This window comes from Platichthys flesus, chromosome 11 (genome assembly GCF_949316205.1).
Source record: "Platichthys flesus chromosome 11, fPlaFle2.1, whole genome shotgun sequence".
In the NCBI taxonomy this organism is placed as follows: Eukaryota; Metazoa; Chordata; class Actinopteri; order Pleuronectiformes; family Pleuronectidae; genus Platichthys; species Platichthys flesus.
In genome coordinates, this window is record NC_084955.1 from 25,744,673 (window position 1) to 25,813,793 (window position 69,121).

The window sequence follows — 69,121 nt, forward strand, 5'->3', positions numbered from 1 at the left end:
TTTGGTTTGCCAGGTCCTGCCCACTGACTAGTTATTATCTTTATAAATAAAACTAGAAGACGTGTGACAAGACGTGTGTTTAATGTCAGAGGGACCTTGACCTTTGACCTCACATGACACCATAATAACAAACCCTAATCAGATGTCATCAGGAGCCAGACTTCAGCCACTGCTCAAACTCACCCTAGAGGAAACACTGTGTGTAGATGATGACCACAGGACGTACATGTCATTCAAAGCTCTTTAAATAACCATGTGAAACCGAAACTACCTGTGCACAGTGGAACAGACATGAAGCTTCAGACTCAAGTCAGACTTTCCCGTTTGCTTTTCTTTCACAGGTTTTAAAAACGTCCACGCCGACCACGCAGCGAGTCACATCGGCAAAGCTCAGGGAATAGTGACGTGTCTCCGAGCGACTCCGTATCACAGCAGCCGGCGGAAAGTCTACCTGCCCATGGACGTGTGCATGTTGGTGAGTAGCTGCTTGACCGTGCTGTGAGTTCTGTTTGTTAAGAAACTGATTAGAACCCAAAGAAAACTGACCTCCCCTTGTTCCCGCTGTGTAACACTTTCTGAGAATCACAAGGGGAATATAAAGTGAGGATGAATCTAATAGAACGTGACGACTGTAGAGCCACTGAACTAGAAACACACACACACATCGACAGGGTTTATGTGAACCTCCAAGTTTACTGGAAAACTGTTCAGTAGTTTTTACATATTACACAAAAAGCATAATCTCTGAGTCGCAGGTAATCAAAGGCAATAATCAGCCTTTCCTGTGACTGTGAATCACATTTCATTCTGTGCTCCTGCAGCACGGAGCTTCTCAAGAGGACTTCATCCGCGGCAGCCGGGAGCAGAACGTCCGGGATGTGGTGTACGACATCGCCAGTCAGGCTCACGTACATTTACAACACGTACGTACCACACACTCACACAAGAACAGCAGAAGTATGTGGACACACAACCATCACACTCATAAGTGATGAACTATGTGTATTAGTAAGCTGCTCCAATCTCCTCTGAAGGACACATGCTCCTCAGGAGGAGAAGGCTCAAAGTTTTATAACGTCTACCATCATCAAACCGGAGCTGAGTTGTGTTTCAAACCTGCAAAAATTTGTTTTTCAATCAAGGTAGCAGTGCTTCTCGTGTTGTCGTCACATCCCCTCTGTGCTTGTGTCAGCTTTGTTTTCCAAACAACTTTTTCGATCTTTGTGATTTAACTCCAGTTCTTTACTTCTTCCGCCCAAGTGGTTGGGGGATGCAGGACCTTTATATCTTCATATACAGCTGCATGTCATCTGCGTAGCCGTTGAATTAACGTTCTCCCCTCGGCTGAGGAACGTTATGTTTTCCTTGTTTGTCTGAACCAACTTCCATGAGGTTCCGTGGCTGTTTGACATGACCTGAGAAAGACCCCATGAGATATTGGACTTTCTCTAACGTTGTCTATCATGGTGCGTGGGGCTTTAGTCGTGGTGGAAGTATCGATAGTCCTTCTTCACACAGTGGAATAGATCAGAGCAGAACTCCAACCTGCAGTTAGTGGATTTACCTAAAGAGTGGTTTAACCAGCTGATCAGGTATGTTTGGACTAACATCTGATAGCTCATATTTTAAATGTGTATTTCTTTCTTTGTCTTTCAGGCGCGATCATTCAGCCACAACGTTCCAGCAGCTGCCACCGCAGCCTTCCTGCAGACGGTGAGTCAGCAACACTCAACAACAGGTTTGATTTAAAACTCCAGATACTCATTGAATAAAATCTGCCTAGAAGTCATTGATAAACATGAAAATCCCACAGATGACTTTTTAAAAATAATAGTAAAAAGCCTTAATGTCGTTTAATGTGATAAAACTGTAGAGATAAGATGGTGGAGTCTCACATTGTCACTCAGATCCGTGGTGGATATTTAAACTCTCGTGTCAACCCGACCTTTAAATGTTTTTATCCAAACAGACTGTGAGCTAGGTTCGGTGTCAAATTCATTCTGACACAATGTGTTTCATAATAACTTCTCCAACACCGCTCTTCCACCGCGTCAGAGCGCCTCAACTTGAACTGGTGACCTCTGGTGACCTCTGGTGTTGTGTGCAGGTGGGGCTGGAGGACTTCCTGCACAGAGTGAGGAGGACAGACTTCGATATTTTCCATCCCAGTCTGCGGAACAGAAACCCCCTCCTCCCCATCCAGCTGTACTTCCGCTCCTGGAAGAAGACCTACTGAGCCCTGACCCTTACAGATGGTTGAACCTGCTCAAGAACTCTTTGCCTTTCCCCCCCGATGAGACACGATCAACGTCAGGAACGTGCTGGACACTGAGAAGCTGCCCCCCCCCCCCCGTCTAGCCAGCCGTGGATTTTGCACAGTACTGAGACAGACGTCCTCCTTCACACATTTTAACATGAGACTTTACTTCTGTAGTGACGGAGCTGTCGTCTTTGCTGTTTCTGTGAATTATAAAAAGAAAACTTTCACCACAAACTGCTCTCAGTATTATTTCTGTATCAGATCTCACTCCTTTGAGAGGTTCTGTTATTTCCTTCTTTGCTCTCTGGTGTGTGGAATTGATTTTTTAATCAAATTCACTCGAAGGAGAGGAGCCAATCAACGGATGAATAGAAAGTGAAGATAATAAGGTTGAACTCACAAAGAGCTGATCTGAGTCCAGCTGTGGAGGCTCGTCTGAAGTCTCCTCCTGGACTCCCCCTCCTACAGCTGCTGTCAAACTGAGCCCGAGCCTGGAAGATGCTCACGAGCCTGAGGACCAATCGCTGCTCTTCAGCCAGAGGATGTGCCAATGGAATTAACCTCAAATCATGTCTGTTGCATCTGATGATGTTGAACTATCACCAGCGTCCTGAAATAAAATGGTGAGACTTGTTTCTTGTTTGTTTGATGCATCTTCTCATCTAATAAAAGCCGAGGTGGATTAACTCGGTCACAGTGCTTCACCACAGCTGCTCCTGAACTTAATCAAGTGTTTCAATTGTATTTCAACTGCACAATAATACTCCACAACACATAAATCAGTAAAGAAGTGGCCCAATATGACTTCAGTGAAGGTGATTGGTGGAGAGAAGCACAGATTGAGGGGGTGAGTCAGTCCCTCCTGCTTCACTGACAGATGAACAGCTGGTGGCGCTGAGCCGTTCTCCCACACCTCTCACATCCGGACTGCAAACGAAAAGCTTTCACCTCAATCATCACACAACCTTCATCTCCCCATTGAAGCCGTCTTCTGCACCATGTCCATTCTAAACACAGATTCTTTGTTCTGGGTTCAAACCACAAGTTATTTCTGAAACCGGTTCAGTCTAGAACAGATCACGTTTCTCAGATTTATGTCTTTAAGATGAGGAGAGTTAACTCATTTGGATTTTCTTGTAAGATTACCTTCACCTTGCTCGGGGGGGGGGGGGGGTCGTCTTTCTGTTTGAATGGAGAACATGAATGGAGCTTCATCTGGTTGCTATGGTAACATCATGATGGTATTACTAGCAGCATCAGCACCTTCAAGCACAGTACTACAGTACTCCACAGTACTACAGTACTTCACTAGTTCAGATGCACCAAATTAATGTTGTCTCTACTTCCTGTGATTGGTCCAAAAGTCCAAACTAATTGTTTCAATGCAAACCATCAGAACCAGGTTCAGTTTGATCCAGACCCAGAACACCTGCTCTGAGGAACCGTTCACACCTGATGTTCAGCTCTGAACCAGGTGTGAACGAGTCCACGTGGTTCACATCTGTTCAGTGACACGATGAATTTCATCCAGATGTTTATAAGGAGGAAGACGTTGATGGAGACAGAGAACAGAAGTTCTCCATTTTATTTAGTTAGGGAGATTATTAAGAACAAGTCACAGTCATACACATTACTAACACATGACATGTTACTGTGCACATGAGCCAAATCCTCTGTGTAAGGACTCTGAACTGTGACATGACATCACACCGGCTCTGCTCCACTGCCTCACACCAGAGACTCCTCACATCTATGTTGTTAGCGTGCTGATGATACTCCAGAACTACATTCATCATCTCATGTGTGGCTCTTCGTTTCTCCAGGTAGACACTGACTTGTTATTTTAACAGGTTCAGTCCTAAAAGGTCAATTACTCATTAATTTTCTCTGTTGACGTTTCAAGAAATCCTTTGACAGAGGAAATAAGACACTGTATTTGATCAGGGTATTTTTTATTTATTCTTGACTTCCTTAGCACAAAAGTACATAAAAGCAGATCCATGACATATTCTCTGAGAAACCAGTGGATATGTGAAACCCACCCTATGTCATCAAGAGATTGAAAATTAGAAAACATGCCACAATACGAGTTCTTGGCTCTTGTCCAAACGTTCAACCGAGTTTTGTGAAAAATGGTTTCAAAGTTTCTGTTTGATCCTGATGACAAATCCTAGGACGTAACATTGAGTCTCGGTTGAAACTAATTCAACCAAAACGGATCCTGGTTTAGAACCTTGGACTGATCCTAACTTCTCACGCTGCTTCAGTCACAGGTTCCTGATCGACATCCAGTCAGGACCTGGTTCCAATCCCACGCTGCTGCTTCTAATCAGCACATCCTCTTCAGAGCTTCATCAGTATAAAGTCACCAACCCACAACAGGTTTGTTTGTCCAGAGAGAAGTTGGAGACTTTGCTGCCGTTTTCTCTTCACTGACTGATTTAAGCTTATTATCCATTTTCAGCTCAGTTCTCCAGGTTTGTCAGCTTCTGGGTGATAAGCAGCTTTCAGCTTTAATTGGAGTCTGAAACGTTCCCCTGAGGGTTTCACTGAACTGACAAACCGGTTCTGCTGTGGCGTCTCCTCACTCTATTACTCTTAATTATCTTAACACTTCCACATAATAACCACACTCCACGGCCAAGAGGCTAGGAGTATAACATGTTGTTCTGTGACGCTTGTTTAAATCAGAAACATGTCACATGTTCAGTTTGTGTGGGAAACCGTGAACGACACGTGTTCACACCTGAAGAGTCCAGCAGGTATTTTTTACTCTTCATCTCTCAGCCTCCTCTTCTCCTTCTCCTCAGAATCGTCCCTTGTTCCTCTCCAAGGCTCCTCACTCCCTCAGTGATTGTTCTCCTCTTCTTGCTTTTATCCAGTAGTCATTTGTCCTTGATGGATTCTGTGTGACGCGGCTCCTTCAGGATTCCTGATGTTTCACCGTAACTGTCTCCGGTTGACGTCAGTCCTCAAAGTCTGTCCCTCGTCACACGTCAGGATGTGGAACTGCAGCGTCACACACAACAACACAATGAAGGACACTTCACATCGTGATGTTCAAACTGTTCATGCTTTTTTATGATGTAAGAAAAGGAGCAGAGATCTGAAGACACAACCCAGTCTCATCAGAAAACGTTCAGTGGCAACGTTGGTCCACTTGGAACGACGTTACCATCTCACAATCTGGCCTCTCAGAGTGTGAGATGGTAACATTTTGTCAGCCCATTGTTTTGCATTGGCGTGTTCTCACGTCACGTGACTCACAAGCTCCCGTCTGCGGAGAGGAAAACATGGCGGATATTCCTTGTTCTCTCAGATAAAAATATAGTTTTGTAACTTAGTTTGGGCATAAAAATACATTCTGACACCATTTCTAGCGAGAAATGTGCTCTTTGCTTCCACAGTCTTCAGCCAGTTCGTGCTTATGATAAATATTTTAATAGTTATCGCGAATGTTTTTATCGTTGCTATGAGGGTTGCTATGACGCTGCCATGCCAGCACGGCGCAGCGTGCTGTTAAAATCACCGTCCCTGCGTGGTGTCCCTCAGTGATCGTGAATGTTATTCACGTTATATAATATTAATATTTGAGGCTAGATTACACCTCTAATGCGAAGGATCCTGCGAGACCGTTCATCCCGAAGGGGGACCGACTGCGCCACGGACGGACCAGGCGAGCGGAACTGACGTGTGGCTTTTAGTAAACATCCGGTTCTTTAACTCGGGGCTGCGTAGTAACCACCGAGCGCTGGGAAGACAAACGATGTCATCTTCCTTCTGTCAGGTGAGTAGTTTATTGTTTTTAAAGATCGTTACGATCTAGGTTTACAGTCCGAGTGCTGAGACAGCGGTTGCGGAGTCCGTTGATACACACAATGCTAATCTTCAGCTAATACGCCATTGTTAGCCACATGCTACGGCCCACCGTAGCCTGTGCTACCTGGGAGGTGAATACATGGTTGTTGAAACCAGTTCAAGACGCTTAGCTCATCATTGAGGGACGCTACAATATAAATATAAACATGAATTTGATATATGAATGCTTTAGATTAATAAGGAGTGTATTTCTCTACCATTACTCCAAAATATCAGATCAATTTGGTTTAATGTATAGTATGCAATATGACAATAATGTTTCCATGTTATGGAGTTGCAATTCATTTTATAAAACAATTCCTATGTTCTGTTTTTTAATCAAGGACGATCCAAGTGAAGGTACAGGAGTTTCATTAACGTCAATAACTTGGACCGAACACTTTGTTTTGCTTGATGAAGAGCAGGAAGGGCAGCCTGGAGAGAAAGAGAAGCCGGGTTGAGCCCACTACCATCATCCACGTACCACGAGGAAGATGCGGGAGAGAAATGATCCTACCATTAAAGAGGTACTTTTAAGTTACATACCAGAAACACCATTTTATATAATATGCCAAATATACATTTTTATAAAATCCCCAAAGTACGCTTGCTGACATACAAGTTAATATCACACTGAAAGAATTTTGATCAATCATGCTTCCCTGCTGTGATTGTTTAACTGGGAAAACAACTTTTTCCACAGGAAGGCAAGTCAATTTAAGGAATACATGTTCAAAGTTTTCCTCTGTTATGTATAATGATGACCCCCATCAAACATAATGTTAGCAATCTTTACACCTTTTAATTTATTCTGATTATTTCTGTCTACATGTGTGAATTTGCCTTCATTAGTTTCAGAAAAGAGCGATGATGTATCGGTCACGGGGCGGCAGCACGAGACTCCGCAAACTAGTCTGTAAGCAAAGTAGACAAAGGCATCAAGGTTGCGGCCTGCCATCATTGTTATTTTGCTTAAGGGACTGAATATGTATCATGTAGAAATATTAGCATTTCCCTTATATCTACCAAAACTGCTTGTTTCACAGACTGCAGTTTTGTTTTGGTCCGATGTGGTGTGCAAATACAACCGTATCGGCAATGGGTTGTGGGGCATTAACATTTGTAACTCTAATTTTGTTTTGACAGACTGTGAAAAGAGCGTTGCGAACATCACCAATCTACAGGAAGACACAGTCCAGTAATGGGTGTCAGAAGTTCAGTAGTGAATGACAGGTACTGTGGAAAATGTGTGTCATCGTTGTACAATGTCCTTTGACTCTGTTTACACAAGGTTAACACAAAAAGGTTTGATCGTAAACTGATATTGGTATGAATTCATGTTATTCTCCTCTTCACAAGAAACAAACAATCCAAATTACCTGCAGAACGCCCTTGATGGACGCTTCAGATGCATCGTCAGACTTGCGAGACAGCAAGATGCAAACTTTAATGGCAATTTATTTGTGTAACATTCTGTGACCAAATGTATAGATAACTTTTTGTAGATTGTAAAAAAAGATAACCCATTTATTAAAAAAAAACTACACTAGAATTACCGCACTGCGTTGTATGACTCCGCTAATCATCGCAGTGTCCGTCTACATATTTCTACATATTTTCTCTCGTATAAATGACACTGTGTCTCTTGACAACTGAAACCATAAGATGAGGTCACTGTGGCCTTGACCTTTTGACTTTAACACAAATACACAGTTAGACAATCCGAAAACATACAGTTATGCCAAGATATCTTTGGTTTCACATACTAGATGGCATAAGCAGAGACATCAACTCAGGGAAAATATTTCTGTAGAAAAGAAAGCCCTGTACATGTGAATGTATACATCAATCATGCTTCCCTGGAAGCATACGTGTGTATGTATACATACACACGTACAAACGCACTATTGAGACGTTTTGTTTTTTATCATATATTCTCAGGAAGGACTGATGCATGTACTGAGACGGGACGTGAGGGCCTACTCTGCGTGCTCAGAGTTCAAGCCCAGCAGGGTGCAGCGGGCCTGACATATTCCGGAACAGCAGCACAGTCTTTGGATGACTCCTCTGAAGATGAAAACATGGCGAGGTACTTCTCCACTGATGAAGAACTGTGAGGGCTGTGATTAGCTACACTCTCTTGCTACAAGGCTACTCTTGCTACTCCCTGGCAGCCTTAGGAAGGCATTAGCTTGCTGTTGGGTAGCTGTTAGCTTCAGCATTTTCAGATTTAGCGGCCAGTCTGACGTTTATGTTTAAAAAAAAAAAATCGGAGGAAACCATCTTCATAATTTAACACTATGGTTTGTTTGTGTGTCCTTCAGTTCTTCTCAAGAGAAGCAGTACAGGTGTGCCTCAGCTCCACGGTCCCTCCTGCAGCCTCCGCTCCTGATGCTAACCTCATGTCTCCATCACACCAAGCAGCAGACCTGGAGTGACAGACCTTTCTCCAGAGCTGCTCCCTCCCTCTGAAACCCCCCTCTCCAAAACACTATTTGTGGCGTTTTTAAAGTCTTATTTGCATGAGAATTGTTGATCATAACATTTCCAGCAGATGCCTTAATGTAATGTTTTTGAACAATAAATGACATTTATCATAACATATTGGTATTTCCTTGCACTTCTACACCATGATATTGTCAGATAACATTACATTAAAGCAGTGAATGCTCTGCTTTAAGCAACATAAACACACAATGATTCAATGGATCTGAAGTAGAATGGGCACATAACATTCTGTAGAGAATGCCTCAGTAATTGAAGTCAGAAAATAAATTTCTTTATCTGAGGTTCCAGTCATTTATAGTCACAGGAAAGCACACAGGTCTGGTTGTCTAGGGACAACCCATATCATATTGTTTAAGATGTGTAACATCAAGTTTGTGTATCAGTGCAAAATACATACCGTCATTAGTCAAGAGTTCACTCTTGTTTACACAAAATTTAGGTGACCCAGATGTTTCACAATGCATCTGATAAGGTCTTATGAGAAACATTCTTAACATTAAAGAAATGAACACAGAGGATAACAATATATGTTTGACTCAAATCAGTAGCTGGTAATCAGCAGCCTGACTTATTCAAACACATTAATACTACAATGAATGAGGCAGGGGTTATCTATCAGAAATCATTTCTGGGACATTCATTTAAAAGATCTCCAGTATAAGCAAATGTGTTTTACAATTGGTTTACATTCAAGTGTGAGGCTGTCCCATCACATGGATTTATGACATATATATTGTTTGTATGAGCTGTCCCTCAGTGAAGTACTTGCACTTCTTGAAAAGCTCTATATAAATAAGATGTATTATTGTTTATACATTGCTTTATACATGTTTTCCTAAAAGTCACTGTAGATACAGAAACAACAGTATGGTTCAGGTGACAGTGAGTTGAATGTGAAGGTCATTTCAATGAGCTCAAGAGAAACCTAATGTGACGATATAGTTGATTTCTGATAGATAACCCCTGCCTCATTCATTGTAGTATTAATGTGTTTGAATAAGTCAGGCTGCTGATTACCAGCTACTGATTTGAGTCAAACATATATTGTTATCCTCTGTGTTCATTTCTTTAATGTTAAGAATGTTTCTCATAAGACCTTATCAGATGCATTGTGAAACATCTGGGTCACCTAAATTTTGTGTAAACAAGAGTGAACTCTTGACTAATGACGGTATGTATTTTGCACTGATACACAAACTTGATGTTACACATCTTAAACAATATGATATGGGTTGTCCCTAGACAACCAGACCTGTGTGCTTTCCTGTGACTATAAATGACTGGAACCTCAGATAAAGAAATTTATTTTCTGACTTCAATTACTGAGGCATTCTCTACAGAATGTTATGTGCCCATTCTACTTCAGATCCATTGAATCATTGTGTGTTTATGTTGCTTAAAGCAGAGCATTCACTGCTTTAATGTAATGTTATCTGACAATATCATGGTGTAGAAGTGCAAGGAAATACCAATATGTTATGATAAATGTCATTTATTGTTCAAAAACATTACATTAAGGCATCTGCTGGAAATGTTATGATCAACAATTCTCATGCAAATAAGACTTTAAAAACGCCACAAATAGTGTTTTGGAGAGGGGGGTTTCAGAGGGAGGGAGCAGCTCTGGAGAAAGGTCTGTCACTCCAGGTCTGCTGCTTGGTGTGATGGAGACATGAGGTTAGCATCAGGAGCGGAGGCTGCAGGAGGGACCGTGGAGCTGAGGCACACCTGTACTGCTTCTCTTGAGAAGAACTGAAGGACACACAAACAAACCATAGTGTTAAATTATGAAGATGGTTTCCTCCGATTTTTTTTTTTTAAACATAAACGTCAGACTGGCCGCTAAATCTGAAAATGCTGAAGCTAACAGCTACCCAACAGCAAGCTAATGCCTTCCTAAGGCTGCCAGGGAGTAGCAAGAGTAGCCTTGTAGCAAGAGAGTGTAGCTAATCACAGCCCTCACAGTTCTTCATCAGTGGAGAAGTACCTCGCCATGTTTTCATCTTCAGAGGAGTCATCCAAAGACTGTGCTGCTGTTCCGGAATATGTCAGGCCCGCTGCACCCTGCTGGGCTTGAACTCTGAGCACGCAGAGTAGGCCCTCACGTCCCGTCTCAGTACATGCATCAGTCCTTCCTGAGAATATATGATAAAAAACAAAACGTCTCAATAGTGCGTTTGTACGTGTGTATGTATACATACACACGTATGCTTCCAGGGAAGCATGATTGATGTATACATTCACATGTACAGGGCTTTCTTTTCTACAGAAATATTTTCCCTGAGTTGATGTCTCTGCTTATGCCATCTAGTATGTGAAACCAAAGATATCTTGGCATAACTGTATGTTTTCGGATTGTCTAACTGTGTATTTGTGTTAAAGTCAAAAGGTCAAGGCCACAGTGACCTCATCTTATGGTTTCAGTTGTCAAGAGACACAGTGTCATTTATACGAGAGAAAATATGTAGAAATATGTAGACGGACACTGCGATGATTAGCGGAGTCATACAACGCAGTGCGGTAATTCTAGTGTAGTTTTTTTTTAATAAATGGGTTATCTTTTTTTACAATCTACAAAAAGTTATCTATACATTTGGTCACAGAATGTTACACAAATAAATTGCCATTAAAGTTGGCATCTTGCTGTCTCGCAAGTCTGACGATGCATCTGAAGCGTCCATCAAGGGCGTTCTGCAGGTAATTTGGATTGTTTGTTTCTTGTGAAGAGGAGAATAACATGAATTCATACCAATATCAGTTTACGATCAAACCTTTTTGTGTTAACCTTGTGTAAACAGAGTCAAAGGACATTGTACAACGATGACACACATTTTCCACAGTACCTGTCATTCACTACTGAACTTCTGACACCCATTACTGGACTGTGTCTTCCTGTAGATTGGTGATGTTCGCAACGCTCTTTTCACAGTCTGTCAAAACAAAATTAGAGTTACAAATGTTAATGCCCCACAACCCATTGCCGATACGGTTGTATTTGCACACCACATCGGACCAAAACAAAACTGCAGTCTGTGAAACAAGCAGTTTTGGTAGATATAAGGGAAATGCTAATATTTCTACATGATACATATTCAGTCCCTTAAGCAAAATAACAATGATGGCAGGCCGCAACCTTGATGCCTTTGTCTACTTTGCTTACAGACTAGTTTGCGGAGTCTCGTGCTGCCGCCCCGTGACCGATACATCATCGCTCTTTTCTGAAACTAATGAAGGCAAATTCACACATGTAGACAGAAATAATCAGAATAAATTAAAAGGTGTAAAGATTGCTAACATTATGTTTGATGGGGGTCATCATTATACATAACAGAGGAAAACTTTGAACATGTATTCCTTAAATTGACTTGCCTTCCTGTGGAAAAAGTTGTTTTCCCAGTTAAACAATCACAGCAGGGAAGCATGATTGATCAAAATTCTTTCAGTGTGATATTAACTTGTATGTCAGCAAGCGTACTTTGGGGATTTTATAAAAATGTATATTTGGCATATTATATAAAATGGTGTTTCTGGTATGTAACTTAAAAGTACCTCTTTAATGGTAGGATCATTTCTCTCCCGCATCTTCCTCGTGGTACGTGGATGATGGTAGTGGGCTCAACCCGGCTTCTCTTTCTCTCCAGGCTGCCCTTCCTGCTCTTCATCAAGCAAAACAAAGTGTTCGGTCCAAGTTATTGACGTTAATGAAACTCCTGTACCTTCACTTGGATCGTCCTTGATTAAAAAACAGAACATAGGAATTGTTTTATAAAATGAATTGCAACTCCATAACATGGAAACATTATTGTCATATTGCATACTATACATTAAACCAAATTGATCTGATATTTTGGAGTAATGGTAGAGAAATACACTCCTTATTAATCTAAAGCATTCATATATCAAATTCATGTTTATATTTATATTGTAGCGTCCCTCAATGATGAGCTAAGCGTCTTGAACTGGTTTCAACAACCATGTATTCACCTCCCAGGTAGCACAGGCTACGGTGGGCCGTAGCATGTGGCTAACAATGGCGTATTAGCTGAAGATTAGCATTGTGTGTATCAACGGACTCCGCAACCGCTGTCTCAGCACTCGGACTGTAAACCTAGATCGTAACGATCTTTAAAAACAATAAACTACTCACCTGACAGAAGGAAGATGACATCGTTTGTCTTCCCAGCGCTCGGTGGTTACTACGCAGCCCCGAGTTAAAGAACCGGATGTTTACTAAAAGCCACACGTCAGTTCCGCTCGCCTGGTCCGTCCGTGGCGCAGTCGGTCCCCCTTCGGGATGAACGGTCTCGCAGGATCCTTCGCATTAGAGGTGTAATCTAGCCTCAAATATTAATATTATATAACGTGAATAACATTCACGATCACTGAGGGACACCACGCAGGGACGGTGATTTTAACAGCACGCTGCGCCGTGCTGGCATGGCAGCGTCATAGCAACCCTCATAGCAACGATAAAAACATTCGCGATAACTATTAAAATATTTATCATAAGCACGAACTGGCTGAAGACTGTGGAAGCAAAGAGCACATTTCTCGCTAGAAATGGTGTCAGAATGTATTTTTATGCCCAAACTAAGTTACAAAACTATATTTTTATCTGAGAGAACAAGGAATATCCGCCATGTTTTCCTCTCCGCAGACGGGAGCTTGTGAGTCACGTGACGTGAGAACACGCCAATGCAAAACAATGGGCTGACAAAATGTTACCATCTCACACTCTGAGAGGCCAGATTGTGAGATGGTAACGTCGTTCCAAGTGGACCAACGTTGCCACTGAACGTTTTCTGATGAGACTGGGTTGCAACACAAGCTTCTCTCGTCTCTGATGCAGTTCTGCTCAGGTTCTCCTCTGAGCGTCTGTCCCGGACCTTCTCTGGTTTCTTCAGGTCTTGGTTGGGTTCTGTCTCTGGAAGAGCTCGAGGAGCTTGTGAGCACGGAGCCTGAACTTCTGATCCATCACACTGTAAATAATGACATTCCAGCAGCTGTTGGAGGCCAGAATCCAGAAGGCGAAAAAGGAGAAGTTGCACCATTTGTTCCCCAAAACGTTTCCCACCACGAAGACGGCGATGGGGGTGAACGACGCTGTAAAGGCCACCGTTAGAGTCCCGATGGTCTTCGCTGCCTTGATGTCAGAGAAGGTGGGATTGGTTTTCCTCTGGCCCTCCGACCCAGCCAGGTGTTTCCTGCGTTTGGAGTGCTGCCGGATGCTGGACAGAGACACGATGTTTATCACCACGGTGCCGCAGAGGAGGGTGAAGTCAAACGCTGGGAACAGCAGGAGGATGTTCCAGGCCTGGCTGGGGAACTCGCCCACGACCCCCAGTGCGAAGTTGCACATGCGGCTGCAGGAGTTGTACTCCAGAGCGATCTCGCTGCTGAAGAGCATCGGACACACGGCCAAGAAGAAGCTCCCCGCCCAAGAGAGGACGATGAGGGTGGTGGTTCTCCTACGAGTGATCACGGAGTCCTTGTGCAGCGGCATCAACACCGCGATGCTCCGCTCCACCGTCAGCAGGAAGATGGTCGATATGGAGACCAAGGTGCAGCCGGCAAAGATGGGCCCGATAACGTTGCACGGGTGGAAACTCACCACCTGCGAGTTGTGTGAGGTCCACTCTGGTGCAGAGTCCGTCACCATGAGGTAGACCTCGGCGTAGACAGACAGCGGCACCACGAAGATCCCCACCGCCAGATCCGCCACGGCGAGGGACGCCTTCAGGTACCCCTGTGGCGTGTGGACGTGCTTGGTCCCCACCACCACAGCCAGAGTCAACAAGTTTCCAAACAAGATGGCGAAGACCAGCAGCACCATGAAGAGCACCATGAGGACTTTGTTGGCCAGCGTGCAGCAGCACACGGTGCAGTGTGCCGGGTCGGTTCGGTCCAACATGACCGGTGCCTGCTCTCAACCACAGAGACAACAATCACTTCATGACCTGCAACACAAACACAAGAGTGTGAGTCACAGACCACCTGACCCATAACCACAGACCAAAACAACTCTATTCAGAGGGATGGAGGGGTGGATGACATGTGATGAATGATGGAGGATGATGGAGGATGATGGAGGATGGTGGATGGAGGATGGATGATGGAGGAGGATGGAGGATGGAGGATGGAGGATGGAGGATGGAGGATGGATGATGGAGGAGGATGGAGGATGGAGGATGGAGGATGGAGGATGGATGATGGAGGATGGAGGATGGAGGATGGAGGATGGAGGATGGAGGATGGAGGATGGAGGATGGACACTCCTCCCTCCTGGAGTGACAGGAGATGGATGATGGATGATGGATGGTGGAGAATGGATGGATGATGGATGGATGATGGACACTCCTCCCTCCTGGAGTGACAGGAGATGGATGATGTCATAATCGGTCAACAGCTGTAATAGTAAACAAACTCTTTGATCCTTTAATCTGCAGCTTCTGTTCATCTTTCTTTTAACTTGTTTCAAACATCCAGAGACAGACAGAACCAGGCGACAGTCAGTGTCCTGCTGTCTGTCTCTGGATGTCTTCATGTCCCTGGGTCAGGACGCTGCTCTGGGCTGAACCCTGTCAGGACTGGTTTGGTTTCCCACATCCCGCAGCCTCCCTGCACAGCCACTGACGCAGAAACCACATCCCCTCAATAAGACTAAATCCACTGAACTGCCCCGCGCGCACGAGTCCGTGCGTCTTCATGCTGCGGCCACGTCCACTCACCTTTCACAGGAGGACACCAGCTCCTTCTGGAGGAAGATGTTGAGCATCTGTTTAGATTCTCTCAGTTTATTCCTGCAGATGTTGACTCACGCGCTCACGCGCTCAGATCAGAAAGGGACGCGCACTAAACTCCACTCCGGGTTGAAATTGCGCGCAGTTACGCGCAGCGGCAGGGGGGGTCCGACATGACTCCGCAGGAGGAGCAGCTCAAACCCTCCCGAAGGGGGACGAGAGGAGAAGACGTCCGGAACCAGGAGGACGCACCGGATCCCCGACGCGCAGGAGGATGGATCCGTGGACCCGTGCGTGAGAGTCTCCTCCGCGGCTCCGTCCATTGGCTGAGGACGACGATGATGACAGAGAAGCACCCCCCCCCCCTACACACACACACACACTCCGCCTAAAGCCAGTGCTGGGATGTAACTAAGTACATTTCCTCCGTTACTTCATGTATCTGTACTTAAAATCAGATTAAGATTAAGATCCATTTATTCATCCCAAACACATGCACAGACACACTCATGCAGGTAGGGAAATGTAACCTCTGCTTTTGACCCATCTGGTGCAGGACACACAGAGCAGTGAGCGACCATGTACGGCGCTCGGGGAGCAGATGTTGGGGGAGTAAGGTGCCTTGCTCAGGGGCACTTGACAGGGTAGGGAGACTCTTGGATTTTTGGACAGATCAATCCAGGTTCGTCTTTTGTTGTCTCTCCGTGGAGTCGAACCAGAGACGAACCAGAGACCTTCTCTGCCCATAGTCCAAGTTTCTGCCACTAGACCACCGCCTCTCAAATTATATTTGCTTATTTTAAAATATATATTGATGCTGGTTATTTTCAGGCTTTTCCCTTTTGCTCCACTCGTTAGTTCCTGGTTGGACACATGTTCTGTTTGAACTCCTCTGTGAGACACACTGGAGCTTCAGTCAACTTCACCACGTTCATCACTGAACATCTCTCAGGTGAAGGTGGAGCTTCAGAGGCCGGACGTGACGTTGTTTCCAGCACATTAAGCCTTTTTCACCAAAAACTGTATTTGTTTTTTTCTCATTTTGATTCTGTCGTGCGTTTGAGATGTCCTCAAGCCTTTCAGCTAGAAGGAGTCTGATTGGTCGTCAGCGTTTTGATTCCTCTTCCTGCTGAGTCGGGTTTCAGCAGCTCACTTTGAATCATCATTTATTATTCAGTGAAAAACTAACAGGAAAAAAGTCAAATTCAGGAAACAAAAACATAATCCTGTGATTTCCTCTCTCACGCTCTCTGTGTGTGTGTGTGTGTGTGTGTGTGTGTGTGTGTGTGTGGGGGTGTGTCTGTGTGGTGTGTGTGTGTGTGGTGGGTAATCTTTAATCCAGAGGTCACTGCAGGGGTCCTCACTCCAGCGCTTCAGATCCCAGGGTGAGGAGTTTGTCTCTGGACCTTGAATCTGCCGGGTCAGCTGCTTCGGTCAAAGGCTTTTAGGGATGTGTCGTATGTTGAGAATAAGAATATAACTTTGAACAGAATTAATTTACAATCAGCAGCTTCAGTTCAAACACAATTGAATTCAGATGCGGTTCCTTGTCGCAGTGGGATCTTCTTCATCTCTTCTGGTTCAGTTCAGATCGTCTCTTTCACCCCCCTCGTCTTTGTGTGTTAAATTGAAAATGTGCGTAAAAACAAAACTTGTAGAAATGTCAATGTTACATCAGTCACAAAATATCCATGATAGAATATTCTGAACACAACGTTTCACTTGATGAGCTGTTGTCGAAGCTGGTCCTGCTGATTGGCCTTTGACCTTTGGTGCTGGAAGCAGTTTCTGTCTGAAGTCTGGATCCAGTGATCATTTACATCCTGTAGTATGTCTGGTGTTGATGAAATGAAGAAGATTAACGAACCTGATTAATGTCGACTTCACAAAATAATCTATAGGCGACAAAAACCTTACAGGGAAACTTACAGAAATGATCAGAGTGAGAAGATAATGTATGTTGTGATTTGGCGCTATACAAATAAAATGTATGTAGATTAAATCTATGTTCTGGAAAAGGCCTGAGAGCGATGAGTCTGCAGATGGACAGGACGAGCTGCATCTCTGCACAGAGCGGCAACTGAGGAGAGGAAGCTCGGGGGGGGGGGGGGTTATACAGTATACAGAGAGATGGAGATCATTACTGTGGGGTGGGGGAGGAGAGCAGGGGGAGGATGACACAGCAGCCAGCAAGGCAAAGGCGTCCAATCCAGCCGGCACGCCACCAACGAGTGTTGGCTTAATTCGCTCTGACTGTGACGTGCTCGTTGTATACAGGGAAAGACAAGCACTGCCCCCCTCCCCCCCTCCTCAAAACTTCCTCATCCCCCCAGCTGGGCCGATGAAGTTGGACTGGGGGCTGATGCCGTGGATTTCAGGCGACAGATTGGAGCTTCACGGCTCTGGGTCACGTTCGAGTTTGCGGTGATGTCATCTCAGTTTGGTCTTGCGTGTCCGAGCGGGTGGAGGGAGGGGCGGAGGGGAGGAGGTTTGTGGGAGGAGCTTCCTCAGCTGCAGCTTTAAGAACAAGATGAGACTCGACAGCTGCAGTTTGAATTTATATAACAAGGGTTTAGACGGAGAAATGTTCTTTTCACTGTGGACACGAGGATCACGAGCTGAATTCAAACAGGAGAAGATAACACGTTGCTGAAGTCTGTGGACACTTCACAGCAGCATCAGAATCCTGGAGTGACCAGTTGGGCTCTGATGGTCAGTGGGGGGGGGTATTTCATGAGAAAATACAGTAATCCAAACAATGCTACACTTTATGAGAAATGGATCGATTTTTTTTGCAATTTTAAGGAAAGTGATAACACTCATTGTTGCATCTGCACTTTCAATCGAGTCCCTCCCAAAATCGAATGTTATCAAATTGTTAAATTCCCCACTACGTTTGTTGCTTTAGCGTGAGGTGAGGACAGAGCCTCCGTGGTGGAGGTAAACCACGATTGCAGTGTCCACATATTCTATGTTGTGTATTACATGAGGTTCTGATGAGGAGGATCTGCAGCAGCTTCACCTACAGGCTGGATCCGAACAATGGAAAAGAGTTGAAAGGATTTTTAAAAGCTTCATGAAATCAGAGATGAGAAGAAGAATTGATTAAATTATCATCAATCTATCAATCCAGATTTATACTTCAGGTTCTGATGAGTGAGTCCAGATCTTTACTTTGGGTTCTGAGGACGGAGTCCAGGTCTTCAGGTTCTGAGGACTGAGTCCAGGTCTTTACTTTGGGTTCTGAGGACTGAGTCCAGGTCTTCAGGTTCTGAGGATAGGGTCCAGATTTATACTTCAGGTTCTGAGGAGTGAGTCCAGATCTTCAGGTTCTGAGGACTGAGTCCAGATCTTAACTTTGGGTTCTGAGGATTGAGTCCAGGGCTCCAGGTTCTGTGGATAGGGTCGAGATTTATACTTCAGGTTCTGAGGACTGAGTCCAGATCTTTACTTTGGGTTCTGATGACTGAGTCCAGGTCTTCAGGTTCTGAGGATAGGGTCCAGATCTATACTTCAGGTTCTGAGGGCTGAGTCCAGATCTTCAGGTTCTGAGGGTAGGGTCCAGATTTATACTTCAGATTCTGAGGACTGAGTCCAGATCTTTACTTCAGGTTCTGAGGACTGAGTCAAGGTCTCCAGGTTCTGAGGATAGGGTCCAGATCTATACTTCAGGTTCTGAGGACTGAGTCCAGATCTTTACTTTGGGTTCTGAGGACTGAGGATAGGGTCCAGATCTATACTTCAGGTTCTGAGGACGGAGTCCAGGTCTTCAGGTTCTGAGGACTGAGTCCAGATGTGTACTTCAGGTTCTGAGGACGGAGTCCAGGTCTTCAGGTTCTGAGGAGTGAGTCCAGATCGTTACTTCAGGTTCTGAGGAGTGAGTCCAGGTCTTCATGTTCTGAGGAATGAGTCCAGGTCTTCAGGTTCTGAGGAGTGAGTCCAGATCTTTACTTCAGGTTCTGAGGACTGAGTCCAGGTCTTCAGGTTCCAAGGACTGATTCTAAGTCTTTACTTCAGGTTCTGATGAATGAGTCCAGGTCTTCAGGTTCTGAGGAGTGAGTCTAGATCTTTACTTCAGGTTCTGAGGAGTGAGTCCAGGTCTTCAGGTTCTGAGGAGTGAGTCTAGATCTTTACTTCAGGTTCTGAGGAGTGAGTCCAGGTCTTCAGGTTCTGAGGAGTGAATCTAGATCTTTACTTCAGGTTCTGAGGAGTGAGTCCAGGTCTTCAGGTTCTGAGGAGTGAGTCTAGGTCTTCAGGTTCTGAGGACTGAGTCCAGATTTTTACTTCAGGTTCTGAGGACGGAGTCCAGGTCTTCAGGTTCTGAGGAGTGAGTCTAGGTCTTCAGGTTCTGAGGACTGAGTCCAGATTTTTACTTCAGGTTCTGAGGACGGAGTCCAGGTCTTCAGGTTCTGAGGACTGAGTCCAGATTTTTACTTCAGGTTCTGAGGACGGAGTCCAGGTCTTCAGGTTCTGAGGACTGAGTCCAGATCTTTACTTCAGGTTCTGAGGACGGAGTCCAGGTCTTCAGGTTCTGAGGACTGAGTCAAGGTCTTCAGGTTCTGAGGACGGAGTCCAAGGCCTTCAGATTCTGAGGAATGAGTCCAGGTCTTCAGGTTCTGAGGACGGAGTCCAGGTCTTCAGGTTCTGAGGACTTAGTCCAGCAGCAGCTCTTTATTTGCTGCAGCTCAGTTCCTCAGGTCACAGTTTCAGAAGCTGAAACCAGCATCAACAGGTCAAACCACTCATTCTAAACGGGTTTAGACCCTGTCCTGGTTTTGTGTATTTTACGTTGAAGAGAGTTGTCAAACACTACCCCCCCCCCCCCACACACACACACACACACATGGCCTTTGGCCTGTCAGTCAAACAGAGAGGAGTGACAGCTGCACCGATGCATTATGGGTCTGCAGAGTGAGCTGACAACCTGAAGGGTTAACAGAGAAGTGTGAAGTCGTCATTTCAGCTTCTGAAAAGAAAGAGTGACTTCAGTTGAACTGTGTCTATAGAGCAGGTATTTGTTCTACATGTGAGTGAAGGAGAGCAGCCATGTTGAGGTGTGTGTTGCTCTAACTGAGGTGATTAGTGAAGTTAATCCGGTCTCCAGCGTCTCACTGAGGACTCAGCTCCTCCGTTCCTCTGGATCCTGGAGGTTTCCTGATCCTCTGACTGTCAACTGCTCATTTGTTTCTCTCTGCACCGGAGCTGCTTCTGTTTATTCTGCTTTATCTTCTCATCTGAGTGTGTTTTATATATTCTCTTGCATCTCTTTTATTCCGTCTCGTGTCTAGAGGTGTTTTCATGAATCATGCACAGACCTTTGTAGTGACTTGTTGTTGAGCGGTGCTGTACTAACTTGTCCCGGCTGAACAAAAGGATTTCAGATCACAGCTGACTGGACTTCAAGATGTAAACTCTGACTCACAATCACTCACACAAACAGTTTGATACATGTTTATATTCTGTTGGGGGCTATGCTCATGACACACAAATTACATAAATATACTCATACATATACATATTTATGTGTGTGTGTATGTATTTAATTTTCATTTCATATGTTTGTGTATTTGACAAGGCTCGTTAATCACCAGCTAAATGACTGTAAATGAGCCCGAGTTAGCTCATGATTCATTTCCATCTGTTGCCCGTGGCCAGTTTTATTTTAAATAGCAATTTAAAATCTATATAAAATGACTTGCTATAGTTAACACATACAAACATGATGTACAGACAAATTTTCAGATAAAATGCACAATAAGTAACAACACAACCTGTGAGACAAATCACAGCAGTGAAGAACTTTACTAAAGTACATTTCTATTCAGATACTATGTCTGACTGTTGTGAAAGATGAAAGTAATGTACATAGTTTATTGTTTCTTCTTTTCTATAACTGCTCTCTGCCTCATTCTCTCCGTTGATGAGCAGAGCGAGGTCGGAGGTTCCGCTGCTGAGTGCTGTGTTTTCCCACGGCGCAGTGTTCCTGAAGGCAGCGCGGCGCTCCGCTGCCATGTTGTTGTGAGAGTCTGGAGAAGCGGGACGGAGGCGACCGAGAGGCGGACAGAGAGGCGCAGTGTGTCGGTGTGTGTCAGCGGACACTCGGTGAGCAGGGAGCCGCGGCTCCACGGACCCGGTGCGGACCCAGTTCGGCTCTGTGTGGACCTCTCGCTCCGGTACGTCGTGTTCTTCCTTCACTTCAAACTTCTCCCTCTGTCACCTCCTCCGGCTCCGTCCGACTTTTCCCATTCATGCTAACAGGCGCTAGCTGCTCGAAGTTAGCTCCGTGAAAAACTCCCTCTTCCCTCCCCCCGCGGGGTGCGAGCCGGGGCCGGGGTGCGAGCCGGGGCCGGACCGGGCCGGTCCGGGCAGTGGGGGGGAAGGAGACGTGAGCAGAGGTTACTTCGAGCTCCATACCGATCACCGAGCGGTGTGTTGGAAGCTAACCTCCGTGCTAACAGGCTTACGCCACCAGCCGAGCCACAAACTCTTGGAGTCAGGAAACGTGTTGAAAGTGTGAACATCAAAGGAGAACATCGAAGGAGATCAAAGTCACCGGGATCGAGTCTGTGGCGTGTTTATCAGGACGAACTGGAAACGAGCCATTTATCGCGTGTGGCACAGTTTGTACAAGTTTAACTTTATGTGTGATTTAAAGGTGCAGTGTGTAGGATTAAGTGACATCTAGTGGTGAAGTGTCATGTTGCAGGTGAACACCCCCCACCTCCAAACCTGACAGAGAACCTGTGGTAACTTCAGTTGTCAAAGAAACTCCAAAAGTTTAGTCAGTTCAGTCTGCTCGACTCTAGAAAACATGGCTGCCTCCATAGAGCGGACCCACTCCTGATGTTAATATAAAGTATTTAAATATAAAGTTCGTAAATATAAAGTATTTAAATTAATATTATGTCATTATAAAGTATTGAAATAGAAAGGGCTCATCCCACAACTATTTATACAAGTTCGATGATTACACACTTTCACCTAAATCCTACACGCTGGACCTTAATGAGAACTTTCCCCCGGTAGCGTAAAGGTGAAAGTTTGTCCGTTAGTCTTACATCAGCTACTGTGACACGTTTTCGTCCACAGAAGAAAAAGGGAAGTTTGTGCCCGAGTCAGGTCGGCAGTCGGGATTTCTCTGCACTAAATCCTCTTTTGTTCTGACTTGACTTCTCCTGTGAGAGGACGGTGTTACAGCTTGTTCACTTGTCGGCTGGGGCCGAGCTGATTATCCATTTACACTCAGTCGCATGCTGCTTAGTGTAAGAACAGAATTCCTGCCCCCCCCCCCCCCCCCTTCTTAGAGCTACTTACAAGCTGCCAGTTGCTGTATGAAGGCACTGTCACTTTTACTTTTCTGTCTTTCATGGCTGTAATCAACTTTTATTGTGATTTTGATTGATCTGATGATTATATTATTTGATGAACTGCTTGTCAAGTGTGTTAAATGTCATTTGAACAATGTGAAGAACCGACGGGTCATAAACCAAGAAAACAAGCAAAGAACAAGTGGAATCAAATTTTCTCCGAGATGGTTCCTGTCATTTCAGGTCTTTCTTCTCACACTGATGTTTGTTCAAGTGTTTCTGATCAGTTTGGTTTTCATTAGTTGTTTGGTGATTTAAAAACGGACAGAGACATCAAGATGATGATTGACAGCTGAGACTGACTCATAATTGGTGTGTGTCTCTATGGGGAATTGCTAGTATGACTCTCCGAGATGGCAGCGTTCATATCAAGGATATGTTGGCTTCATTTCTGGATGTTGGGGTTTCTTTATTTACAGTTGTGAGAATAAAGCCAAATATTTGCAGGTTTCAACCTCTCAAAACAAAAACCATCCAAATGTAATTCAAGGATGTATTGATGACTCTATCCAATCACTGTGCAGAGCGGCAGTTCCTTTAGTGGTCAGCGTGGTCAGAGGTGGATTAACAACCAGCTCTGGAAGCTCTGGAAGCTCTGGAGAACAAATGGGACAGTTTCCACTCAGGTGATGAGCCGCTCTTTGTGATCAGTCAACTCTTTGACTGTGGGACTGCGAGTGGGCGGAGACTGCATTGTAAAACTAGTTCTGCTGGAGGTGACGAGGGCGAGGCTGAGTTACACTAAGTACCTGACCGGTTATCACCCGCCTGTGCTTTCACTCAGTGAGCTCAGTGTCTGTCCTGGCTTCCTGTGTAATCCAACACCCAGCATGTAATCCAGTGTGTCTCTGTTTATAAATGGATGCAGATTACATGCAGAGAAGAGCAGGTTGTTTCATAGCAGCCATGGTGATGAGGGAGCGCTTCATTTGATGCACTGGCGCTGACGTGGTATAGTTCAGAATCTGTTGTTTTCGATTGATCACTTGATCAATTTCTTGTTTAAGGGATTAGTCTGTATTTTTTTTTTTATGGTGAATTATGTGCATCCCCCAAAAGTCCAACCCCAAAATACTGAATATATATTCAATATGAGACGAACAAAGCAGCATATTCATATTGATTAAACCCAGGGACCATCAATGTTTGGAATGTTTGCTTGAAAAATGACTTGATGTATTCTGGACCAAACAAGCCGCCCTCGCCTCTGGACAAAGGCTTGTGTGTCGAGAGCAGAGACTTGGTAGATGTGAACAGGAAGTGAGCTGCTTTAGAACAGGTATCAACAGATGCAAGGGAGCAGATGAAAATACATGGCATACATTTTAAGTAGTTCTGGACGACAGGAAACCACCACAGCCCGCTCGCAGCTTAACTTAAAGGAGTTGTTCACCATTTTAAAACTATTTACAATCAAAAAGTGCAGCAGAACCAATGATATGGTCTTTGTCTTTATCAATTATACACATTTTTACCTGTAAACGTCTTTTAACTACATTACCCACAATTCAGGGATGATTAATTGAAATCCAGAGGGGGTATCGGGGCTATGACCAGCAGCCCGGCAGGAGAGGCTCTGTGCAGCTGAGCTATGGCCAAGACACCAGCTTCTATTTTCTCTGAATGAGTTGAACTTTTTAGGTCAAACTTGAAAGAAAAGTTTTGGTTTTGTCCAATCAGGAACCAGAAGCAAGCGTCGGCCATGACATTGCAGCAGGAAAGAGTTAGCGGAAGATTCCAGCAGCGCTGCAGTTGTTACGGCCATCAATTCGTATTTAAAGGTGTTTCAGTTTCACTTCTCTGTTTCTCATGTAGCCTGAGCAGCGAGTCTCTCACTTCATGCTCATGAACCTTTCCTGTCAGATATTCTGAATGTTCTCAGGTTCTGCCCAGTTCCATGAGGCTGAAAAGATTTCAGAACATTTTCTGGAAATCTGTTACCCACACTGATTAGAGGTAACCTGGTTGAAGCACGTCTGCATTTACATGAGGACTTGTACTCTTCTTTGTGAATCTTCACCTGGTGTGGATCATATTCAGGATATGGCGTTTACATGAAACGTTAAGAAATCTGGTTATTCATACTCGTGTATTCATGATATATACAAGTATCCTGACTACTAATTACTGTGCAGTTTGCGTGGCACCTGTAATGGTTAACTTTAACATGATTACCAAAACAGAACCCACGGGCAGTTTTGATTCCCTTGTGGTTGCTATTGAAAGTGAGGCAGTCTGTGTTGCTTCTCAGACGGGCTCGATGCCTTTGGGTTTTCAAAGCATCTTTGCACCAAAGACTAAATAAAGATGGACGATGCATCTCCACTTCCTCCCACTCTGAGTCTTTGCAGGAGTGATCGTGAAGTTGACCTGTGGTGTTGAGCTCCCACTGATACATGAGCTATTGACCTGAAGTTTTGGTTTTCCTGGTGCATTCATAAACATCCAGGATTAACAGTGTTTGCTACCTGTCGGGTTTATTTGCAGTGGAAAGGCTCAAAGGTCGAGTTCAGCAGAATGAGGGAAACAGATGGCTGTCTGTTCAGAACACATTCCTCAGGAACGCCATCCTGCTAGTCTCGTTTTTAACACTACTACCTTTCCTGTTCATGTTACCATCCAGCTAGCCTACCTCTGTGTGTTTTTTTTACACAGAACTTTAGTGTTGGGTTCCCTGTAGAGCTGTTTTCTGATGTACTGTAAGGTTTGATCTGACCCGTTCACAACAACCTGAAAATCGTTGGCGCGTTCAGGTGACGGGTGGAACCGGGGGAGAGCATGCTGGAGGCAGGATCAGACGTGGACATTCTGCTACCATTTTCTACGTTTACGGCTCCTCTTTTTAATCCTGAGATATTTGTACTATGTTTGTTTTTATATGATTTACTACCAGTATAACCTTTTCAGGCACATGTGTGTGGTTTGGTTGCCAAAGTATATGAAACGCTTGGTGAGACTCAAGTTACCATGTGTCTACAAAGACTTGTTAGTATTAGAAGACGTGAAAGAGCTCTGTGAAGCTGCTTCTGTTCCTGCATCCGATGGAGTTCACCCAGTCAGTGGGAGTGGTCTGCATGTTGGAGCGTGCGCTTGACGGATCAGTTCCCAGATCTTTGTTTGAACCTGTATGAGCGACTGATTAAACCTGCCCACTGTGAAAACAGCAGTGAGTTCCGGCACAGATTGCAGCTTTCACAGACACAACACCTAAATCCCAGCAACACACAATAATGGTTATAGTGGTTTAATCCCCAGAGAGCATTCATTTTGACACAGCTTTAAAAACAGCTGCAGCTGGAGTTTTGTTGTTTTCACATTTCTGTCAAAAAACACAAGGATTTTTATCATGTATCAATTACATAGGCCACTCCCATTTGGTTCTCATCTGTCATATTATCAAACCTGCCCAAATTTAGATTAATGCTTTGTGATTGGCCTAAACAATTTCAGGGCGGAGGGAAATCTAAAAGAATGAAGTGGATCAGGATCTAAAGATATACTTAATTTTTTTTTATAATTTTTGACAGGTTTTCTTTCTATGTTATGAAACATTCTCTGGTTTCAGTTGTAGGATGTTGCTGCTCTGGTCAGACAAGTCATTTGTAGTCAAATCAGTTCTGGGAACTCTCTTTTCTCTGAGACACATAAGTATCCTGGTACTAATGTGTGTACTAAAGGTCATATTTCTGCTGACGTTGAGATGGAAAGCGTTTGGTGGGGAACGTTTAATCACTGCACTGGTCAGCATAAAGACAGCTGAGGTCAGGACAGAGCAACTGCTGGAAATGACTGTTTAGTCATTGCTCTTCTGTAAGGCTCTTAGAGCTAAAAATGGAAGATTTAAAATCTTAGATGGCTCATATATCTATGAGCAAATAAATGTAATAAATATTGCTCTACGTGCCTTTTCTTTTCCCCTGAGACGAGTCGAGCACTCTGTGTTTATACGACAGGGTTAGGGGTTGATGCTGTTTTCGGACATGGACACGTAGTTTGTCTTTCACGTATGAAGAACTTGGCAGGAGATCGCCCGGGCCAGACGGGTTAATAACGGCAGAACGTTTCTGGAACATTCAGACGATGTGTGGAGCAGCAGCAGGCCGGACAGGACATACATCTCACTGCAATAATCACATGTTTTTGTTTAAACATGAAACCAGTCCGATTTCGTGAAATAGAAATAATCAAATTATCCAAAATTATCTGTTGCCTCTTTTGACCCATGGTTTGACCCAGTTGCCGACCACTACCGTAGTACATTGGTCCAGATCAAAGGCACACTGGCCCCGCCCCCGCTGACTGCTACAGAGTGCTGGTCACCAGTTTATACTGAACGTATCACAATGCACCAAATTCGACACTGCACTTCACTTGGCCCTTAACATTAGAACACAGACGTTTGATTCCAAGAGAGAGTTTATAAAGGATGTACAATGTGGGAGACTGGGGTCAACCGCCATTTTGTTGGCCGGCCCCCCCACACTTACCCCTGAGCCACAGCCACCCACAGAAGGCCTTCCCTGACCGACAATGCACTCAGAGATCAGAGGAAATTTGTTATCAAAGAAATGTCCTTTATTTAGATTCTTAAAGACTTTTTGTCTTTGAAGTTCATCAAAGCCATCTGAGGCAAGAGCAGATGCTGATTTGGGCCTTGAAGAAGTAGTTCAGTAGTTTGGGGCTTTGGGGCAAAGAAGTCAACGAATACGGGACAAAAGCAATCCAGTGAATATGGAGCTAATTGGGAACATGGAGCATCCAGTGAATGTGAACGTACAGCACTGCACACAATGTACAGCACTCGGAGAACATGCAGCACTACTGAGAGAACATGTAGCAGTACTGGGAGAGCGTGTAGCAGTACTGAGAGAGCGTGTAGCAGTACTGAGAAAACATGTAGCAGTACTGCAAGGACATGTAGCGTTACTCAGACGCCAGCAGCACGAGGAGGACGCGGTGCAGCACGAGGAGGACGCGGTGCAGCACGAGGAGGACCCGGTGCAGCACGAGGAGGACGCGGTGCAGCACGAGGAGGACGCGGTGCAGCACGAGGAGGACGCGGTGCAGCACGAGGAGGACGCGGTGCAGCACGAGGAGGAAGGTGCAGAGCAGTTGAGCTTGAACAGTTGGTCATGGTCGTCCTTCTGCGTGGTTGTCACTGTGTTTCCAGTAGTGATTGCCCTCTATTGTTGCAGAATTATAGCTTTTAATTTATACGAGATCTAAAACCAACACACTGTGTACGTCAGTGAGTCAACCACCACTTGCATTCAGTTATAGTAATGAACCACTTCTGGGGATCAGTGCCTGGAAGTAACGTTTATATGGTTTAGCACAATACAAAGTAAAACGTCTGTGTATGTTTCAAAACTGAAATGCTCTCTCTTGCATTTATGACTGAGACAATTGTTTAATTTGCATATTTTTATACCATGTCAAATCATATAGCTTTCTTAGTTATGATAATGAGGGGACAACTCTCTCTCTATTCTCAGGAAGGGGGCGTCTCCCCCCCATGATATCTTCCCCCGGGAGACTGCCTCATCTGTGACAGTGTGTGCCCTCAGATGTACCCTCAGGATTAATGGGTGTCCTTGTGGCTGCTGTTTACAGAAACACTGTCTCTCTTCTCTCTCTGTCTTTATCACTGTCACTCTCTCCCTGTAGCGGATGACTAATTGCTTCCCTCTCTTCCCGAGGCTTCTCATTGTTGTACTACTGGAGGATTACCAGCAGGTCATGTTGAAGACTTAGAAACACCATGTGCCATTTTGCCCAAAAGCACAATATATATAAAGCAAGAAATTTAATACATTAAATATAAATTTAATATATTAAATATACAGCATATATATTTAGTATATTACATTTCTTGATTTTAGACGAATCATAATGCAGACTTGGATTGTTGCAGAACAGATAAAGATGAATTCAGCAGGTTTTTTTATAAAGATCAGTTTGTGTGATGATTAGAAAACGTCAGAGGAGCAGAGTCACTTGTTGCCCAGCGGAGTAATGGCCGCAGAGCAGTGGACCTGCTAAGGCAGGCGGGGCCACCATGATACAGTTCAGCACATAAAAACTGAATGAATGTAAAATCAGTGTGGAGAGCACTGACCACTGTCATAGACTTACTAACGGTCGATAATGTTTTTAAAACACTTTCTAAATAAAAACAGAGTTCATGTTTGTCTGATTTTATCAGAACCTGCAGCTATTGTGATTTCTTGTAAGAAGAGTTAAGAAGAGTTCTGCTACCTATCTTTAAAGTGACATTTTGCTTTACTGTGAAGAACGGCTGCAGCCGCACAAACCCGCTTGCGCCCTGTACCGTCAGTGGTTTGAAGACTTTGTTCAACCTGTTGCTGGGAACAAAGTTTTTGTCTCCAGAGGATTTATATTTTATATTTTTTTTTTTAGGGGAAGGTTCAATCTGATTTTGTCCTTGCAGCAAATGGCCAGACCTTGTAAACTGAGAGAGAGGACTCCTAATGAATTAATCATCGGGTTTATCTAAAGCCACTGCTCCTGTAACCAAAGGTAGCCGAGCAAGAAGCCTGGACTGCTTTCACATTCCAAGAAACAAACTCCAGCTGAGCATTAACAAAACCACAGAGTACAAAAATATCCTCCATTTCTCAGCAACTCTCTGCCTGTTTCTCTGAACCTTTCTGAGAGCTGGCTCAGTTATACAACGTAACCTCATCTGTACGTGATGGGGTGGGTTTGAGTGACACTTATCATCAGAGTGAAGCAGCTGAATATTAGGTATAACAATAGAGACCATGGGCTGTGGTTCTGTTGGATCTCTACATTCTATGTGCATTGGAGACTAACAGAAGCTTTTCAAGCCCCTTCACAGTGGGTTGTGGACTTTGAGTTGTGTTGCGCTACACTAGCAAATGGGACATTTTCCCTCATACACTACACAGGTAATTCATTGTAATCGATCAGTTGAATGATCATGAAAATGATTGATAGTTGCAGCACTAACTACATGTCATAAGCTGTTGGACATGAGTGCCGAACAATGTCCCGACCATTGCGTTCAGACAGTTTGTGTAGATAGTGTTTGTGAAGCAGCAGCAGCAGCAGGTTGTCAGTTCAGACTCGTTCACAACAACAGGAACATGAGGGGAACACCGTCACATGTTAGAACCCTCATCAACACGTCCACTCAACTGCCCCCAACAATCCATATCTGTCAGGGTCCATTGAAACTTGTATATTTTTGGCCTCTGTTTTATCGCTGTCACTGCAGATGAAGGAAACTTATACATTGTTTGTTTAGTTGGCTCTGCTCTCTTCAGTCTGTCTTCCCCCCCCCCCCCCCCCCCCCCCGGTCTACTGGGTGGGAGCCTCCAGCCTGTGTTTCTGTGGAGTCTCTGCTCTTCGTGCCCTCATCTCCCTGCCGATTGGAGCTGTTTGCCCGATTGCCTCAGTGGTGGGCAGCGAGCCCTGGCTAACAGGGTTGATATGTCAGCCCCCCCCCCCCCCGGCTGTCTCTGTAGGGCTCTCTGCTGCCGCTCTCTCTCCGGGTCATTAGTGTGCAGATCACTGGGGAGCCCGGGCCCAGGCTGCAGTGGCATCCTGACTAATTAACATCGTTTCCAGCTCTGGGGGTTTTGAAAAGAAGCTCTGCTACACCTACACGTTGCTTTCCTTGTGCTACACTTAGTTAAGCTCTGGATCGTTGGAGTCAAGTCCCACCCACAAACATTAAATCACCAGTGGACTCAGTAGCTTATTTACTGGAAGAAAAGTCTGTTCAACTTTACACACGTTGATTTGTGGATTTTGTTCTTATTTGTTGTTGTGCTGAATAGGGCTGCAACCAACGATTATTCTGATAGTCGATTAGTCATCGGTTATTGACACGATTAATTGACTAATCGGATTATTAATGACCCAAATCTTAAATTTTCTTTTTTAGCCAACAGCATTTAAATTTAGCCTGAGGTTGTCTGAGGCATGTGATGACTGAAAATAAAGACAATAAAGATTCGATACTTCATTCTCAAAAAAAAAAATGATTCAGTCTTTGAAAGAAGAGCTTGAAATAAACAGGTGAAGAAGTCGAGCTGCTGATGAAAATGTTTAACGTCTGTCTCTCTCTCTTCCTTCAGGTGAGGTGAAGATGGTGGACCGGCTCGCGAACAGCGAGGCCAACTCCAAGCGCATCGGGGTGGTGGAGGGCTGCTTCGGGGCAGCAGGTCAGCCGCTGGCCATCCCGGGTCGCGTGCTAATTGGCGAGGGCGTCCTAACTAAGCTCTGCCGCAAAAAGCCCAAGGCGCGGCAGTTCTTCCTCTTCAACGACATCTTGGTCTACGGCAACATCGTTATCCAGAAGAAGAAGTACAACAAGCAGCACATCATCCCGCTGGAGAGCGTCACCATCGCCACGGTGCCGGACGAGGGAGACTTGCGCAACGGTTGGCTCATCAAGACGCCCACCAAGTCCTTCGCTGTCTATGCCGCCACCGCCACAGAGAAGTCCGAGTGGATGAACCACATGGGGAAAAGTGTTGGAGACTTGCTTCAGAAAAGCGGCAAGGCGCCTACTGGAGAGCACGCCGCTGTCTGGGTGCCCGACTCGGAGGCCACGGTGTGCATGCGCTGCCAGAAGGTGAAGTTCACACCGGTCAGCCGCCGCCACCACTGCAGGAAGTGCGGCTTCGTGGTCTGCGGGCCGTGCTCAGACAAGAAGTGCCTTCTGCCCAGCCAGTCGTCCAAACCGGTTAGAGTCTGCAATACCTGCTTCGTGCAGATGACGTCGGGAAGCCTGGCGCAGCACTCAGACTCCATCGGCCGGATGGGGTCAAAATTCAACAACCTGTCAGACGATGAGGACGAAGACGACAGCAGTGACTGAGGAACACGTCGTCCTCCAAGCGGCCCGTCCCGTCCCCGTCTCGACGAGGAAACACTGCTTCTGAGTTCTTCTCCTCTGATCAGGCTCCGCCGTGAGATGAACTCCACCTCTGAGGATCGATTTGTTAAATTCGTGTCAGAGCTGGAGGCTCCTCTGCAAAACCAACTGTTTCATTTTACTTCCCTGTAATTCAGGGAAGAATATCTTCCTCAGCGTTTTGATTAATCAGTGATATGTGGAATTAACTGCGTGGAGGGAGGGGAAAGGTCACTTGAGTCTTGATTAGGCTGCAGTTCGTCACTACAGAACAATGGTGCTAATGAGCAACTCCTCCAGTCCTCTTCTTAAATTAATTTCACCTATTGAGAGGATTCTTTTTGATTCATTTCCATGAACTCCACAAGGTGACTGTTGTTATTTCTGCAGGGAAATGCATATGATGGGCTCTAACCTTTATCTCCTCTGTCTTTCGGGTAAACCAGCAAACCTTTTTCTAACCGTTTGGTGTTTTTCTGCCGTCTTTTGCAAATTTTCCACAGTTTTTATAAACAGAAAATGTAGATATTATTCTAAACTCTCCTTTTGTTGTCAACGTAATTTAGCTGCTTCTGACAAATCAGCTGAAGCATGTTTCACAGTCAGTGGGTTTGTCTCTGCTAACACACTGACTGTGAGATTTCTTAGCGGCTTTCCCCAAAAACTAACTCTACAGTTTGCCTTCTCCACAAGGTGCCTTATAGAGAAACAGGATTCACATGATGACTTTGACTCTGAAACACATCTCCCAGGGTGCAGTCGAATATTCAGCAGGGATATTACCAAGTTTTAGGTCCAGTTGTGAGTCGTTAAAAATATGTATTTTCATGCAGGCTTCTGAGAGCACAGCGGGGTGGATGTAGATTTTCTCTCAGGTTCATGACTTTTAAACATCAGTGAAGCTGTTTTCAGACATGAACTCTGGAAAATGTCCAAAAACTTTATTAAGTATGTTCCTGTAGTTTGTCTTTCTCACAAAACTCTTCCGGAAAACGTATAGGAAACTGAAAACAGCTTCTGATTAAATGAATGAAGGGAATCAGGGACTGAAGGAGAACAACTCCAGACCTGAGGTCCTCCTGAAATCAAAGACATGGAGATGAAGGAGAAGAAGCTGCTGCAAAGCAAACTGCAGTAATTTCTGACCTTATTAAAATTCAAAAAGTAGTAAATTGAGTGTAGGTGTCAACAACAGAAACATTGGTATAATGTGTCTGACAGATTCAGCTCCAGTCCAGGGGCTCGTTAGAAATGGTGACCAGTCCCATGCATAAATACCCAAAGCTAACATCTGTCTGATGGAAATGCCACACCCATATACAGTGAGTGTGCACCAATAGGCTGACAGGCTCTGATACAGATGCCAAAATACCTTTAACAGCACGACGAGGAAACGTATTTAAAGCAGTAACATCAGGAAATGGCACATTTGACTTTCTGTCAGTTTAGGAGTTAAAATTAGAATCAAGATCTGTTCATAGGCTGCAATGTGTTTCTGAAGTTTAAAGTCTCCAGTTGGGATTGTTTGTGTGGACTCTTCCTGTCAAAGAATGAAACCAAATGCAATAATCATTCCAGGACCTGCTCTGTGTTTTCTTTTGCAATCGCTTGTTGTAATTTGTCCTGATTCAGTAGTTTAGGTGGTTTCACTGTACAACAGTAAATCAGACTTCCTGTCAGTGACTCTTGTCTTTGCCGAGGTCAGAGGGCGAAACAAGCGCACCCTCTCTGAACGTGGCTCCTCCCAGCTGGTGGAGTTGTGTAATCCTCCCTTCTCTCTTCTTCCTTCCTCCTTTTTTCAGCACCATAACTTTCCTTTGGTAACGCGCCGTCTACTGATCATGTGACGTCTCAGTTTTCAGGTTTTCTCACAGATGGTCATGTGATCAGTCTCAGTTAGAGTTTCTCTTCCCTGCTGCGACTCTGAAGGGGTTTGTTCCTTTTTAATCAGGCAACATTTAAAACACCTGCAGGCAGAAGTGACTCATCTCACAACCCACACAAAAAAACCCTGACCTAAACTTATTATGGCACCAGAAACCTTTTTAATAGATTACAAATCATGAACTATTTGTTTTATTTGTTTCCTATCAGTTGATACACGTGTGCTTTGTAGTTAAAGTATCTGAAGTTGTGCAGGAACCAGAAAAGATGTCAGGAAAAACCTTCAGATTAGCATTTGAGTGGAAGCTATGGAAACCTTTACTGCATCTTTACTTGAGACAAAACAGGGAAGCAACACGTCACATCTTAAAGAGGAACACTTTGTTATGGCTGCAATTCATCGGCATTAATCAGCATTTTTAATGCAGCGCTTCTTAAAGTGACAGAACAGGGAGAAGAAAGGGAACTGGTTCAGTTTTTTTTGTGTTTTTATTAGAAGTAGATTTGCAATAAAAACCACCTGAGAGATGACTAACCAGCTGTTCTTCCTCCTCGCTGTGGCCGAGGAGACGACTTCACCGTCCAACACAGAAACACAAAGTCTGACCGGGTTTATCTGTGGATTGCACTTAAAGTCGGCACATGGACTCACATCTACAGTGACTCTGGCGGATGTCTTTTTGTTGTTTTTATGGTCTTTTCTGTTTTAATCCTGATGATTTTGTTTGTACATTTGTACATATTTGTTTTGGGTTCTTATGTTTTTGTTGTACAGCTACGATCAGTTCTGAAATGACGCAGTTTCAGCTCCTCCTCCTCGTCTTTGTCCATATGAGCATCATCTTAAACACAGTGATTCCTGCCACATCTGTATTTGAAGCCTCCCTATTCCCTGGGGGGGTCGCAGGTCAGCAGCAGGACTTGTTTGAAGAACCGGGTTAATCAACTCTCTTTAAAATATACAGAACCCCCCCCCCCCCAGATGTTGGTCGACACTGCTGCTGTTTGGTATTTTACGATCCAGCTGTTGTTCACACTGAGCAGCCTCTGACACGCGGCTCACTTCTGTCAACAAATCGTTCACAAAGTGTCTTTGGTTTTCTTTAATGTCAAAGGAAGGGAGAAGGTTTCAAGTTTCCCTTCAGCGACACACTGGATGTATTCTAACTTCGGCTCCAATGAGTTCATACCTATTTACTTTTCACTTTTCTGAATTTATCAAGTCTCTGCTCTGCTCAGTCGATCACCATCAACTCAGTAAATCTGAAAATGACTTGCAAACATCTCCCAAGCAAACGCTGCCATCTTGTGTTCTTTGGAGTCACAGTGTGCTGAGTGATCCTGAAGTGCAGCAGTGGTATCAAGTCCCACCCCTCACACTCAGTCTCAGCTGTCCATCATGATATCTTGTCCCAGAGAGTGAATGGTCCCACAGAAACATAACACCAGTGAGATGATGGACCTAAATGAATGATGTGAAATCTTCGTCCATTCAAATGTATTTCAAACCACTAACGACATAAAAGCAGTGAAAATTAGAAACATTTCTGCAGTTGGTTGCACTAATTTGTTGAATAATGACACGATGGATTTATTCACTGAGAAGTGTGGAAGCTACAGCGGCTCAGTGTGAACAGCAAAGACCTGCAGGACTCAAATATTCACTGGTTACAGCTGCAGACATTTTAGATAAAGGAAAACCTGTTATATGTATTTTTTCTGAGGAGGAAACCTGCGACAGCTGAAACACGCCAGCGTTCTGTCACTTTGTTTTTTGTATGGGAGCTGTTAGCAGCTTTTATGTTCTCATTGATGGTGGCATTTTTTTTTTTTTAATTAATTTTAAAGGGCTGAAATCAGAATGTAACCCAGTGTATCTTTGACCAATACTTATTCTTTCAGAAATCTTTAAGTTTGTTATAAATGATGCATCGCTTAAAGTTGCACTGTTGTCTTCATTCACTTTGTGTGTGTTTGTGTGAGAGAGTTCTCCAGTCTAGTATCTTCAGGTAATTCACATTTGCAGATAACCAAATATTAAAATCAACTGGTCTGAAAAACATTTTTTTTTTACTCTCCACAAATCATTAACAATCTAAAGCTGATATTGAGCAGGTAATTATTCCCCATCATCTGATGTCATAAGACCAGTGAGGGCAGGAAAGTTCAAAAATCTCTTCATCCCACAGAACTAAACCTGATAGAGTAGAAATAATAACCTCAGCTACAATAATACAAAATGTTTAAATCACATAATAAATAAAACCTGTCTACAATCATCTTAAATGTACAATATCAAATCAAACCTGACCACAATAATTCAAAATGTACAAATCGCATAAATTAAACCTAACAAAATTAATTTAAAATGCACATCACAAAGTAAATAATTTAACAAACGCTTTTATTTTGTGAGGTAACCGGAAGCTGAGTGTGTGCTTCCGGCCCGCTGCCCTCCGCAGGAAGGAGGAGAGACGCACCGGAGCGCGCTCGGTCGGACTCGGTTCATTCCGACTATGGACGTTGTGCCGGTGAGAGGTCTCCGTGTGTTGCTGCTGCTGCTGCCGCTGCTGAGGCCCCGTGTCCGGGCCTCTGAGCCCCGGGCCTCCCGGTAGGTCTACCGCTAGCCGCCGGTGCTAATGGAAGTGTGTTAGCTGCTGTTAGCCCGGAGTCTTGAGTGACAGCTCAGAGCGCTCCGGTTCTACCGGGTTAAAAAAAAGTTGGTGAAGTTACAACAAAGTTTCTCCTCGAACGGTCAATGGGAACTTGATGTGGTTTCATGTCATGCTCCTCCGTGGTTCAAAAAGAGGAAGATGAAATATGAAAAGAAGTGATGGACAGGTCTGCTTGTCTTCCGGACTCTGAGCAGGGTTCTCCCCAGTCCCCCTGCTGGCCCCCTGCTGGTCCCCCTTCTGGGGTCCGGATCCTAACAGACTCACTAATATGGGCTTTGACTAAATCAGTTTAATTCACATTTTTATTGGACGAGGCTGCTTTTGTAACAACACAAAATCAAACACAAACTGGCCGCAACGCAAAGTGCAGTAAACATGTCTACGTTGTGTTTAACCATAAAGTCGTTACCATCCTCAAAGACAAACATGTAAAGTGCTTCAGGTTGAACTCCTGCTATTCCAGATGAACTGGATGGCTGCCATGCCCCCCTCTCGGTGCACAGAGGGTTATATAAGATCATCTATGACTGACAGGTCTACCAGCTCCTCCTCCTCCAGCTGATCGGGTTGACCTTCACCAGATGGGTTCAGATGAACTAACACCGAGTGATGGAAGTTCTCTCTCTCTCTTTGCTTCCTAGCGCCTCAATGGACGATGACTTCCTGCTGCCATACGCCCCCGGCCACGGCCCCTCCCACTCCCATCGCCATACTCGAGACTGTCAGCCCATCCATCATGGAAACACCACCCACGAGAGCCGGCCCGCCAGTAGCCACAGCGGGCTGCCGTTCGTCCAATCAAACGCTTTCGTCACCGACGTGCCGGGAAGCTCCAGATTCGCTTACGGTCAGTGAAGGAGAGAAATAGAAAATAACTCCATTGAGCTGTTTATCTCAAAAGACTTGTTTCTACAGGTTTCTGTCCAGACTGAACACGTTTACCCTCTGAACTCTGCAATAGAGAGGATCCTCCAGTGTGTGTGTGTCTGTGTGTTAGCACGATTACACATAAGCTGCTGGACAGCTCGACACTTTGTTGGAAGGGAGTGGTTTCAGGAGACCACTCGTGACATTTGGATCGGGTGATGGATCCAGGAATGCTTTCCCTCTTTCTTTAACCTTGTGAGATGTTCTTGATATTTATTATTGTGTGTGATTTGGTATGCAACCCCCCCCCGTCCCAGTCCTGGTTTTGCGTCCCACCTCAACACATTGGTTTTGTGTGCAGGCCACATGACGGTGGTCCGGGACCCGCTGAGGACGGTGTCCGTGCTGGAGCCGGCCGGGCCGGGCGGCTGCTGGTTGAACATGAGGTCCTCGGTGGAGGAGACGGCCAAAGCTGCCGGGTGTGTGTACGCCCTGAACGCCGGCTTCTTCGACCCGCACACGGGAAAGTGTCTGGGAAACCTGGTGAGCGATTCTAAGAGGGTGCTGGACAGCGGCGGCGTGCAGAACGCCCAGTTTGGAATCCGGAGGGACGGCACCCTCGTGTTCGGGTAAGAGATTTTAACAAAACAAGAATCACGTTATCTGATCATCACTTCACAGAATTGTAAAAGCGTGTGGATCTGAGGTCCCTGCTCCTCGTGCTGTTGTCATGCTTCAGTGTTACTCTGAACAGGGATGGGGTCGAGTCCGAGTCGGGGGGGCGAGGAGGAGTGGTAGCTTTGTGTTCACCGCTCTGAATCCACAGGCACTTGTCTGCTCTCTGTGATTAGTAAACTGCCACGCCTCCATTTCTCCTTATAAGGACATGCGTGTGTCAGAGGGCGCTGTGCTGACGAGTTGAAGATTTGAGAGACGCCACCAAAATGTAAATAAGACGAGAAACCAGTGATTGAGATTCTGGTGCATCTTGAATCTAGGAGACGGTTGTGTCTCGGCAGGTGAACGCTTTCAAAACTGCTTCTCACTGTTAAATAAAGCGTCTCTTTACACTATAACAATAAACACTGATCACATGTCATCAGGACACTGACAGGACCAACATGTACCATGTTTGTTTGAGTCTCTAAAGTTCATAAGACGTTAAACCTGCTACACAGCATGAGACGTGGTGCTCGGTCAGGACATCAGGGTTCAGGCCGGGCAGCGTTCACTGAGGTCTCTGATTTAAAGGATAGAAAACTCCGGAGTCAAATGCACGGCCTTGATAACTTCCCCTGAACAGAACTAGATTTATATTTGAATGAGGTCAAAGCGCACACACAACCACACACACACACACACACACACACACACGTATTTCTTATCTAGTTACTCGACTAATCAATAGAATACTCAATAAAACATGAAAGAAATCAGTGTTCTGTGTTTGTCTGCTACCTGAGGTCAGTGATTCCAGGAATTCCTCTGTTTGTGTGTGTGTGTGTGGGGGGGGGGGGGGGGGGGGGGGGGTTGTGTTAAATGAAGAAGAGAGACCAGTTGGACTCGTGGAGCTGCTGTGACTCACTGACTGAATGTGAAGTGGAGAGAGAACCAGAAAATCAGGCGGTCACGTGTTATCCATAACCAAATAAGATGTCAGTTCATCTCTTCTTGTTTGAGATATTTCACTCTGGATTCCACAGTTTGTAAATATAGAAACATTAAATGATGAAGACCAATAGTTTTATGGATGATCGGTCATAATGTCCCTCGTCCGTCCACCCAGGTATCTGTCTCAGGGAGAGGTGAATGATCCCTTCAACCCGTTCGTCCAGCTGGTCGGTGGCGTGGTGTGGCTGCTGAGGAGCGGAGAGGTCTACATCAACCAGAGCCTGGAGGCCGAGTGCGACGCCACACAGACCACGGGTGAGTGCTGCTCTATCACATCCACTGATCAGTGAGAGAGCGTCAGAGACACACCTCGTTCACAAGAGAGTGAAGAACGGATCAGAAACAAGTGGACAAGTCTGCTGCAGGGTCACAGGAGACAATCAGTAAACAGTTTCAATCCACACGTCTGGACCCTGGTACCGGGTCAGTGGATCTGATGGTGCAGAACCGATTCCTTCAGTAGTGTAGAATATTGTCTGGGACCTGACCCCTGACCCCTGACCCCTGACCCCAAAAAAACAGACAATGCTGCAGTCTTGGATCAACAGCGACAAGGGAGAAAATATGAGGAGAAGCCAAAGTCCAGCCGGGGTTTCTTCACTGAATACACACGTGTGGTTACAGACGGTGCATTGACAGAAAGACACACACACTCGGATGGGCCAGTGTTTACATTCAGGTTGAAACTTGATCTCAGTTTGTTATGAACTCCTGTTAGTGGTGAACTCAGTGAGGACAGTCAGGCGTCAGTGTCTCCACACTAAAACGTGCCTGCAGTGAATAACACCAGGTCTCATCAACATGTAGTTGTATGATTTGTAAAACACACACAGGAGCTGAACAGCAGCTGCTGGTAAACACAACAGGGTCAGTGATTCTCATTGTTGTTGTAATCTGCAACATGAGGTCGTTTCTGCACATTACTGCCGGACCAAGTCTTTTAATTATTCTGAGACATATTAATATAGATGGATTTAATCAGTATTTTACTCCTTTTATTTGGCGCATCCCCTGATACAAATACGAAACGTTTGTTTAACAGGGCAACTCCGCAATTTTGTGGATGTGGTGTCGGCCAGGACGGCGGTGGGTCACGACGCCGAGGGCCGACTGGTCCTCTTCCACCTCGAGGGACAGACGGGCGTCCGAGGGTAAGAACAGGAGAGAGAGGATTCAGGTGTGTGAGTGGGTGTGTGTGTCTCTGTGTGTGTCTCTGTGTGTGTTGTGACACAACCTGCTGGTGTTTATTTCAACAGCAGCTCTGCCAGCGAATCAAAACCACCACTGTACGTGTCAGTGTCTTAAGATGTGAAAGGTTATGTTAGTGAACAAATCGTCTTTGTGTATTTAATCTGTGTGTTAAATCCACACAGAGTCACAAGGATCTGGGATCAGAGAACTCGGGCTGTTTGTCTGAACCAGTTCAAACTGGTTCTGTAGGAGCAGGTTTAGACAGGAATTAAGACACAGGAAACTGATTTACATGCGTTTCCTGTGAAGACAGACAAGACAAGTCCTGGGACAGTCACTAAGTGATAGAAAGGTCTTCAACACTTCAGGTCACTATCATATCACAACACTTAGTTGTGATATGATAATAAAATCTAAGAATTAAAGTGTTAGACATGAGATAATTGTGAAGTCAATTAAACGATGAACAACTGTGTACACTAAAATGTGTGTTAAAGAGAGAAGAGGATACAAGGTGCTCCTCAGGGAGGTTGTTCCAGAGAGCGGGGCCCAATCGGAGAGGTTTATATTTCATTTCTGGTTTTGTGTTTATATTTCATTTCTGCTTTTGTGTTTATATGTCATTTCTGGTTTTGTGTTGTGGTGCAGGATGAGTCTCTGGGAGGTGGCTGCGTTCCTGAAGAAGAACGGAGTGGTCAATGCCATTAACTTGGATGGAGGCGGGTCTACCTCCTTCGTGGTTAACGGCTCACTGACCGGCTACCCCAGTGACCACTGGTGAGCCAATGGATCCGTCCTCCGTGTGTGACATCACGCTGTCATATCTCTGCAGCTCTGGGCTTTAGTCTGTATTTCATACAACCAAGTTTTTGTATACGATCTTTGTCCACAAGAGCGTTTTTGCTCCATAACCATTTTAATCCAAGTCCTTACTAATTTGCCCCATAACCCCACCTACCGGCCCTGACGTCCACTGGCAGTGAGCATGCTGCTGTCCACAGATTACTGGGACATGTCTCGTCTTCTCCACCTGGAAACAGGCGTATCTCTAGCAGAGCTGATGTGTTTTCAACAATATGTAGTTTATTAGATATAACTTTAGAACTTTGCATTTGCTCCTCTGTTTCTTCAATTCACTCTCTGCTCTCCATCAGCATACCGGACAGCAGGTGGCGCTGTGGCCGGGAAGTCTCCTCTATCCTGTGTGTTCACCCGCGGCGCTGTGCGTCGCAGGACTGCAGTGGACACGGTGGCTGTGTGGACGGACAGTGTGTGTGTCAGCCGGGCTGGACGGGCACGTCCTGTCACAATCTGGTGTGCCAGCCGCCAGCCTGCGGCGCCCACGGGCTCTGCACCGCCAGTGAGTGTGGAGTGTTGTGGTGATAATTGTATGAATGAAGAATGTTAATGCAGAATCACACACACACACTGCAGCTTCCACAATGATTCAAGTTGAATGGATTCCTCTGTCTCTGGATTTACTGCAGGACTAATGGATGCACCCAATAAACCCAGTATAGATCTCTCTTCTCTGGACTCAATGTTCCACTGAGAATTATCAAGAGGTATACATCTATACAGAGCTCACACAGAGCAAGGGAGCAAGGAGGGTTTGTTGTTTTTGTCTACATTTGTTTGTTTGTATTTTAGTTAGTTTGTGTGTTTGTTCGCATGATTACACACAAACTACTCAACTAATTCCATTAGACTTGGTAGAGGGGCGGGACGTGACCGGGAGGAACTCATCTAATGTCTCTTTCTTTAACAGCAGGACATCTTCACTGTTCTCTCAGAGAATGATTCATGGATCCTGATGAAAATAATGTGGTTAATTTACCGGACAGGTTTTTATAAGTGTGATTTGGTGAATTTTACAGTGGTGCCATAAGGAGCCTGTTGCACTGAGTCGGTTTGATCTGACAGACGATCAGAACATTCAGAAGGAGAAACGTCCACTCACTCCCAGGGGACACGGGACATTTGTTTACATGTTGTGTTGAAGTAGCTTTGATTGTGTGTTGTGGATCTGCAGCGGTTCATGGTTCTGCGTCTCCTCTGGTTTGTAGATGGCTGCGTCTGTGATGCAGGATGGAACGGGACCAACTGCAGCCAAGGTGAACTGCAGCTTCCACTGATCACACACACAAACACACAAACTGGGTTGTGTCACTTATGTTACACCGCTTTTAGACAAATTGTGATTTGTGAACAAGGACTATACAAATATACTAATATTGATTTATTAATTGAACTAGTCAAATCAGTTGTAGGCAATTTGTAGTAGTAGTTATAATTATTCAGATTAAAGGTCTCTGGTATGGGAGGAAACTAGATTCAGGTTCTGAAAACGGATCATAATTATAAAACTTTATTGGTAGAGCACTTCAACGAGACCAACAGAGTCATCCTTCAGTCGGTGAGGACTTCCTGAAATCAATACCTGTGTCTTTCGTTTGGAGACAGTGGAGGAAACACAGCCCCCCCCCCCCCCCCCCTCCTCCAGGAGACCGACAATCACAGAACCCAAAAATACAAAGTTATCTCTATGGTAATATTTTTCTTTTCTTATTTGAAGAGTGCCTCCCGGGGTTCTACGGTGACGGCTGCAACCAGGCCTGCGACTGTGCCACCGGCAGCTCCTGTGACCCCGTCCACGGCCGCTGCACCTGCCCCCCCGGCTTTCAGGGCAACACCTGTGAACAAGGTGGGTGTTCAATGACATCATCACCCCTGAACCCCCCCCCCCCCCCCCCCCTTCTTATTCATCTTCTCAGGGCTCCAGTTCAACCGCGTTGAGCCGAACACTCGGATGAGACGAGTGCCTGGTGCAGATAATGTACTTAAGGATTAACTCTGATCTGTGACCTGTCACACACACAAACACCACACTGTTTCAATGTCATTTTAAAAAGCTTTAAAAGAAAATCTATTAAAACCTTTATGTTACCTCAATTCTTTAGTTTTCCTTTGTTTCAAATAGAGCGAACACATGAAGCTTGGTGCATTTGTTAAAATGTCTTGAAAGTGGTGGAGAGTGTTTTGTCTTTGTGTAGTAACTTGTGTTGTTGTGTCCCTCCTGTGTCAGTGTGTCCTCTGGGGTTCTTCGGTCTGTCCTGCGCTCAGGAGTGTCACTGTGACGACCAGTGTCCATGTGACCCACAGACAGGAAGCTGCAACACCACGCTGCCACTTGTGACCAACAACACCTTACACAGAGGTACACACACACACACACACACACACACACACACACACACACACACACGCACACAGACATTCCTTCATCATGGGAGTTCCCCCAGCAGTTACTGGCTGTCAGTAAGGATTGACAGCTCTATCAAAAGATCAGCCAAAGTGTCTCACTACTGCTCCCTGGTGGCTGGCTGCAGTACAGGTCAGAAACCTCACCTCCTCCAAGTTAGCAGTTGGGACATTTAAAGAAAGTTCATGCAGGAGTTTTTTTCTTCCCAGACGACTGAAGAAACAGACATTCACCGGAGTTTCCTGAATTATTTTTTTAATCACGTTGTTACGTCTGCCAGGACATTATCTTTTTCACGTCTGTCAGTCGGTTTGTTTGAACAGATTTCCAGTAAACGTGGTGGAAGGACGAGACATCGAGATAGTACTCTTTACATTTTGGATCCAATGTGTGAATTTTGGTGCAGCTTGTTCAAATGGCTGCCATCTTTCCATTGAGCAGAGTTAAAAACAGTGAGTCTTATCTTGTTCAAGCAGAGCAGTGTGGACATCTCTGATCATGAGCTCAGAGAACGCCCATCAGCTTGTAGGATGAGAGTTCAGTTGTTTTCAGGCAGACCGACGCCCAGATGTGTTCCTCACATGTTCCTGACGTGTTCTGCAGGTTCTATGTGTGAGAACAAATGTCTCAGTCAGTGTCTCTGGACATTTTCTGGATATTCTCCTGCACTCTCCTAGTACAATGTCTGTCAAATGTCAGTGTGCGTCCATGTGAGGAAACAGCAGGACAATGTCTGGAATTCTGGATCTTTCATCAGCAGAATGTAAACGTCATGTCCCGCCTCCTGCTGCTCTTCAGGCTCCGCCCCACGCCTGAAAGTTCCCCACGTGTTCCTGTTTGAACGACTCGGACCGACAATCAGGAGAAACACTGAAAGCATCTTTAAATGTTGGACAAACTTGGTGTAAACAAATATTTCACTGAACTCTTCTCCCCCCCCCCCCCAGCTGGCGTCTGTCTAGCCAAACAGATGACGTCTCGGAGACAAGAGGATGAAGCTCACAGCAGAGGAGAGCAGCCGTATCTAACTGAGTAAGTCTCAAAGGTCAAGTCACGTGAAGCACACTCACCTCTGATCGTTTCACCTCCGCTGTCCTGAGTGGCCGTTGCCTCCTTCAGATTTTATCACTTCAAGTCAAATGCTTGGGACAATATTCCTGGAGAATAAGGTCATGTAATGAATTAGAAAGAACAGAGATGCGGGTGTGTTGGTCTCTTATTTCTTCAAACTCACAGTTCCAGATACAAACTCTGTCCCTCAGATGTAGAAAAGTGTGAAATCGACTCATCTGGTTCCAAATGTTCAGACGGCTCCGCCTCTCTCCTCTTCCACAAGGAAACACACCTCGTGAGGAAGCTCTACTTTCTGAATGAATCTAAAACTATGTTGACTGTGATGAGGAGTCACAAATAGCAGTTTCAAATTTCACAGTTTGAAAGCGATTATCCTAAAACTACATTTTCATTTGAAAACGCATCAGCACTGTTGAGGCAAATTAGCTAAAGTACACAACATGCAGTTCTCCTCCAGGCCAGAAGGTGGTGGTATTACCACAGGAATACACACGTCTTATGTCTTTTTCTGAGACAGGTCCAACATCAGTCAAAGCTCAAAACTGTAAAGAGTCGATTTTCTGCTTCGGGTTTTTTTAAATAGTGACTGAAACAAACCCCGCCCCCTGTCTCTCTCCCCAGGCCAACATGGCTGATCATCAACCTCACCTTGGCCACTCTGCTGTCGGCCAGCCTGCTGGTTCACCTGGTGCAGGCCTGTCGCGGCTCGGGTCCAAACCAGCGCGGTGGCTACTCCTACGTCCCGCTGGCCGACATCAACGACTCAGGCCGAACATGAGTGAGGACCTCTTTCCTCTGCTCACAGCGGTTTCCTCTGTTTCTGGAAGGAGGTGGAGGCTGCAGGGAGGTCACATGCTTTGTCACATCCGTCCCACTCAGACGATATTGAACTTCCTCTCTGGTGTTTTAAATTGAAGCGGTTTGTGAGGTTCATGTGAAGTCCTGATTCCTGTCAGCCTCGTGATCTGATGCAGACCCTCATGTCTCCTGCAGACGCACCATGCACCAGTTACCAGTTACCAGTTACCAGTGACTTTCCTCTCATGGACTTTTTCTCAAAGAAACTTTGCTGCCATGGAATTTAAGGATTTGTTCTCAAATGTTTTGTAATCTTGGGTTTTTGCCGAATAAAAGGGTAAAGGTTTAAAAAGCAGAGTGTGGACTGTTTGCAATATCAGAGGAAAACTGTTTTGCTTTTATGTTTTGCAATAATGCTTTAAAAATGATACCATAGAATGGTGTGCCTTAAGACATTCAATCAATTTGGTTATCAAAATAAATTATAAAACATTAATATTTAAAATATTAATATTAAATAATACTTTAGTTGTTTAAAGTTCTCTCGGGGCACCACCCTTCAATGGAAGAGAAAAGAGCCAATTTATTGATTAAGATCTCATTTAGATCTAATTCAAGTAGAAATCTCAATATTTACTATTAAAGATGATATAATGAACAGTGAAGGTTAAGGAGTTCTTGGCAGTGTAGAGGTTGGCAAAATTCAATCATGTATCCAACATTAATGAAAGAAGATTTGTGAAAGAAAAACATTTATTATGAACATTATAAAGTATAAAAACACAAATTACTAAACGTACTAACTAAACAAAGAGTGTGGATGTCTATGTAAATCAGGGTGCTCAAAATGGGGGTTGTTTACTTCCCTCAGGGTGGATATTACTTCCAATTCTTAATTGAAATAACTTAAAATCTTTACTTCTCAACTTATATTCAGTTAAGAGAGTTAATATTCAATTATGTTCTTATTCTGTTAAATCCACTTCAAGTTGAAGTAACTTATTAGTTTAGACTTCAACAACCTTAATTCAAACTTTCAATGTCAACTTTATTCTAAGAGTAATTCAGTCTACACTAAATTTCAGTTTGATTAGTGGAGTAACGTAAAATTGCACAATCAAAATTCAAGGTAGAGCTCAATTGATTTCAATTAGATGTGAAATTAATTTCAAAAGCAACGTTAACATTTGAAACTCTGATCATTGAGTTCCAACCTTCTATCCCAGTAAAGTTGCTAATTCTCTCATTCAGCAATTACCTGCTGAATGCATTTATATAAAGCAGAGTATAAATAACCAATTGCCCAGTGCCAGCCGAATAATATAAAAATTATAAAAGTAAAGAACTGCTGTAAATATGCGAATTTTATAAGATTTATTCCCTGGGTCATCTCATCATGTGTAAGACAGAGAAAGTATTTCTGAGTGTTTTTCTGAAACAGAAAAGGAGCCAGGACTACGTAGCTGAATCTCAGAGTCCGTCTGGTGCAGCTGGGTTCTCTCAGACATTGGGTCGGATCTCTGCGTAGTTCTTCACAACTCCAGAGAACCTGATGATGTGAAGTTCAGGCTCGCGGGGTTTAAAGTCTTGCCACAGGTACTCAGGGGACAGAACCTTACTGGGCTTATTGATCCACAAATACCTGAAACCACGGAACAGGAGAAACAGTCATTACAATATTAACCAGGGTCAATGTCTATCAACCCATTAGAGCACTCCGCTCCCAGAACTCAGGCTGTCGTCCCTGAAGGTAGAGGAGGAGCCAGAGCTTTCAGCCATCAAGCCCCTCGGCTGTGGAATCATCTCCCACTTTCAGTTCGGGAAGCAGACACCATCTGTTCGTTTGAGAGTAGACTCAAAACCGTCCTTTTTGATAAAGCTTATAGTTAGAGCTAGTTAGTGCGGCAGAACGTTACTTGTTCTATGTTTTAAAATAGGAAGCGTTTAGTTTAAGGCATAGAGGTATTGATGGCTGATCTACTGACTGGGCCACATGGTTTTCATCGTACTACCATACAAACCAGTAGCCAGTCAGATTTACCTTGAGCCCCAGTGTAGCCTCCAGTTGGGCCTGTTTCATTGTTTCATTGATTACAAGGTAAAAACCCTGATGACGCTAAGACGCAAAGGAATTTATGACACGTGACCAGAGTTGTCAAGTAACGAAGTACAAATACTTTGTTACCTTACTTAAGTAGACATTTTGGGTATCTATACTTTACTGGAGTATTTATTTTTCAGACGACTTTTTACTTCTACTCCTTACATTTTAAAAATAGCCTCGTTACTCTTATTTCATTTTGGCTTGTTTTCATTCCGGTTTGTCATCGTTCAAAAACATTAAACCCCCGACCTCCCTCCGGAGGAGCGAGGAGCGTTTGAGTTGGGTGCCCGCCGCACGCGTGGGATGACGGCCAGGCCGAGGCGCCACACGACCGCACCGGAGGACCTCACTAAACCAGTGTTGCCAACTCCCCAGTAAGGAAAGTAGCTATTGGCTGTCCTAAAAGTCGCCAGCAGTCACTAAATTACGTCATTGCCTAATTTGCATAATTGTAATGGTCGCTGTAGGAAATACAAAAAGTGAGAAAAAAACACCCTAAATATGTTTAGAACTACAAATAAGCTTTCTTCTACGGAAGCGTATTACATTCCCCAGAAAATAAAAAAACTAGACGGAATGCAAATGCTTCCTTATTCTTCCTTACGCAGCAGTCCAAAGGTCTCATGGTCTCTTCAAATAAAGGTTATTGAAACTATTCCCCTGAAGTTTGACTTTTTGAACTATAACAATACTTATTGGCAACTAGTTATCATGTCTTCCGCTCCATGAAACGCATGTTAATGCTCAGTGGTACACATATGGTACTTTAATGTATTTACATTAAAAAATTCCCCTTACATTACTTTTACTTTTATACTTTAACTAGTTTTGAAACCATTACTTTTACACTTTTACTTAAGTAAAATGCTTGAGTTGAGACTTCAACTTCTACAGAAGTATTTTTAAACCCTAGTATTTATACTTCTACTTGAGTAATGAATGGGAATACTTTTGAAACCTCTGCACATGACACACAGAGCTTCTCTGTCCAGCTTCTTCTTCCTCTTCTTCATCCCTATCACATTGAAGAAAGTCGTATCTCATCATGTTACTGACTTGACCCCTTCCCAGAGTCCCTTTGCTTTATCGCCCCGCAGATCCGGGCCTATGTGGCCGCAACATGGATTACGATTTGTGGATCGTGTATCAGAGGTCGCGGTGGTGGATCCAGTTTGGTGGATTCTATATCGTGCAGGCTCATCGTAGTGGTAATGGCGGATCCTGTGTCGTGGTGGCATCATATAATGGTGGTGGACCAGGACCGAGGCGACGCCTGATGATGGATCTTAAGAAGCGGCAGTGGACAATGACTGTGGACTATAGTGGATCTGATCTGGATGGTGGATCATGGTCCGACCTTGGACTATGATGCAGCAGGACTGCTTGACATATAGTATTGAAGTTATCCTTCAGGATGTCCGCCCCTTATCAATGCTGCTAAAAACTTTAATCTTGATGATGTTTTCCTTCACTTGACATCTAGTGCTCTTCTGTCCGTCCTGGGAGACGGGTCCTCACATGTGTCTCTGAGGATTCTACGTATTTTACCCTGTTAACAGAGTTTTTAGTAGTTTGTCCTGACTATGGGCTATACAAATTCAATTTGATTGATTGATTGAATGTCTGCTCAAGGGACTCTGCTCACCTGTTGATGTGACTCTCCTCCTGCCAGGCTGCCTCGATGCCTTTTGTAGCATCATCCCCAAAGTTGGTGGAGCAGGTTTTGGTAAGCCGGTGTACTTCCTGCAGGAGGCCTCCGAATGCCCCCCCACAGTAGTAGAAGTCCCCGTCCCCAGGAGCCATGTAGGCTTTTGAGATAGGCCGCCTTTCATAGGGGAATGCGCTGCGGTCGACTTTGTAGTAGCCTGCAGACACAAGTTGGAAACATGGGAACATACCCACAAATTAAGGTGAGACTTCATCTGGAATGTGGAGCTGAGTGGTCCTGGTGGCTCCACGTCGCTTCATCTAAAACACATCCGACATTTTTATCACACAACTGAGTAGAACTGGTGTTTCACTACACAACGGCAAGTGTCCCTCTATAGTGGACCACACCAGTGGGTACGATCTGCAACCATGATGTTGACACAAAGAGAAGACAGGATTCTCTGCTGACCTGGATGGAGCACACCGACCAGATCTCCCAGTGACTCCGTGCCCCATCGGCCGTGGAACTGGGAGTCCACATCCAGGCAGAAGATGAAGTCGGCGTAGTCATGAAGCTCATCCTCTATTAGGGCCAGGACCAGAACCATCCTGCTGGCACTGATATCCTGCCAACGGTTAACGGTGGGCACTGTTTTCACCGTCAGCTGGAGGTGGAGCAAAACTTGTTTTAGAAACCAGGCGGACAGAGTCCAGCTGACCTGGACTCACCTTATTGGGAACACACTTCCTTTACCTGTCTGCCGCTGGCCATTTTGACATGGGGCACCTCGTTTGGCTGGTCAGTGTAGACGAACACATGCACATTGAAACCAGTGAAGAAGTGCTGCTCCATGGTCTCCAGAAACTTTTTCAAGAACCTGATGTACCTGTGGAGAAGGTGAGAGGAGTGACTTCCAGGTAAAGGTTAAACCAGAAACTCTGTGTTCATGGGGTGTAGACAAGTGAAACCTGTGACATCATACTTTCCCTGGGCGAACACCGTGGCTGCGATGGTGATGTTCTTCGCCTGGTAGATGCTGTCGAGGACAACCGGGTCGAAGGTTCCCTCCCAAACCACTGGAGCCAACCAGGGTGTCAGCGTCTGCACGTCAGTACGACCAGGGGCGGCTCCTGGCACAGGCGACCCGGGCGGCAGCCTAGAGCGCAGAATGCAGAGAGGGCTTCACAGAAGGCTGATTTATCATCCATGTCACACCATTGTCCTCTAACCCCGGAGACACACCTTGGGGATTATGCATTTTGTATGAGCTCCATGTAAACATTTTGAAAACCAGATGATCCTACTTTAACTTTGAGTTCTCAGTCGCTCGTGGTTTGCATGCATTTACCATGAGTGTGTGTGTGTGTGTGTGTGTGTGTGTGTGTGTGTGTGTGTGTGTGTGTGTGTGTGTGTGTGTGTGTGTGTGTGTGTGTGTGTGTGTGTGTGTGTGTGTGTGTGTGTGTGTGTGTGTGTGTGTGTGTGTGTGTGTGTGTGTGTGTGTGTGTGTGTGTGTGTGTGTGTGTGTGTGTGTGTGTGCGCGCGCGCGCGCGTGTGCGTGTGTGTGTGTGAGTGTGTGAGAGAGAGAGAGTGTGTGTGTGTGACTCTGTTCAACAGGATCTATAACTCTAGAAAACAAAACACTAGATCAATAATTATTTCATTACCAATCAATGAATCAGTTAATATTAAAATAAAGAGCATCGGTTTGTGTGTGTTACCTGCAGGGCTGCCACACTGAGCTGTACAACATTCTGTAGATTCAAACAGAAACATAATCATTTAACAGTTCAGTCACTGTCATCAATAGCATCAGAATCAATACTCACCCCAGCAGCAGAAACAACAGCAGAATCCCTGCCCCAGTTTTAATTAGGAACAAATTCATGTTGAACCAGGATAGTTCTGATCAACAGGGTCAGAATCCTTAGCCCAGATCAGGTCCACTATATCCAGGTCCAGTAAATCCAGGTCCAGCAGTGGGTGTTTCTGAACACCTAGCAGATCTAAGTCTTCTGGAATGAATCAGTCCCTGTGTTGTCCTGGTTCCATCTGTCTGTAGTGGATCGGCCGTACCTGTGGTTCAACTGTCCGAGACAAGAAGACGGAAATGAAAACAGCAGGAGTTGGCTGCGATATCAGGTTTGTCCAGTTTGGTGGATTCTATATCGTGCAGGCTCATCGTAGTGGTAATGGCGGATCCTGTGTCGTGGTGGCATCATATAATGGTGGTGGACCATGACCGAGGCGACGCCTGATGATGGATCTTAAGAAGCGGCAGTGGACAATGACTGTGGACTATAGTGGATCTGATCTGGATGGTGGATCATGGTCCTGCTGGTTGCTGACCATGGACTATGATGCAGCAGGACTGCTTGACATATAGTATTGAAGTTATCCTTCAGGATGTCCGCCCCTTATCAATGCTGCTAAAAACTTTAATCTTGATGATGTTTTCCTTCACTTGACATCTAGTGCTCTTCTGTCCGTCCTGGGAGACGGGTCCTCACATGTGTCTCTGAGGATTCTACGTATTTTACCCTGTTAACAGAGTTTTTAGTAGTTTGTCCTGACTATGGGCTATACAAATTCAATTTGATTGATTGATTGAATGTCTGCTCAAGGGACTCTACTCACTATCTCATTGCAATATTTATATTTCCAGTATGCAATCTTGTAGTATTATTTATATTATGGTCACTTACTTCTTAATTATTTTTAATTATTTTCTGTATCATGGTCACTACTGTTGCATATTTTTGTTTTCATTACAATAACACTAAACATCATTCCACTTTATCCCCAGCACCTGCTTTTGTACAGTGTCTGTTTTGCAGGTTGTTTGTTTCTGTACACTTATTATGTGTAGTTTTAGTAGTGTACATATTGTGATCTTTTTCTTTTTTTTTTATTGTGCTTCGGCACTGTTACTCTAATTCTGTTTTTCTATCATTGCTGTAACAAGTGAATTTCCCCATTGTGTGGATAAATAAAGAAATCTAATCTAATCTAATTTAACCTGTTGATGTGACTCTCCTCCTGCCAGGCTGCCTCGATGCCTTTTGTAGCATCATCCCCAAAGTTGGTGGAGCAGGTTTTGGTAAGCCGGTGTACTTCCTGCAGGAGGCCTCCGAATGCCCCCCCACAGTAGTAGAAGTCCCCGTCCCCAGGAGCCATGTAGGCTTTGGAGATAGGCAGGAATTGGCTGCGAGTCATGGAGTTGGCTGCTATATCAGGTTTCCCCCCCTTCTCAGATCAGTTTTTTTTTTTTTTTTTTTTGGGGGGGGGGAGGAGAGAGAGCTAGAGAGAGAGAGAGAGAGAGAGAGAGAGAGAGAGAGAGAGAGAGAGAGAGAGAGAGAGAGAGAGAGAGAGAGAGAGAGAGAGCTAGAGAGAGAGAGAGAGAGAGAGAGAGAGAGAGAGAGAGAGAGAGAGAGAGAGAGAGAGAGAGAGAGAGAGAGAGTAGATATTTTGTTGTGATAGTTAGGGTTTGTGGGGCTAGGGAATGCATTATCTCAATGAGGGCTCTTATCAAGATAGAAGCATAACGTGTGTGTGTACTTCCTGTCTGGTCTGTGTGTTTAGTTTATGTCTGAACCTAAACTGAACTTCCTGTCGTCTTCTCTGGAAACGTAAACTGAACCTTTCCCGTGACAAATCGTAAAAAAGCATTTTAACTGTGGCCAAACACACAAATAAGGTAAAGACAGTTATCAATCAATTAAAACATAAATATATCACATCATTTTTAATGAACACTTTAATAAACCCGGATGAACACTTTAATAAACCCTTAATAATGACTTAACACCCAAATAACCCATTAATAAACACGTAACTATACCCTTAAACAACTGTCTTTCATTTTTCAGTGAACTATCCCTTTAAATCTTACAGATTCGGTTTCCGGGTTTTTTTAAATAGTGACTGAAACAAACCCCGCCCCCTGTCTCTCTCCCCAGGCCAACATGGCTGATCATCAACCTCACCTTGGCCACTCTGCTGTCGTTCAGCCTGCTGGTTCACCTGGTGCAGGCCTGTCGCGGCTCGGGTCCAAACCAGCGCGGTGGCTACTCCTACGTCCCGCTGGCCGACATCAACGACTCAGGCCGAACATGAGTGAGGACCTCATTCCTCTGCTCACAGCGGTTTCCTCTGTTTCTGGAAGGAGGTGGAGGCTGCAGGGAGGTCACATGCTTTGTCACATCCGTCCCACTCAGACGATATTGAACTTCCTCTCTGGTGTTTCAAATTGAAGCGGTTTGTGAGGTTCATGTGAAGTCCTGATTCCTGTCAGCCTCGTGATCTGATGCAGACCCTCATGTCTCCTGCAGACACGTCACGCACCAGTTACTAGTTACCAGTTACCAGTGACTTTCCTCTCATGGACTTTTCTCAAAGAAACATTGCTCCCGTTGAACTTGAGGATTTCTTCTCAAATGTTTTGTTATCTTGGTTTGTTGCCGAATAAAAGGGTAAAGGTTTAAAAATCAGAGTGTGGACTGTTTGCAATATCAGAGGAAAACTGTTTTGCTTTTATGAGCGCCCTAATTCTAACTGCAACACCCCTGTGGCAGCAGTGCAGGGACGTTTCTCTGAAGGACACACGGACGTATTCAGGAGCTGCAGGTCGGACATGACTTGACCTTTGACCTCACACATCTATTCTGTACATTTTTGTTTAAATGAGATAAACAGATCATTTGTTCACGAGGCCTTGTGAGGTCACAGTGGCCTTGACCTTTGACTTTCAACCACAAAATTTGAATCAGTTCATCTGTGAATTTTACCTCCGGCCACTAGGTGTCAGGAAAACTCTGTTAAAGTTAAAGATGAAAGTTGGAGTCATGAGCTCAAACAGCTTTTCTTTAAACGCTTGTATTCATGTAGATATTTTATCAGGTTTCATTCATTTGATCGTTCTTGTGTTTTCATTCTTTTAATACTTTTGTGTGTTTCCTTCAAATATTGACGTCTACACACTGTGAGACTTCAGCCACTGAAATTTAGACGGTAGAAGATGAGATGTTCTTCAAATCAAATCAAATCAAAGTTTATTGTCACATGCACCAATGACAGCGTCATCGGAGCAGTGAAATTCTTATGACATGGCAGGCAAACATCTACGCAGTAGGCGACTTTACAAAATGACAAAAAAATAACATACTGTGTAACATAACACAACACAGTCAAGTGAATGTTCAGAGATGTTCTTTCTCCAGCCGCCTGTGGAGCTTCATTCTGTGGGTTTCAGGACGAAGGCGCGTCTCCTGTCTGTCGCTGCTCTCGTCCTCGTTTGAGCTCCGAGCTCCTCGATGACTGGAGCTGAGGAAACTGTCTGACACTGGTTTCCTGTTGGGATTCAAGTGTTTTTCTTCTGTTACATAACAGATGAGAGTTTCAGCTGCATGTGAAAAATACAGATCTTCTCTCTGCACCTTTTCCACCGTGGTGGTGGTGGCGGACCCTGTGTCGCGTTGGCATCGGGTACGGGCATTGGACCAGGACCGCGGCGGCGGCTCGTGGTGGGCGGCGGTGGACGGTGACTGAGGACTGGAGTGGCGTTCTGGTCTGGATGGTGGATCGTGGTCCTGCTGGTTGCTGACCATGGACTGTGATTGCAGCGGGACTGCTTGGCATGTCATGTTGGGGTTGTCCTTCTTACCCTCATCAATGCTGCTAGAGACTTTAATCTTTAATCTTGATGATGTTCTCCTGCACGTGGCATCTTTTGCACTTCTGTCCGTCCTGGGAGAGGAACCCTCACATGTGGCTCTCTGAGGTTTCTATGTATTTTTACCCTGTTTAAAGGGTTTTTAGTAGTTTGTCCTGACTCTTGCTGAGGGTTAAGGACAGAGGATGACACACCCTGTTAAAGCCCTATGAGATGAATTGTAATTTGTGAATATGGGCTATACAAATACAATTTGATTGATTTGATTGATTGACCTTTTCAAACGACGTCAGGAGCTGAAGGTCAGAGCTCGTTTTCACTGGACTGAAGATTTTGTCATTTGTCAGGTACAATGTTTGTTTATCCGAGAGCAGATCAACTGGAGCTGGTGAAGTTTCAGTCCTCGTCCAGGAGGCTTCTTCAGCTCGAACTGAGTCTCAGGTATTTCACATGTAGAGCTGTGACCTGAGAGGCTGGACCCTCTGGGATGAGAAGGGAAACCTCTTGAAGGAGCTCAACCAGCTCCACTGGACCTGGTTGAGTTCTTTTGAGTGATGTCATAGTTCTAGTTTGGATGAATCTCTTCACACTCAGTCAAGGCGCTGACTGGTCCTGTTGTTTTTACTGACTTCACTGTTCTTCTCCACTGGAGAGCAGCCGAGCACAGAACCAGTTTACAGATGCCAGCTGACTGGGAGGCAGCTGATGCAACCCAGTAGGAGGATGTCGTTCTGCAGGTCAGCGTGGGAGCAGTTTTCTGGGCCCTGTGTTTTTTTGATTAGTTTAGCAAATTATGCAAACTAAAGTTTTTATTTCATTTAAAATCCTTCTGATTATTGAAAGATTTAAAAATGGTATCTTTAGAAAGAAATCTTCTGGAGAAGGACAAACAAAAGTGCGTGCGTGTGTGTGTGTGTGTGTGTGTGTGTGTGTGTGTGTGTGTGTGTGTGTGCGTGTGTGTGTGTGTGTCCCTCTTGCACCATGGTAGACTCAACTAAACCTAAACTTCCTGTGTCCCTACATACTGTGGCTGATGTTTACAGTGTGTGTTGTGCAACAACTCCTGAGTGTCGAGGTCAGTGACTTGGTGTTGTTGTTGGGAAACAGATCAGTGAGTCAGATCGGACCGGAGCTTCGTCCTGTGGAGAAACACGCGGAGACGTTCTGGGCTTGATGAGATGTTGACGTGTGTGAGATGCTGGAAGTGAGAGTCGACACCTGGAAGTCTCTGTCCTGTCAATCAAACTATTACTGATCAATAAAGTTAAACAGAGAAATAAGGAAAAATCCTTCTGTTGATCAGAATCTAAATGTCCAGTCGTCTGTTGTGGGTCGTTTGAGTTGAACAGAGAAACGAACAGAAGGAGACATCAGAGACCTTCTGCTGGAGTCTGCAGCTCCTGGATCCTGATCACTCAAGTGTTCTCCACAGCTTCACAGATCATAAAGATGGACGACACGTCTCCACCTCCTCTGACCATAGAGAAATGAAGATTAAATATCTCCCATACGAACACTGCCATCTTGTACTGATGACATCATCTGGAGTCTGTGGTACCGAGGCTCCGCCCACTCATGATGCGTCATGTCTTCAGCGAATGATCTTCCAGGACGTAAAGAGAGTTTCAACACGTTATGAGGATTATTAGTAATTTATCAATTCTTCAAACCAGACCTTTAATTTACTCAGTAAACTCTGACTCCGCCCCCCCCAGCTGTTGACTTGCCGCGGTGACCTGTCATGTCAGCTGGGGTTGGGGGGGGGGGGGGGGGGGGGTGTATCGTAAACATGCAAATAGGAATGTGTGCCATGTACACACACACACACTCACACACACACACACATTACATTCACTCATTGGCGCTGAGGACAGCGAGCAGGGGTGCAGGACGTCTTATCAGTGTTGTGGTGAAGCTCAGGTTTGACCTTGTTGTCTGGAAGTGGACAAGTCGAGGGTAACGTGTCCTCCGTGTGCTGATTCTCCTCCGTGTGTGTGTTTCCACACGGAGTCGTAGCATGTGTGTGTGTGTGTGTGGGTCAGCGGGTGAAGCTCTTTATACAAACACACGTTAGTTTGGACTTCAGACCGTCACAGGTGACACTTCACTGACTCATCTCCGAGTGAAAGAACACAAGTTCTGTTGATTTCAATTAGGACTACACAATGTTTTCATGTGGTAAAGTTCACTGCTGCAGCTCCTCTGGTCAGCCTCTGTCTTCAACACATCAAACATGGTTTCAGGAGGGAACTCAAACGTCTGAGTCAGTGTCTCGGGACATTTTCTGCAACTGAGCCTCAGAGTCCATGAGAGAAAACAGCAGGAAGATTCAAATCGATGAAAGCAAAAACACAAATCTTCCCGTTGGAGAAGAACGGTGCCGGTGGTAGAGCGGTGTTTCTGATGAAGTGATCGATGTCAGACTCTAAGAATGTGGCGAGCAGTCACGAGACGGAATCCTCGCCTCTTTGTGTCGACTCATTAAACGTGTGGAGACACATTCCTCCTGAGTTACAGTTGGAAGCTCGGCCGGAGCAACGAGACAAGAATCTGCAGAACGACGGATCATCACAAACACATCACCAGACGGATTCATGTCCCGTGTGGCCGGAGGCAGCACTTCACCTTCTTCTTCTGCGTCAACGTCTGCAGGGCTCTGAAACAGTGGCTGTTTAGAGGTCAAAGGTCAAGCCGTCCCAGAAGTACATTTACTCTCAGAGAGTTATTCTTTATATTAATATTTTTTTTCTTTCTACTCACTTATTTGACAGTTGCACTAATCTTACATTGAAAACCTGTAGAGTTTGTAAAATATGACATTAAATATGTTATTTTGACCAAAGGTGAAACAAGTAGAACTGGTACTTGTTATTCATGAATCCATTAATCCATTTATGAATTGGTTGATTGGATATTCACTTGCATTGTTGTTGTTGTTATCATTGAAGAAACAAACTCCTGCATCTTTATCACCTGAGGAAAAAACTGGATTCTGTGTCTTTCAGAAGTGATGGATGTTGTCGTGACCTCGGACGATTTTCTGTCTGAGGCTCGGGTCTTTTCCTGTGGATATGGATTGGGTGTGGGTCCGAGGGAGGGGGGGGGGGGGGGTCTGAACACTGTTTGCACTACTGTTCATATCTATTGTGTGCTTATACACTATGTACCTGAATGTCCTGTATGTTTATAATGTTTAGTTACATGTTGTGTACTTATGTAGCAGATGTTCTGTACTTATATGTTTTGTACTTCTATATGTATTGTGTATGCTTATTATATGTGTACTTGTACATATGGCAGACATGACTCTGAATGTAACTTAACTTTGAGTATTTAGAAAATTACTGAATGTTTCGCGAATTGACTTTAATTTATTTAACTATATTTTTTAATTAATATGTTTATAAACAGTCTCGTGTGTCGCAGATTAAACGTTTTATCTCTACGTCATCATTTTTATTTTTCAGTAAATAAAATCCATCTGTACCCGGAAGTGCTTGTGTAACATATGTTTTTTGGGGCGGGACGACATTCAGCAGCAGCTCAGAGGAGGAGGGGGGGAGGGGTCACGTGGGATAGTGACAGCTCCCACCGCGCGTTCCCATTGGCCGAGTCGCTCCGGGCCAGTCCCGCCTCTGATAGGCTGTCCCTGGTCACGTCACGGCTATCAGCTGTTGGAGCTCCACAACAACAACAAAGAAGAATCAGGCCGCGGAGGAAACTTCACCTTTTATACTTGAACATCATTTTATTTCTTCCGAGAAGAAACATCCGGGTTCTGTTGGTCCTGAAGAACCGCCTCTACCTCAGCTTCAGGGATCCAAAGCGGACTCGCCTTCTTCTTCTGCGGCAGCAGGTGAGCTCTTTGTCTTCTTCTTCGCTCCGTGTTTTCCAGCCTCGACGCAAACACCTCAAACTTGGAGTAAGACGCGGTTTAAACTCGCGTGTCAGTGTTTCCTGTGTCCCCGGTGTCCCCGATGGTCACTGTGTCCCCGGTGGTCACTGTGTCCCGGGTCCGATTCCCACTGTTTGTTCCACTGAAATAAATCCGGAGGATTTCTTCTGTTCGCGTCGAGTTACAGACTCACTCGACCTGTACGGGTTCGGTGTTTCTGCCCGTAGACTAGTTCCTGAACCACATTCGAGCACAAACACGAAGCCGATTAGTCGATTAGTGCATTGGAAAGGAAACTAACCGAGAACAATTCTGACAAAAGGCCGTTTAATGAAAAAAAAATACGAAATAAACTTTATTTCCGGCTTTCCTGAACGGGGATTGGCTGCTTTTGTCCTATCTTTGTGTTGTGTCCCTGTTGTTTCGGAGACAGCTGAAGGGCCCTGTTCGCTTTGTGCTGTTAATAAATATAAATTTATAAATACATATTCTTCTTATAAACCAAGCATTTGTTTTATAGAATCAGTTTATAGAATCAATAGGATGTTCTGACCTTTTATTAAAAAAAAAGCTCATCATTAAAGAAGTGACCGACACAACGTTTTATTCAACATGTAAATTCAACAGAGTTTATCATTTAATGGGATTTATTAAGTGTGAGTGTGGGGGGGCAGTTTAATTGCGGTGGTGAAAACCTCGATCGTGACTCGTTGAATGACGTTAACGCCTCGTATTATAACGATGAGCTCAGATGAAGGTGTGTGTGAGCAGGTACAGCAGATCACCTCAGTGAGAGTCAGTCTCTATGTTCCTGTCACAGCTGCCTCGTGTTTACAGATTCTTATTTTCACTTAAATTTATAGAAATATCTTGTGTTATTTATTTTTCTACGCATCTTAAATGTTAGCACAGAGAAAACCGAGCCAGAGCGGGAGGTTTGAACGCATCACAGCTGAGCTCTACTGTTGTTTCATTTGAATCTTAACCGATGACGCGTTCATAAACTTCGGATATTTGTGTGTTCGTGCCGTCGCCTGCTCACGGATGGTGTCAGGTGAAACCACAGACTGTAAATAAAGATGGACGACAGGACGGCTCCCCACAAGTGAAGCCAAGGTGTCTGGCTGCAGTATAGGTCAGAAACCTGCTCCATGTCAGCAGATGGGACATGGGCTCAGAGAAGGTTTCTGTCATTTCAGGTCGTTCTTATCTCACTGATGTTTGTTCAAGTGTTTCTGATCAGTTGGTCATGATTGACAGTGGAGACTGACTCCTGATTGGTTAATTGGACCTTGAAACCATGACTCCACCTCAAGATGTCAGCCGCTTTTCTGTTTTGGCTTCAGTGGTGGAGAGCTGCGATTGGACGTGGAGACACGTCGTCCATCTTCACGGCTCCGTGTGGTTTTTCACATCCCGATGATTCTGACTCCGACCGGGAAGCACAGGCTGAACAGAGACACTCACTTCTTTGTCATTGGTCGATTCTCTGCGTTAATTCATTTCTCAAGATGATGCTTCTCCTCCGTACAGCAGTGACACTCTGACTTTGGGTGGGAGAGACTGTTCTCACACCAGCAGTGAGTGTGTGAGTGAGTGAGTGTGTGAGTGTGAGTGTGAGTGTGAGTGTGTGAGTGAGTGAGTGAGTGAGTGAGTGAGTGAGTGAGTGAGTGAGTGAGTGAGTGAGTGAGTGTGTGTGTGTGTGTGTGTGTGTGTCCTGAACACAGCACATCTCTGTATTTACTGATGAATGAGACACTGATCAATAAGTCGTTGAGCCCGACGGGAACTGAACCAGCCTCAGTGAAGGTGGAGATTCTCCAGCCAGGCCCGGACACACGTGTTGGTCTTCCAGCTAGTTCCAACAAAACACAAGTGTGTGTCTGTTTGTGTGTGTGTGTTTCACAACAGCTATTTACTAACATGCTCTGCAGGTCAGATCAGCAGCTGTACACATTTCCTGCTTCAGACGCTGAACAAACAACTTCTATGTTTTATAACTGAAAATTAGACGTGTTGATCATCTGTGATTTGTTTCTATTCTTTATCCATCATCTAGCTTTTCAACAACACTCTCAGATATTTTGTCTAAAATATAGCAGCGTAGATTATTTGTAAATTTCCTTGTTCTATGATAAATACTATCTGAAAAACGTTATGGGTATTAATGGTTCTACTTGCTCAGCTGACGTTTATCGTGATAATTATCGATCTGGACTGAGTTATTTCTGTGTCATCAAAGACTCGAGTCTAAGCTTTGTGTCCTCTTGGTTCTTTCTCAGGGTTTTTGATTTATCGACTCGTTGCCTCGACCTTGACGCTGAGCGATGTCCATCCTGCGTCTGCTGACCCTCAGATGATCGCTGACCACACGCTGTTGTTGCACTTTACCTTTCTGGAGCCTTCCTGCCGCCGTGAATCCCGCAGCTGATGACCAAAGTGCCCGCCACGCCTCCCCGCCATCGCCCCGTGCCGCGTGCCCTCCCCAACCCCTCCCTCATTCTCCCGCCCCTGCAGGACGTCCAGCCGGGATGTTTCAGAGGTTCACCAGCGCTCTGTTCGGGGATGAGGAGCTGAGCCGAAGCAGCGAACCTGGAGACAGCAAAGAGGAGGAAGAGGAGGAGGAGGAGGAGGAGGAGGACTGGATCCTGGTCAACTACCTGGGTGAGTGTCCTGAGGATGTGATGGAGAAACTCTACATTGACAAATAATCTTGTCACATTTACTCATTTCTCCTGGTCTCACTGATCCGAGGACGAGTTCACGCTCCACTTTTAAATCACACGGGTCCATTTCCATCTGCTTCTCTCCCAGTTAACAGACCAGTGGTAACTGAATGTGACCAGCGGAGTAAAATCCTGCAGATCAGTGTGGCTTGATTTTATGTTTTCACTTCACCTCAAATAACATCCAATAATATCCTCCCTCAAAACCCACAGTCAGTAAAAGAGTAAACAAGCAAGCTGACAGTTGTTATCCAGCTCACGTGTTGTTGTGCAGACGACGGGAGACACACTCACTGACCTGCAGCTATTTGCATATTTGTATTAACTTAGACATAAACCTCAGGTGTGTGTGAGTCCCTGATGGTGTAATGTGTGTGTGTGTGTTTGAAACTCCACCTCGGGGAGCAGCTTCATGTGAAAGCTGGTGCAGAGCAGAGGAGGCAAAAGTCCACAGGATTTACTCCAGTGGAAGAACAACAGGATCCTGAAGCATATGAAGCAACTTGTAAAGAAATGTTCAAAGATTAAGTAACACACATTAAAGCACACACAGTAACATACAGTAACACACACAGTAACACGACACACTGCTGTCACTTCCATGTGGCTCTGAGTGAATGTTGGCACAGTTTAGGTTTGAGCCCCCGTTCACCCGTCAATGGTCTTGACTTGAGCCGTCTCAGATTCCACAGATGAGTGAATATATCGGGGGCGGGGGGGGTCGGCCGGGCCACTTCAGGCTGGGATGGGGGGGGGGGGGGGGGCAGTTTATGGTCACCCTGTAAACAAGTCAGACAAAGCGCCTGAGGAGCCAGAGGAGGTATAAAAAGCTCCCGGTGGTTTCCCGCTGGGGACATGTACGGGCATCGAGCTGCAGCTCCACACCTGAGCTCGGGGTCGAGGTCCAGCTTCTGGTTCCGACTCACCTCACCTGTCGAGGTTCAATGTGAAGGATTCTCTATAGTTTGCAGAAAGTCGAGCCTCCGACTGGCCCTGAATTCTGATCAGCTGCACCGAGTCCCACTGGTGACGTCGGTCCTCCAATCACGTCGGACCCGTCCATGTCTCATCTGCTAACATGGAGGGGGGGGGGGGGGTCACTTTGGGGAGCAGACATGTCGTCCATCTTTATTTAGTGTCAGAAAAGATCAGGTCCTTAAACAGAGCTGGAATCAAACGCTCGGTCGTTATTTTTAGCTCAAGTTTCTTCTTCACCTTCTTAACTCGTTGTGTCTCAGTGACTCATCGGATCTGAAGTCCAGTGAGCGGCTTGTCTGGGATCTGTGATGTGTTGAAGTGCAGCAGCTTGTCTGGAATCTGTCATGTGTTGAAGTGCAGCAGCTGGTCTGGGATCTGTGATGTGTTTAAGTGCAGCAGCTTGTCTGGGATCTGTGATGTGTTGAAGTGCAGCAGCTTGTCTGGGATCTGTGATGTGTTTAAGTGCAGCAGCTGGTCTGGGATCTGTGATGTGTTGAAGTGCAGCAGCTTGTCTGGGATCTATGATGTGTTGAAGTGCAGCAGCTGGTCTGGGATCTGTGATGTGTTGAAGTGCAGCAGCTTGGTTCTGCAGCGTGCACAGACCAAGCTGCTGCGTCTGGAGGAGACGGGTTCAGCTGGTGTGTGTTTGCATGTACACAAACAGACACGTGTGGCTTCACTGGTCATTTGATGCTGAGCTTTGACTTCACAGTTTACATGAGCCCTGCTGCGCTGGGGGGCCACTGGGCCCCCTGCTGGCAGGATGCAGACGTTACTTCGGGTTTTTAAAGTGAGAATTGAAATGTCCAATCTGGAACCTTTCCTCATAAACATCTTAAATCCACCAGATCTGTGTTTTATCTAATGAAAGAACCAATAATAAACTAATCTGATTGATTATTTCGATCTGTGTGGTTTTTAACCCTGAAGCAGATGAAGGGTTTTATTTGTCCGGCGTCTCGACTCCTCAGAGACAAACAGACGTTTAACATGAAGCTGCTTTATTCAGTGTTTTTTAATGAGCACAGAGAAGATTCACATGGAACTTACATGAAGTGAGTTAGAGATTTAACCATTTGAACAAACTCTAAAACCCACTGGTGTGACTGGTGTGATGTGTTAGATGTTGGTAGTGACACCCTGTCTCTCTCTGCAGCTGAAGCCTGCTCCGGTCAGCATGGTGACGGCCTCTCTGGATCCTCTGGTGCTCGTGAAGAGGAGGAGGAAGACGATCTGGTGATGATACCCTCTCCGATGGCCAGCCCCCCCATCCGCTACGCCTCCTGCACCTCCCTCAACTCCACGACTGACACTGACCCGGATGGCGGAGCCGAGGAGGATGAAGAGGACGGGGATGAAGAAGAGGGCGGCTTCCAGCGCCTGGACGCCTGCTCTCTGGAGGAGAGCTGGTTTGTCACCCCCCCACCCTGCTTCACCGGCCGCAGCCGCCGGCCCGTCCTCCTGGAGACCAGCCCTCTGGAGAACCTGCTGATCGAGCACCCCAGCATGTCCGTCTACACCCACCACAGCCCCCCTCGGCTGAGCATCGACCCCCTGCCGCGCTCCCTGGACCGGGAGCTGGACTTTCTGTCCGGCAACGTGCCGGCGACCCCGACCGCCTCGGGGGGGAAGGAGAAGGCCAGACGCACGCTGGACGGCCCACGCCACAGGTAAAGTCCTGGGAGCTGAGGCTTAGAGTATAGATCAGATTTATGGGGGCTGACGCAGATTTAGGGAGAAAATAATTAAAGTTAAACTAAATTATTAAAGAAAACTCAAACACAACCAGAACATATATTTCCTCATAAATGCAAATTTTCTGTTAAGTATAAGCTTTCATATGTTTAAACATGAATGTAGATAAAACTGTCTTTAAAGGCTCTTATTGGCCAATTATATAAATACATAGTGGAACAAACTGGCGCCATCTGCTGGAGCTCTATATGTTTACAGCCTCTGTCGGCTGAATCCCTATTATAATGTTTGTTGTTGATTTGACTGTGACGAAGCTTTAATACCAGAATATGTTGGTTTGAAAGTGTTATGCTAATAAAGATAATTTAAAGGTTTTAAACTCAAGATAAAATATAAAAAAATAGATCAACAATCTGTCATTTAGCTAATCATGCTCCTTGTGTCGCCCCCTGCAGGCCAGAGGTGGCGATTGTCCCGCGTCGCTCCAGCCTCCACTCCGCCTGCTACGCCGCGGCGCTCTCCGCCCGCTCCGGCCTCGTGCAGCCGCGTTCAGGCGGCGCCGCCCAACGCACCCAGCTGCTGTCCCGCAACGCCCTGCGCCGCCTCAACCTGCTGCGCCCCCCCAAGACCAGCACCATGCACCTGCACCAGCCGTGCCAGAGACACCTCAACTTCTGAGGCCAGGGCGACCTTCATCCCCATCATCCTCCTCCTCCTCCTCAGCCGTGTGGAAACCCAACCCACACACATCTCACCAGCAGCGAGTCATCAGCCCTCGCTTACACACAGCTGTTCCAGAATCTGATTGGACGGTGAAAAGGGAAACCGGCTGGTGATTCCTCCTCCTTTTATCAATTCATGTTGCACCTCCTGCTCCTCATCCGTCCATCCTGTGAAAGAGAGGGTTATGTGTTCCCACCTCACATTCTCTGTGGCCAATCACAATGAGCGGCCGTTGGGACGTCCTCCTCCTCCTCTTCTTCTCCTTCTCCTCCTCTTCTTCTCTTTCTCCTCCTTGTTCTTTATGAGTCGGTGCTGTGGGTCACTTTACTCAGTGGCAGGTTCACATCGTGGCTCCGTCGGGCGGCTCTCTGGGCAACTTGACGTTTCAGACCCTGCATCACCTGAACCTGTGCCCTTTAATCAGCGGGGGGGTCTAGTGTCCACACGTTGAACACAGCACTCGGGTCTGAGACGTGTGAGTTAAAAGAGGCTGAATCACAACTTTAAAGGGAAAGTCTCCTCAAATAGTCCGGACACTGCTACACTTCCTGTTCCTTCGAGCAGGAAAGGACACGCCCACTCCTTCATCCTGGAACCAGAGCTGCTCGGAGATGAATCATTATCACATAACATTCTTTAATTCAGAGCAAAAACTAATATTAGAAAACGGGAAAAAACTACTTTCAGTGCCTCTTCTTGAAAATCTGATTTGCTTCAAACTCTGAATTCGCTTCGTGATTTGCTTTAAGTCCGACCGTCACAAACATGTAGTGAGTCGCTGCTTGTTGAGAGACGCCACCACGTCCTCTCGTGACGTAGTAGATGTAAAACCCGTCTCCACAGTGTTTCCCAAAGGTTCGGGTCTTTTGAGGAGACTTTCTTTTTCGTTTTCCTCGTGTGATCCTGCCGCGCCGCTCGGACCTGCCTCTGACTTTGTAATTCAGTAGTTTTCACAATATCTTTCTGATAGAAGAAAAAAAGACAGTAAAATTTACTGGGTTAAATATCACTAAACGCCTTGTTTTAACGGTAGCTTTCAGATGAATAGAAATATAAAAAAAATTATTTAAAAAAAAACTTCCAAAATATTTTTTGAAAAGAAAAAAACATATTACATATCAGTATGAAGTTGGTTTATGTGTGTCCATGGTTTCGGTGTGTGTGGTGACGTTCATGTGTTGCATGGTTGTAGAGTTGTGTCAGTGTGTCAGAGTCACGACGGCTGAAACACAAAATGGAAAAAGATGATTTGTTCTTTTGCTCTTAAATGAATCTGCAGTTCACTTCTCAGGGTCACAACCAATCACTTACACTTAAGGAAAATGCAGATTTACTTGACAGCTGATGATTCTTCTTTGTGTGCTCACACTTTTCCCCTCGTGGGAGTATTGACTTTTAATTTGATGTCTGGGAAACGAACCCTGGTCCCAGGTCTGTGAAAAGAGGCTTGATGCTCAGTTGACAGTTGGAAATCCATCGAGATGGAGAGAAAAATGTTTGTCTTTATATATCTATAGATATATAGATTGCTCGAGTGTACTTATAACATAGTTTTAGAAATGTATTTTAATGCTTTTTATTTGTTTTATTTCCATGTTAACTTAGTTACATTTTCACAAACTGTTTAAAATATTTAAACCAAAAAGTAGCAGTGACCTTTAAGCTTTCACTAGTTGATCTTACTGATGTTCTTTTGGGTTCTTTGTTCTTTAGTTGTTTAGTTGTTTATCTTGTAATTGTTAACAGCTCTCGGTCTAGTGGCTCTGAATCAGTGGCGGAGCGGGTTTAGTGGCCGCTGTAAGGAAAGTGGAGCCCGGGCCGAGTCCCACACTGCAGCTGAACAGAGGAATCCACTCTTCTGTGTGAGGAGAAGAAGAACAGACGACAGAACTGAACACGAACACGTCCAGAGTAACGACTTCCTGTCAGACTATAACACAAATACTTTATTCATCACTTGTTTTGAATGATTTGTGGAAGTGATGGACTGAGTCTCACATGGTTTGTGCTCCTGAATGATCTGAAGCTTCAGTGTTTCACAGGTGTCCACCGACCTGTCGTCTCAAACAGGAAAAAAAACTCAATGTTGATGTTGGACTTTCGGGAATTGATCCCCTCTCCTGTGCTGTGTGATTCTGGGATCAGCTGAGATCGGTTTCTCGTGACGGAGACGTTTCTGCAGTGTGGCAGCTGAATGTCTGAATCTGGCGGCCTCAGCTGATTGGACGGTAGCGTTTATAACAACGCACTAACACACGCTTGTTAGGCGTCCGTAGAGTTCGCTGTAAATAATCGTAATGATGGTGGAGTGGTTCTTTCTCTGGTGTGTTTGAGCTTTTCTTTTCTCGAATGTCTCCCTCTGTTTTCGAGCTTTGCAATCATGGACGATGTCATGTTGTGTTTCTGTTGATTTGCAGCAGACTTTAGGACAGAAGGGATCAGAGGAGTCAGTCAGGAGCCTCTCAGATTGGACTTGTAGTTTCTGTTCTCGCCATCATCATCAAACTAACAGGGATTTGTGATGTTTTTCTTTTTGTTTGATGCCTTGAACTTTGTGGATCATGTGCCTTCCAGGTTGAAATGTTGTAATGACAATGCATCAATGAAGAACTTGAACTCTTTTTTTTTTTTTTTTATATGCAGACACACAAACAGACGTCAGAAACCAACTATGCACCACTTGATCGCTGTGTACGTCTTTTATATTGACTCAACAACCAGACAGATGATGTAGCAACACCTCCTTTCTCCTCTTGTTTATTTAAAGAAAAGTGTGAAGAATATTTTGCGGCATTTTTTTTTCTCCAAGTGTTAGACAATTGTTTTGCTTTTTTTTGTGTAGTTTACTGGAATAATACAGCACTTTGCCAAAAACAAAAAAAAGTTTAGGAATTTTAGGTTAATGTTTTATTTATCTACATATCTGTTCTCCTTTTTTATGTGTGAATGATGGATTATCTAATGTCAGAAACAAAAAAAGAATGCTAATTATAGAGCGGGGGTCATCTGTTATTGAACTGTAATAGTTAACACATGTGATCTCTTACTAGCCCATAATAAATGTTTTCATACACAGCTCTCCTGTCTCTGATTCTGCTCATATTCCTCTTTCACTGTCTTAATAAACAGCACCGTTATATTTTCATTTATTTAAAATGAAACAAAAGGATCTGAACTTTAGGTAGATTTAAGCTTTTTAGTTTTACTCCTAAATATATGATCAAATATCTGTATGTGACCGGGTGACCGGCTGTCATCATCTTCAGAGGTCTTTATTGTTTTCATATCAAACATAATATACAGGACCGAGTAGACAGATGCACACGACAAGTACTTTTACTTTTAATTGTATTAATTTAATCTTTATTGAATGTGTCACAGTGAGATTAAATCTCTTCTCCAGCGGAGGCCTGACAACAAGACACATGCACAATCGCTAACAAACCATTAAACACGAGCAACAACTAAACAACACAGGTACAAAGATTCATAACAAACATGAAAGAGTAAAGATTTAAAATCAAGACTGACGTTTGTCAATGGTTCTGTTTAGAACTGTAAGTGGGTCCAGTTCTTTGACAGTGGTGCACATGAGGAAGTTAAGAAGTAACTGGATCGGGTTCTGTATGAACTGGTTTCAACTGGGAGAAGAGATCACAGCTTCATAGATGAATAACACGAGGACAGGTTCGTGATTTTTGTAATTAGACCACGTGACGAACAGAGAAGCTCCACTCACTCAGATTCATGGAGACTATTTAATCCTTTTTAAAGATTTAAAACTTTACATATATTTAAGGTCAAATACTAAGTTACTTATATCAAGTACACAAGTTAATGTGGTACTTTTACTCGATTACATCGTGTCTATTTATTTGACAGCTGACCCACGTGCTCCTTCTGTTTACATCCAGCAGTCAGCACGCGGTGGCCTCTGTTCGCTGTCTCATTGGTCGGACGTCACGGAAGCCCCTCCCCCGGCGGGACTCGGATGCGGAAGCTGTTCTGCTGCCGCGTAAAATAATGACTAAAAGCGTCGTTCTTTAAAAAAATCACGCAGACTTTCCGCTCCCGGTAGATTCCTGCGCGTCATCCGCGCCGTCACAATCCAACCGGAACAGACGGGAAGCGCGGTTCACGAGATCCAAGCTCCCGGTGACTCGGTCCCGTTAGAAGTGAACGTGGGGATCGAACCTCCGGTTGTTCTCAGTGTGACGCTGCTACCGAGCTGCTGCACCGGCAACCTGCGACCCCGGCTCCGGTTCGACGCTCCGGGTTTTGGCGCTACAACAAATCTCACGTCCAGTTTAAACGTTTAGCGCGTTCCTGTGAACCGGGAACGCGCATGCGCAGTGGTGGACGAGGATATAAGGATTGGCGCCGGCGCCACAGCTGATGCGCTCATTCATTCTTCAGAGACGAGGTAAGAACAACACGTCGCTACTGGTTCTCATGGTTCTGAAGGTCCTGGTCCTGAGGGTCCAGGTTCTCATGGTCCTGGTTCTCTGCAGCTGAGCGGACATGTTCCACTTCTGCTGCAGTTTAAAACCTTTCTCTGCCATGTTCGATTCTCTGTTTGTTTCTATGTGTTTGAGTCCTGGAGGAGAAAGGGATCCGA

The 69,121-nt window shown here is 45.0% G+C and overlaps 7 protein-coding genes and 2 long non-coding RNA genes across 11 annotated transcripts in view; 6 read left to right on the forward strand and 3 right to left on the reverse strand.

The window, feature by feature from the left end:
• ndufaf6 (NADH:ubiquinone oxidoreductase complex assembly factor 6) overlaps positions 1-2,494 on the forward strand; it is a 5,132-nt gene extending 2,638 nt beyond the window's left edge. For both annotated transcript variants that reach the window (XM_062399567.1, XM_062399568.1), the window contains exons 6-9: positions 342-475; positions 822-923; positions 1,657-1,713; positions 2,108-2,494. In XM_062399567.1, the coding sequence (XP_062255551.1) occupies positions 342-475; positions 822-923; positions 1,657-1,713; positions 2,108-2,236 (422 nt within the window). In that variant the 3' untranslated portion in view covers positions 2,237-2,494. The remainder of the gene's footprint in view (positions 1-341; positions 476-821; positions 924-1,656; positions 1,714-2,107) is intronic.
• A 2,891-nt stretch (positions 2,495-5,385) lies between these two features.
• Positions 5,386-8,718, forward strand: LOC133965542 (uncharacterized). Its single transcript, XR_009923875.1, has 5 exons — positions 5,386-6,047; positions 6,463-6,645; positions 7,265-7,351; positions 8,060-8,207; positions 8,443-8,718. It is a non-coding gene; the product is annotated as an uncharacterized LOC133965542 (long non-coding RNA).
• Positions 8,719-10,102: 1,384 nt separating this feature from the next.
• Positions 10,103-13,432, reverse strand: LOC133965536 (uncharacterized). The gene is made up of 5 exons (XR_009923874.1): positions 12,774-13,432; positions 12,176-12,358; positions 11,470-11,556; positions 10,614-10,761; positions 10,103-10,378 (listed from the first exon to the last, which is right to left on the reverse strand). It is a non-coding gene; the product is annotated as an uncharacterized LOC133965536 (long non-coding RNA).
• A 51-nt stretch (positions 13,433-13,483) lies between these two features.
• On the reverse strand, positions 13,484-14,537 carry LOC133965604 (trace amine-associated receptor 8b). Its single transcript, XM_062400247.1, has one exon. It carries the CDS (start codon positions 14,535-14,537, stop codon positions 13,527-13,529), a length of 1,011 nt encoding a protein of 336 aa, XP_062256231.1. The 3' UTR covers positions 13,484-13,526.
• Positions 14,538-20,322: 5,785 nt separating this feature from the next.
• plekhf2 (pleckstrin homology domain containing, family F (with FYVE domain) member 2) lies at positions 20,323-35,469 on the forward strand. The gene is made up of 3 exons (XM_062399632.1): positions 20,323-20,377; positions 21,295-21,539; positions 30,860-35,469. The coding sequence occupies exon 3, from the start codon at positions 30,871-30,873 to the stop codon at positions 31,603-31,605; it is 735 nt and encodes a 244-aa protein (XP_062255616.1). The 5' UTR covers positions 20,323-20,377; positions 21,295-21,539; positions 30,860-30,870; the 3' UTR covers positions 31,606-35,469.
• A 495-nt stretch (positions 35,470-35,964) lies between these two features.
• Positions 35,965-45,415, forward strand: nagpa (N-acetylglucosamine-1-phosphodiester alpha-N-acetylglucosaminidase). The gene is made up of 12 exons (XM_062399628.1): positions 35,965-36,136; positions 36,842-37,047; positions 37,429-37,696; positions 38,854-38,993; positions 39,781-39,889; positions 40,578-40,706; positions 41,084-41,289; positions 41,996-42,043; positions 42,505-42,633; positions 43,015-43,146; positions 44,139-44,223; positions 44,887-45,415. The coding sequence occupies exons 1-12, from the start codon at positions 36,042-36,044 to the stop codon at positions 45,041-45,043; spliced, it is 1,704 nt and encodes a 567-aa protein (XP_062255612.1). The 5' UTR covers positions 35,965-36,041; the 3' UTR covers positions 45,044-45,415.
• A 382-nt stretch (positions 45,416-45,797) lies between these two features.
• On the reverse strand, positions 45,798-53,058 carry LOC133965193 (globoside alpha-1,3-N-acetylgalactosaminyltransferase 1-like). 2 transcript variants are annotated; one of them, XM_062399629.1, is made up of 8 exons: positions 52,802-53,058; positions 50,645-50,902; positions 50,537-50,569; positions 49,801-49,974; positions 49,572-49,704; positions 49,287-49,482; positions 48,813-49,032; positions 45,798-46,705 (listed from the first exon to the last, which is right to left on the reverse strand). In XM_062399629.1, exons 2-8 carry the CDS (start codon positions 50,701-50,703, stop codon positions 46,564-46,566), a joined length of 957 nt encoding a protein of 318 aa, XP_062255613.1. In that variant the 5' UTR covers positions 50,704-50,902; positions 52,802-53,058; the 3' UTR covers positions 45,798-46,563. The 2 variants fall into 2 exon arrangements, with proteins under 2 accessions (XP_062255613.1, XP_062255614.1); XM_062399630.1 differs by lacking the exon at positions 50,645-50,902.
• A 5,022-nt stretch (positions 53,059-58,080) lies between these two features.
• tp53inp1 (tumor protein p53 inducible nuclear protein 1) lies at positions 58,081-67,581 on the forward strand. The gene is made up of 4 exons (XM_062398961.1): positions 58,081-58,342; positions 60,664-61,045; positions 63,242-63,755; positions 64,236-67,581. The coding sequence occupies exons 2-4, from the start codon at positions 60,913-60,915 to the stop codon at positions 64,456-64,458; spliced, it is 870 nt and encodes a 289-aa protein (XP_062254945.1). The 5' UTR covers positions 58,081-58,342; positions 60,664-60,912; the 3' UTR covers positions 64,459-67,581.
• Positions 67,582-68,777: 1,196 nt separating this feature from the next.
• Positions 68,778-69,121, forward strand: part of ccne2 (cyclin E2) — a 6,840-nt gene continuing 6,496 nt past the window's right edge. The window contains exon 1 of the mRNA XM_062398330.1: positions 68,778-68,926. The gene's annotated coding sequence lies outside the window, so the exon portion shown is untranslated. The remainder of the gene's footprint in view (positions 68,927-69,121) is intronic.

Excerpts from the sequence above, each read along its gene's own strand:
- LOC133965604 (XM_062400247.1), bottom strand. The coding sequence starts at position 14,537 with ATGTTGGACCGAACCGACCCGGCACACTGCACCGTGTGCTGCTGCACG.
- plekhf2 (XM_062399632.1), top strand. The coding sequence starts at position 30,871 with ATGGTGGACCGGCTCGCGAACAGCGAGGCCAACTCCAAGCGCATCGGG.
- nagpa (XM_062399628.1), top strand. The coding sequence starts at position 36,042 with ATGGACGTTGTGCCGGTGAGAGGTCTCCGTGTGTTGCTGCTGCTGCTG. Across the intron at positions 38,994-39,780 it reads CGACGCCACACAGACCACGG|GGCAACTCCGCAATTTTGTG; the intron begins GTGAGTGCTGCT and ends TTTGTTTAACAG. Across the intron at positions 44,224-44,886 it reads GAGCAGCCGTATCTAACTGA|GCCAACATGGCTGATCATCA; the intron begins GTAAGTCTCAAA and ends CTCTCTCCCCAG.
- LOC133965193 (XM_062399629.1), bottom strand. The coding sequence starts at position 50,703 with ATGAATTTGTTCCTAATTAAAACTGGGGCAGGGATTCTGCTGTTGTTT. Across the intron at positions 50,570-50,644 it reads CTGTTGTTTCTGCTGCTGGG|AATGTTGTACAGCTCAGTGT; the intron begins GTGAGTATTGAT and ends TTGAATCTACAG. Across the intron at positions 49,033-49,286 it reads GGTCGGTGTGCTCCATCCAG|GCTACTACAAAGTCGACCGC; the intron begins GTCAGCAGAGAA and ends TTGTGTCTGCAG.
- tp53inp1 (XM_062398961.1), top strand. The coding sequence starts at position 60,913 with ATGTTTCAGAGGTTCACCAGCGCTCTGTTCGGGGATGAGGAGCTGAGC. Across the intron at positions 61,046-63,241 it reads GATCCTGGTCAACTACCTGG|CTGAAGCCTGCTCCGGTCAG; the intron begins GTGAGTGTCCTG and ends CTCTCTCTGCAG. Across the intron at positions 63,756-64,235 it reads CTGGACGGCCCACGCCACAG|GCCAGAGGTGGCGATTGTCC; the intron begins GTAAAGTCCTGG and ends CGCCCCCTGCAG.